This window comes from Salvelinus namaycush, chromosome 21, assembly GCF_016432855.1.
Source record: "Salvelinus namaycush isolate Seneca chromosome 21, SaNama_1.0, whole genome shotgun sequence".
Taxonomy (NCBI): domain Eukaryota; kingdom Metazoa; phylum Chordata; class Actinopteri; order Salmoniformes; family Salmonidae; genus Salvelinus; species Salvelinus namaycush.
In genome coordinates this window covers 55,457,061-55,529,149 of record NC_052327.1, presented here as the reverse complement: position 1 = coordinate 55,529,149, position 72,089 = coordinate 55,457,061, and the positions used below count along the sequence as shown (strand labels likewise).

The 72,089-nt window shown below is 43.2% G+C and overlaps 3 protein-coding genes and 2 non-coding genes across 7 annotated transcripts; 2 read left to right on the top strand and 3 right to left on the bottom strand.

Moving 5' to 3' along the window:
- Positions 1 to 14,218: 14,218 nt before the first annotated feature.
- LOC120066512 (small VCP/p97-interacting protein-like) lies at positions 14,219 to 22,107 on the top strand. Its single transcript, XM_039017935.1, has 4 exons — positions 14,219 to 14,632; positions 15,001 to 15,051; positions 20,332 to 20,501; positions 20,868 to 22,107. Exons 1-4 carry the CDS (start codon positions 14,570 to 14,572, stop codon positions 20,875 to 20,877), a joined length of 294 nt encoding a protein of 97 aa, XP_038873863.1. The 5' UTR covers positions 14,219 to 14,569; the 3' UTR covers positions 20,878 to 22,107.
- A 2,888-nt stretch (positions 22,108 to 24,995) lies between these two features.
- LOC120066855 lies at positions 24,996 to 25,186 on the bottom strand. Its single transcript, XR_005478837.1, has one exon. It is a non-coding gene; the product is annotated as a U2 spliceosomal RNA (small nuclear RNA).
- Positions 25,187 to 33,111: 7,925 nt separating this feature from the next.
- LOC120065794 (growth arrest-specific protein 2-like) lies at positions 33,112 to 38,854 on the bottom strand. The gene is made up of 3 exons (XM_039016847.1): positions 38,764 to 38,854; positions 33,235 to 33,446; positions 33,112 to 33,202 (listed from the first exon to the last, which is right to left on the bottom strand). The coding sequence occupies exons 1-2, from the start codon at positions 38,776 to 38,778 to the stop codon at positions 33,237 to 33,239; spliced, it is 225 nt and encodes a 74-aa protein (XP_038872775.1). The 5' UTR covers positions 38,779 to 38,854; the 3' UTR covers positions 33,112 to 33,202; positions 33,235 to 33,236.
- Positions 38,855 to 45,931: 7,077 nt separating this feature from the next.
- Positions 45,932 to 53,931, top strand: LOC120066511 (small VCP/p97-interacting protein-like). 3 transcript variants are annotated; one of them, XM_039017934.1, is made up of 5 exons: positions 45,932 to 46,132; positions 46,356 to 46,419; positions 46,828 to 46,878; positions 52,144 to 52,263; positions 52,692 to 53,931. In XM_039017934.1, exons 1-5 carry the CDS (start codon positions 46,092 to 46,094, stop codon positions 52,704 to 52,706), a joined length of 291 nt encoding a protein of 96 aa, XP_038873862.1. In that variant the 5' UTR covers positions 45,932 to 46,091; the 3' UTR covers positions 52,707 to 53,931. The 3 variants fall into 3 exon arrangements, with proteins under 3 accessions (XP_038873862.1, XP_038873860.1, XP_038873861.1); XM_039017932.1 differs by having other exon boundaries at positions 52,144 to 52,325; XM_039017933.1 differs by having other exon boundaries at positions 45,932 to 46,419; positions 52,144 to 52,325.
- A 2,836-nt stretch (positions 53,932 to 56,767) lies between these two features.
- On the bottom strand, positions 56,768 to 56,958 carry LOC120066844. The gene has a single exon (XR_005478826.1). It is a non-coding gene; the product is annotated as a U2 spliceosomal RNA (small nuclear RNA).
- Positions 56,959 to 72,089: the final 15,131 nt, after the last annotated feature.

The window sequence follows — 72,089 nt, the reverse complement described above, 5'->3', positions numbered from 1 at the left end:
CTTTAGCTGACAACGATATTATTTCATGGTGTAGTACAAAGGGGCTATTCAAATCCCAGCCTGGAGGTCCAGAGTACTGCTGGTGTTCTGTTCTACCTGATAATTCATCGCACTGACCCGATGTCCCAGGACTAAATCAGACCTTGATTAGAGGGGAAGAATGAAAATCACAATGGAAATGTCTTTGAGATGCAGATTTTAATTTGCCTAGTGTAGTAGATGGACATCTCTAGTAATTCACAGCTAATACAATGGCTTTGTTTGATTCCCTTTTCACTAATAAATGACTCCAAAACTAAAAAATCATGTGCTGTGGTTTAACCAAGAAATTGTGATGATGTGGGTTGCATTGTATATAGCAATATTCTGTTAATTTCCTTCACACCTTTTAAATTACAACAACTCTCCTGTCTGCCACCTGCTACCTTCTGTAACGTGGTACTACTGTAAACACTACTCCTGCCTGCTACCTTCTGTAACGTGGTACTACTGTAAACACTACTCCTGCCTGCTACCTTCTGTAACGTGGTACTACTGTAAACACTACTCCTGCCTGCTACCTTCTCTAACGTGGTACTACTGTAAACACTACTCCTGCCTGCTACCTTCTCTAACGTGGTACTACTGTAAACACTACTCCTGCCTGCTACCGTCTGTAACGTGGTACTACTGTAAACACTACTCCTGCCTGCTACCTTCTGTAACGTGGTACTACTGTAAACACTACTCCTGCCTGCTACCTTCTGTAACGTGGTACTACTGTAAACACTACTCCTGCCTGCTACCTTCTGTAACGTGGTACTACTGTAAACACTACTCCTGCCTGCTACCTTCTGTAACGTGGTACTACTGTAAACACTACTAATGCCTGCTACCTTCTGTAACGTGGTACTACTGTAAACACTACTCCTGCCTGCTACCTTCTGTAACGTGGTACTACTGTAAACACTACTCCTGCCTGCTACCTTCTGTAACGTGGTACTACTGTAAACACTACTCCTGCCTGCTACCTTCTGTAACGTGGTACTACTTACTGTAAACACTACTCCTGCCTGCTACCTTCTCTAACGTGGTACTACTTACTGTAAACACTACTCCTGCCTGCTACCTTCTGTAACGTGGTACTACAGTAAACACTACTCCTGCCTGCTACCGTCTGTAACGTGGTACTACTGTAAACACTACTCCTGCCTGCTACCTTCTGTAACGTGGTACTACTGTAAACACTACTCCTGCCTGCTACCTTCTGTAACGTGGTACTACTGTAAACACTACTCCTGCCTGCTACCTTCTCTAACGTGGTACTACTGTAAACACTACTCCTGCCTGCTACCTTCTCTAACGTGGTACTACTGTAAACACTACTCCTGCCTGCTACCTTCTGTAACGTGGTACTACTGTAAACACTACTCCTGCCTGCTACCTTCTGTAACATGGTACTACTGTAAACACTACTCCTGCCTGCTACCGTCTGTAACGTGGTACTACTGTAAACACTACTCCTGCCTGCTACCGTCTGTAACGTGGTACTACTGTAAACACTACTCCTGCCTGCTACCTTCTGTAACGTGGTACTACTGTAAACACTACTCCTGCCTGCTACCTTCTGTAACGTGGTACTACTGTAAACACTACTCCTGCCTGCTACCTTCTCTAACGTGGTACTACTGTAAACACTACTCCTGCCTGCTACCTTCTGTAACGTGGTACTACTGTAAACACTACTCCTGCCTGCTACCTTCTGTAACGTGGTACTACTGTAAACACTACTCCTGCCTGCTACCTTCTCTAACGTGGTACTACTGTAAACACTACTCCTGCCTGCTACCTTCTGTAACGTGGTACTACTGTAAACACTACTCCTGCCTGCTACCTTCTGTAACGTGGTACTACTGTAAACACTACTCCTGCCTGCTACCTTCTCTAACGTGGTACTACTGTAAACACTACTCCTGCCTGCTACCTTCTGTAACGTGGTACTACTGTAAACACTACTCCTGCCTGCTACCTTCTGTAACGTGGTACTACTGTAAACACTACTCCTGCCTGCTACCTTCTGTAACGTGGTACTACTGTAAACACTACTCCTGCCTGCTACCTTCTGTAACGTGGTACTACTGTAAACACTACTCCTGCCTGCTACCTTCTGTAACGTGGTACTACTGTAAACACTACTCCTGCCTGCTACCTTCTGTAACGTGGTACTACTGTAAACACTACTCCTGCCTGCTACCTTCTGTAACGTGGTACTACTGTAAACACTACTCCTGCCTGCTACCTTCTGTAACGTGGTACTACTGTAAACACTACTCCTGCCTGCTACCTGCTACCGTCTAACATGGTACTCCTGTACGTTTCCTGGGTTGGTTACCGTGGCAACATCTACACCACACAAATAAATAGCGGGACAGAGAAATAAAAAGGGCGCCATTGCCATATCCACAATACGTTGTGATTCCATTAAACTACATAGCTATCCTGCCATTATCAATCCTACTAATTACATGATAAACAAAAGGAGATCACATTTACAGTAGAATGTCTTTAGAGCACAATCAATCCAAGCAGGAATGAGTGCCTGCAGAAAGCCCCATTTGACAGACAGTGACTTCCTGAATGGAAGTAGCAAGTTAGATTGTGTGTCCCATAGAATTACATATATCATTTAATAGGATATCTGTGGTATTCTCTCTCTCTCTCTCTCTCTCTCTCTCTCTCTCTCTCTCTCTCTCTCTCTCTCTTCTCTCTCTTCTCTCTCTCTCTCTCTTCTCTCTCTTCTCTCTCTTCTCTCTCCTCTCTCTCTCTCTTCTCTCTTCTCTCTTCTCTCTTCTCTCCTAACATCAAGCATAACATCAAACATTTATAAGCCTCTTTAACAGAATCAATCAACAGGCCATTGGCGGGACACTCGTTCCATGAATGTGTGCCCTCTCAGGCATTGTGACTAGGGATATAATGGGCTTTTGGAAACAGAGGCCTTTTCAATTATGTCTCTATTGTGCTGGGAGACCCCAGCTAGGCCTGTACCCAGGAGAGAGAGAGAGAGAGAGAGAGGAGCCTGGGTGTGAACAGGAGTCCTGGTGGCCGGTTAGCAAAGTATTTTATTGGAGAAGAGAGACAGTGGAAAGAGAGAGAGAGAGAGAGAGAGAGAGAGAGAGAGAGAGAGAGAGAGAGAGAGTTGTTTTTTGGGGTATCTGTATTTTACTATTTATATTTTTGACAACATTTACTTTCACTTCACTACATTCCTAAATATAATAATGTATTAAAAAAACTGAAATACCTTATTTACATAAGTATTCAGACCCTTTGCTATGAGACTTGAAATTGAGCTCAGGTGCATCCTGTTTCCATTGATCATCCTTGAGATGTCTATACAACTTGATTGGAGTCCACCTGTGGTCAATTGACATGATTTGGAAAGGCACACACCTGTCTATATAAGGTCCCCCAACTAACAGTGTATGTCACAGCAAAAACCATGAGGTTGAAGGCAGGATCGTGTCGAAAGCACAGATCTGGGGAAGGGTACCAAAAAATGTCTGCAGCATTGAAGGTCCCCAAGAACACAGTGGCCTCCATCATTCTTAAATGGAAGAATTTTGGAACCACCAAGACTCTTCCTAGAGCTGGCCACCCAGCCAAACTGAGAAATCGGGGGAGAAGGGCCTTGGTCAAGGAGGTGCCTGACCAGTGGTATACATATTGTAGCTTTAAATATATTTTAGCAATTACATTTACTTTTGATACTTAATATAAGTAACATTATAGCTTTAATTTATATTTAAAACCCAAATACTTTAGACTTTTACTCAAGTAGTATTTTACTGGGTGACACCTTGACTTGAGTCATTTTCAAATCAAGGTACCTTTACTTTTACTCAAGTATGATAATTGGAGTACTTTTTCCACCGCCATTTTGCTAGTTGAGAACCAGAGTGAGTTGGAGGTTCACACCTTAACAGGCAGCCCATGTAGAGAGCACACAGCAACAGACGTGTCATTTCATCCAACACTCTAGAGTCCAACAAGCTCATTATTGGAATTGAACAGTCATTGGACAAAGAAGAATCAAGACTCGCCTTTAGTTGTGACTTGTCCTTGGTTGCTCAGCAACCCTCATGGACGGTTGAAAGAAACGTCTATCGTACAAAAGATGTCTGGGTTCCCCCTCTCTGTACGGTAGAAAATCTTTTCTTAAAGATATCTACTTGACAGCAGAGGGCACTATCGGAGCAAAAGGTTTATTTTAGACCCTGAACACTGGTCCATGTACGTTAAAACCAGGCTAACATACAACCTTTCTCTTATTCTGCATTTGTGATCCTCAAAGAGCTATCCATCCAGAAATGGTGATACTGTGTGCTACCAGCAGGGGTCCTTCTAGAGCGCATTGTCAGCCCTTGTTGACCTACAGTCACGATCCTCCTTCAACAGCATTTTAAGACATGTGAATCCTGGTTGTAAATCCAAGATCCCAAGAGCACCAAATGCTACTTCACCAATCTGTACTTGTCAATAGACTTCATTCTTGCAAGGCATTTTTTTGTTGCAAGGTCTGTTTGAGTTAGGGGTGGCTGGTAGCTTAGTGGTTAGAGGGTTGGGCCAGTAACCGAAAGGTTGCTGGATCGAATCCCCGAGCTGACAAGGTAAATATCTGTCATTCTGCCCCTGAACAAGACAGTTCCTAGGCTGTTATTGTAAATAAGAATTTGTTCTTAACTGACTTGCCTTAGTTAAATAAAATAAATAAATAGAATGTTACAGTATACAGTAAGATATTTTGACATAAAAACATTTATATTTTATGTAAACGAGGAAACAATTAAGAATAAATACAAATTAGGGCGATAGCTCATTGGCAACAATAACTGCATATGCATTATCGTAAAGTATCTTTGTGTTTTAGAAAAGGGCTATTCCAATCCTATGTATTATTTATCAAGCCTGTTGATCCTGAGGGCTCTCTTTTCCCCCGAACCCCATCAACCCTGGCTGGCCCATAGAGGTAGAAAGAGGAGTCTAGATGGATATAAACCTTTTTTTTTTTAAGCATGGATAATACAAAGAGGAGTTCTCTTTCTATCTCTATGGGCCAGGACACAGACATAGTTGGAATAGCATCACCAGTAAATGAAGGCTCACAGCAGCAGAGGAGCTGCTACCAGCAGAGACAATGGACGTCTGTCATCCACACAGTCAGGCAGTCCAAATATCAACACACTGCAATGTGCAGTGTGTGTGTGTGTGTGTGTGTGTGTGTGTGTGTGTGTGTGTGTGTGTGTGTGTGTGTGTGTGTGTGTGACTGTGTGTGTGTGTGTGACTGTGTGTGTGTGTGACTGTGTGTGTGTGACTGTGTATGTGTGTGTGTGTGTGTGTGACTGTGTGTGTGTGTGTGTGACTGTGTGTGTGTGACTGTGTGCGTGTGCGTGTGCGTGTGCGTGTGTGTGTGTGTGTGTGTGTGTGTGTGTGTGTGTGTGTGACTCAGTTCACATTGAGATGAGAAACATTATTGTTGTTAAACTAAAAACCTCATATAACTCCAACCTGGATTTAAAAAAAATCCTGCCAAAAGTGAAAGGTCAATAAACAACAAATTCCTGGTAAAAGTGGGTCAGCCAAAATCCAGACTCATAAAATTCAGACTCATCAAATCCAGACTCATCAAATTCAGACTCATCAAATCTCAGAACAAGAAGGAAAGAGTGGGTTTGCTATGAGGACAGAATTGGATGTCATTAAACAGCCATCTGTAGTCATCAATGGTCTATGGGTCCCTGAGGACACTGAGGAGCAATGGACCTAAGTAAGTATTTCTGTAGCCGGGCATACAATCCGTATTCATATCTGCCGTATCAATATAATATTCACAGCAATATGAAACACCACAACCCCAGTGTAAATCACTTACAGTACAAGCCAGCCATGTGCAAAATTATTTACACCAGATTTCAACACTTCAGATTTGACCCCACCGAACCCAAAACATTCGGTCAAAGATATTTTGGCAGGCACAGTCCAAGCCCAATTTAAAGTCCAGCTGCTGTTAACTACGTGGCTGAGCCGTGTGCAACTAGAAAAATCATGTTACAAAAACAAGGTGTTTTTTTTGTGTCAGAGAAAGTGCGTTAAAAAGAAGACGAGGAGGTGGCACACACACCCGGATGAAGAGCATCTTCTCTCCGACGCGAGCCTGTCTCTCCACACAGAACTTATTGGGACACTTGCAGGGAGGGTCCTCAAAGATATGCTTCACCTGAGACGCACACATGCACAAACAAACATCATTAGATTAGTCCGGAGGTCAATCCAACAACCCTCCACAAAATGCATGTTAATCTTCCTAAATTCCTGGTAATCCTCCTAAATTCCTGGTAATCCTCCTAAATTCCTGGTAAACCTGATAAATTCCTGGTAATCCTCCTAAATTCCTGGTAATCCTCCTAAATTCCTGGTAATCCTCCTAAATTCCTGGTAATCCTCCTAAATTCCTGGTAATCCTCCTAAATTCCTGGTAATCCTCCTAAATTCCTGGTAATCCTGATACATTTCTGGTAATCCTCATAAATTCCTGGTAAACTTCATAAATTCCTGGTAATCAATCTGTAAATAACATGTAGTATTTGGTAGCATTGCCTTTAAATTGTTTAACTTGGGTCAAACGTTTTGGGTAGCCTTCCACAAGCTTCCCACAATAAGTTGGGTGAATTTTGGCCCATTCCCATTCAGAGCAGGTGTAACTGAGTCAGGTTTGTAGGCCTCCTTGCTCACACACGCTTTTTCAGTTCTGCCTACAAATTTTCTATGGGATTGAGGTCAGGGCTTTGTGATGGCCACTCCAATACCTTGACTTTGTTGTCCTTAAGCCATTTTGCCACAACTTTGGAAGTATGCTTGGGGTCATTGTCCATTTGGAAGACCAATTTGCAGCAGGTAGCCTAGTGGTTAGAGCATTGGACTAGTAACCAAAAGGTTGAAAGATCAAATCCCTGAGCTGACAAGGTGAAAATCTGTCATTCTGCCCCTGTTCCTAGGCCGTCATTTAAAATAAGAATTTGTTCTTAACTGACTTGCGTAGTTAAATAAAGGTAAAATAAAAATGTGTTGACTATCTTTGACAGAGGAATGGGAACACTGATATCAATGAAAAAAAAAAAAAAATCAATAAAACTAAAATTTGTGACCAAGCTTTAACTTCCTGACTGATGTCTTGAGATGTTGCTTCAATATATTGACATAAATTTCCATCCTCATGATGCCATCTATTTTGAGAAGTGCACTAGTCCGTCCTGCAGCAAAGCACACCCACAACATGATGCTGCCACCCCCGTGCTTCACGGTTGGGATGGTGTTCTTTGGCTTGTAAGCCTCCCCCTTCTTCCTCCAAACATAATGATGGTCATTATGGCCAAACAGTTCTATTTTTGTATCATCAAACCAGAGGACATTTTTCCAAAAAGTATGATCTTTGTCCCCATGTGCAGTTGCAAGCGGTAGTCTGGCTTTTTTATGGCGGTTTTGGAGCAGTGGCTTCTTCCTTGTTGAGCGGCCTTTCAGGTTATGTCGATATAGGACTCGTTTTACTGTGGATATAGATACTTTTGTACCCGTTTCCTCCAGCATCTTCACAAGAGCCTTTACTGTTGTTCTGGGATTGATTTGCACTTTTCGCACCAAAGTATGTTCTTCTTTTGGAGACAGAATGCGTCTCCTTCCTGAGCGGTATGACGGCTGCGTGGTCCCATGGTGTTTATACTTGCGTACTATTGTTTGTACAGATGAACGTGGTACCTTCGGGCGTTTGGAAATTGATCCCAAGGATGAACCAGACTTGTGGAGGTCTACAATTTTTTTTTCTGAGGTCTTGGCTGATGCCTTTTGATTTTCCCATGACGTCAAGCAAAGAGGCACCGAGTTTGAAGGTAGGCCTTGAAATACATCCACAGGTACACCTCTAATTGACTCAAATGATGTCAATTAACCTATCAGAAGCTTCTAAAGCCATGACATAATTTTCTGGAATTTTCCTAGCTGTTAAAAAAACCACAGTCAATTTAGTGTATGTGAACTTCTGACCCACTGGAATTGCGATACAGTGAATTATAAATGAAATAATCTGTCTGTAAACAGTTGTTGGAAAAATGACTTGTGTCATGCACAAAGTAGATGTCCTAACCGACTTGCCAAAACTATAGTTTGTTAACAAGAAATTTGTGGAGTGGTTGAAAAACGAGTTTTAATGACTCAATGACTGAGAAAATATGTAATTATGATAGCTAGGTCTATTTAACCTGAATGGATCATTAGTCATGTTAGCTAGCTAGCTTTTTACTCACCGTTTTTGGTCAGCCACAACGCCTTTCCCATTTGTCCAGCAAAAAGTAATTCCATTCAGCGCTGGCTGCACGGTACGCTAGACTTGCTAAACAGCTGCAACAATCCTCATTGACAAGCTTACCTCATCACTTTGACCTTCTGGATTTGGCGGGAGAATTAACGCAGCATCAATAACCTAGCGTTAACAACCCAACCATGCTCTTTCTGAAGAAAGCAACCCAACTGACTGACCCAATACCTGCCACCACCAGTCATCCAAACAACCCTGCATTTTGTGTAGTGTAATGTAGTGCATATGAATATATTTAAGGGGAGAAATACAGGTTAAATATGTAGTCTACACAATTTCCCAATTACTGTTTGCATGGTCAAATAAGGGGCAAATTATATATTTTTTTATTATTGGAAATAGATTGACATGCATGTACAGTACCAGTCAAACATTTGGACACACCTACTCATTCCAGGGTTTTTCTTTATTTTTACTATATTTCTACATTGTAGGTTAGTAGTGAAGACATCAAAACTATGAAATAACACATATGGAATCATGTCGTAACCAGAAAAGTGTTAAACAAATCAAAGTAACCACTCTTTGCCTTGATGACAATTTTGCACTCTTGGCATTCTCTCAACCAGCTTCACCTGTAATGCTTTTTCTACAGTCTTGAAGGAGTTCCCACATATGCTGAGCACTTGTTGGCTGCTTTTCCTTCACACTGCGGTCCAACTCATCCCAATTGGGTTGAGGTTGGGTGACTGTGGAGGCCAGGTCATCTGATGCAGCACTCCATCACCCTCCTTCTTGGTCAAATATCCGTCACTTCCTCAGTTTCATTCCCATGTCTGCATTGATGTTGTTTTTGTTTCTCTTGTCCAGATGCTGTTCTTGCTTTGTTTCACGTCTATTATTTATTAAATCAGCACCTTGTACTTGCATCCCATCTCCCAGCGTCTGTAGTTACGGAACTGTTACACTTACACAGTCTGGAGGTGTGTTGGGTCATTGTCCTGTTGAAAAACAAATGATAGTCCCACTAAGCGTAAACCATATGGGATGGCGTATCGCTACACGTGCAGAGATCATCCGTACACCTTCTATGCGTCTCACAAAGACATGTTGTTTGGAACCAAAAATCTCACATTTGGATTTATCAGACCAAAGGACAGATGTCCACCGCTCTAATGTCCATTACTCGTGTTTCTTGGCTCAATCTAGTCTTCTTATTGGTGTCCTTTAGTAGTGGTTTCTTTGCAGCAATTTGACCATGAAGGCCTGATTCAAGCAGTCTCCTCTGAACAGTTGATGTTGAGATGTTTCTGTTACTTGAACTCTGTGAAGCATTTATTTGGGCTGCAATCTGAGGTGCAGTTAACTTTAATTAAATTATCCCCTGCAGCAGAGTTATCTCTGGGTCTTCCTTTCCTGTGGCGGTCCTCATGAGAGACAGTTTCATCATAGCACTTGATGGTTTTTGCGACTGTACAAATTTCCCAGATTGACTGACCTTCATGTCTTAAAGTAATGATGGACTGTCGTTTCTCTTTGCTTATTTGAACTTTTCTTGACATAATATGGACTTGGTCTCTTACCAAAAAGGGCTAGCTTCTGTACACCACCCCTACCTTGTCACAACACAACTGATTGGCTCAAACACATTAAGAAGGAAAGAAATTCCACAAATTAACTTTTAAGAAGGCACACCTGTTAATTGGAATGCATTCCAGGTGACTCCCTCATGAAGTTGGTTAAGAGAATGCTGAGTGTGCAAAGCTGTCATCAAGGCAAAGGGTGGCTATTTAGAAGAATCTCAAATATAAAATATATTTTGATGTGTTTAACACTTTTTTTGGTTACGACATAATTCCATTTGTGGGATTTCATAGTGTTGATGTCTTCACTAATATTCTACAATGTAGAAAACAAGAGAAACCCATGAATGAGTAGGTGTGTCCAAACTTTTGACTGGTACTGTATATTATTAGGCTAGTGCGTAAAATGTCAAATTCATAGCATGGCGCTCCATTGTGCCTCCGGAATAATTTATGATCATCGAAATTATAGCGGTTGAAATCTAATTCATGAGAAATGGAAACGTGTTGACTCTACCGAGAGTCGCTTCGCTTTATTAGGAAAATGTATGTCAGACAAACAAGGCTATCCCCGTGCCAATGAACGGAAGATAACCCCTTTATAATTATTCCAAAAAGAAAGTCTTTAAAAGTGAAGTTGGTGGTAGCCCTACCTGTCTGCGTTGAGGAGAGTTCGAGTCCGGGATCCACTAAATGAAACTGAATTTGAGTATTCATGGTGCGATTCCGGTAGCCTAACCTCGGAGAAACTATGTCATTAGGCTAACTGATACACATTAAATTAAATATGGTTCCCCGAAACGGAGTCGGACCATGGTCTTCCAATAGACACTGTCGCACTGTCCTTTGACATGTTCATCATTAACGGTATTCATGGGTGGGGTTTTGAAATTCGATTGGTTATGAGTCTGACAGCATTACATAATAAAACGCCTATTGATTATTGATTGGTGGAGTGGTGAAATCTGTGGGGAAAAATGCTCGCCTATTTAACTGAACAGGGCTAATCCAAGATGACAAAAAGATGATCATAGGCTAGATTTCAAATAATCTAATATACTGGAATATTTACATATACAAGTCTGTACAGATCTCTTGATTGCATGTCAATGGATTACACACATAAAGATGCATAGCTGTGAAGTCTATCCATCTGAAGTGATCTTGTCCAGGATATACTTTTGTAAATAACATGTAGGCGACAGTAGTAGAGAAGAGTGTATTTTTTTCATTTATACATGTCCTTTTTATTGATTTTGAAGGAACACGTCACATTCCCCTCCTATGCTCTCTTAAACCCCAAATCATGCAGCAAAGGAATGACATTCCATGAGAGAAACTATGGAAACTAGACATTATTTGTTTACATTTCCTATATATAAAAAAAAAACGGACAGTGGAATCGTTTTTTTTGGCTATGATAATGAAATCAATAATATTCCATTTACTGGACAACCATCCCAACTGCATGAAAACGCTGGTGTTCCAAGTCTTCTTTTTTGCAGTTCGGCACAGATTGTCAGATCTCACAACACCTGCATAGACGCCCTGCATTTTGCCTTCAAAATAAAAGTCGGCGGTATGACGCTATGTGTAAACGATTTTTTTTTTTTTGCAGCTTTGAATAGTGCACGATGTAAAAAATATAACTACATGTGTGAAAATTCTAAACGAAAGACACAGACTACATTATATAAGATAGATAATATTATAAGGTTCAGCACATTGAGGAAAGGTTGGAGTTTAAGTAAATTAATGTCAAGAACATAATAATAGCCTACTGGTAAAAAAAAAATATACAAATACATACAAATTTAAATAATAAAAAAACATTTTATTCTGATTGTAAGATTCTTGTTTATTTACTGGTGCTATTGTTCAAGGGATGCAATTTTGAAATGTAATGTTTAAGAAAAGTCACTGTATTTTTGTTCTACTGCACAAACAAATTGCACTGTACAGGAAAAATTATTGATTGTGTGTCCATAAAACCAGGGTTCAGTCTACTCACTAGAGTCCCTAGTCCAGTCTACTCACTAGAGTCCCTAGTCCAGTCTACTCACTAGAGTCCCTAGTCCAGTCTACTCACTAGAGTCCCTAGTCCAGTCTACTCACTAGAGTCCCTAGTCCAGTCTACTCACTAGAGTCCCTAGTCCAGTCTACTCACTAGTCCCTAGTCCAGTCTACTCACTAGAGTCCCTAGTCCAGTCTACTCACTAGAGTCCCTCGTCCAGTCTACTCACTAGAGTCCCTCGTCCAGTCTACTCACTAGAGTCCCTAGTCCAGTCTACTCACTAGAGTCCCTAGTCCAGTCTACTCACTAGAGTCCCTAGTCCAGTCTACTCACTAGAGTCCCTAGTCCAGTCTACTCACTAGAGTCCCTAGTCCAGTCTACTCACTAGAGTCCCTAGTCCAGTCTACTCACTAGAGTCCCTAGTCCAGTCTACTCACTAGAGTCCCTAGTCCAGTCTACTCACTAGAGTCCTAGTCCAGTCTACTCACTAGAGTCCCTAGTCCAGTCTACTCACTAGAGTCCCTAGTCCAGTCTACTCACTAGAGTCCTTAGTCCAGTCTACTCACTAGAGTCCTTAGTCCAGTCTACTCACTAGAGTCCCTAGTCCAGTCTACTCACTAGAGTCCCTAGTCCAGTCTACTCACTAGAGTCCCTAGTCCAGTCTACTCACTAGAGTCCTTAGTCCAGTCTACTCACTAGAGTCCCTAGTCCAGTCTACTCACTAGAGTCCCTAGTCCAGTCTACTCACTAGAGTCCCTAGTCCAGTCTACTCACTAGAGTCCCTAGTCCAGTCTACTCACTAGAGTCCTTAGTCCAGTCTACTCACTAGAGTCCTTAGTCCAGTCTACTCACTAGAGTCCCTAGTCCAGTCTACTCACTAGAGTCCCTAGTCCAGTCTACTCACTAGAGTCCCTAGTCCAGTCTACTCACTAGAGTCCCTAGAATACAAATCAGTTTAAACAAAATGCTAGGTCATAGGAAATGTTGCTGGACTTTTACTGTGGTCAAACAGCTTAAAATGTGGTGCCTGGAAACTATACGGTACAAATATAGCACTTTACGGGAAAAACGATTCATACGGAATAACACCTAGAGTGATGCTGGCCTTTCTCCACCCATTCCATTGATCACAATGCAAATCACTGTATATGTAATACATATTGGCAACACTCCGTATTATTCAGAACACCATGGAATGACTCCATATATACATTCTACAGACACCCCTGAGTATTTCCTATAATATATATATTATTTTTTTTATCCCCCTTTCTCCCCAATTTTCGTGGTATCCAATCGCTAGTAATTACTATCTTGTCTCATCGCTACAACTCCCGTACGGGCTCGGGAGAGACGAAGGTCGAAAGCCATGCGTCCTCCGAAGCACAACCCAACCAAGCCGCACTGCTTCTTTAACACAGCGCGCCTCCAACCCGGAAGCCAGCAGCACCAATGTGTCGGAGGAAACGCCGTGCACCTGGCCCCCTTGGTTAGCGCGCACTGCGCCCGGCCCGCCACAGGAGTCGCTGGAGCGCGATGAGACAAGGATATCCATACCGGCCAAACCCTCCCTAACCCAGACGACACTAGCCCAATTGTGCGTCGCCCCACGGACCTCCCGGTCGCGGCCGGCTGCGACAGAGCCTGGGCGCGAACCCAGAGACTCTGGTGGCGCAGATAGCACTGCGATGCAGTGCCCTAGACCACTGCGCCACCCGGGAGGCCCTTCCTATAATACTTTTACTGTGGCACCCAGAATATGTGTTGCTCTATAGGCAAATAGGTATTCCATTTGCGTTGATTTGCATTGGGAACATTTATTTGACCTTAGAACATATATTTTTTTTTACAAATGTAATGCAAATGCAACTTAAATATGTACAAATATGAATCATTGTTGATGTTTAGACAATAGTTGTTCATATATCATGAATAAATACAAGTTTTTCACACTTTATATAATATTACGTGGGAGACTTTTATTTTGAAAGTTTCTTAAATTCCGCAACACGGAAGTACTTTTAATTTTTTTGTGTTGCTGACGACAAGCTGGTGACTCCTCGTTACAGGGCGGCAGCTTCGATCGCACATGGCAGACTACAAAAGCGTTGTGTTTCAGATCGCAAAGCGGTTCACAAATATATTCAGAACACACTATGCAGCCGTTCTGTATACCTCAGTGTTGTGTGCAGCCTGTCCGAGTGGTGCGATGCCTTTGGATATACGGCGTAAAAAACAACATTATTTTATTGGGTTAGGCTGAAAGTTGAGCATCCCACTGCTACTGTTCTAGATGACTGTTGGGAATATACAAGTAGACAAGGCAGTGGTTTTGGTTGGACAGTTGGAAAAACTTGCTGATGAGAGTGGTTGGAGGTTGGCCCTTCCGTGGTGATTTAAGGTCTGTTCCTCCATGGTTATAGTTAGTTAGCTCGTAGATTTAGCAAAAGCAGAGTGGGTAGCCACTTTGTCGATGTGCACAAGAGTAACTAACTTGGCACTTTTGCTAACCTTGCCTGGTGGGTTCTTCTAGATTTAGCGAACTAACGTTAACTAGCTCAATCTAGTCAAGTAGCCAACAAACATTCAACACTGAAACTAAAAAGTTGATTTCCTTGCTCAAGTATGGGGATGTGCTTACCGTGCCTTGGTGGACCTGGAAACGACTTGTCCACCACACCAGATCGAGTAAGTAACTTGTTACAGTAGCTAGGTTCATTATTAGCTTGGTTGCTGCCGGTAACTAGCGAGCTACACTTTATATATATATTGCCAGCTGTGTATATACACACACACACACACACACACACACACAATTGTCTGTTTCAGGTCAACATCGTAAACAAATTGTACATATATTTGGATTCCAAAATGAAACAATGTAACATAAAACAGCATAACCAATAAACACCAAAACAATAAGAATTATACGTTCCCATTCAGATCTCTGCTCTTCATTTCTCATTACTTTAATATTTTTTTTCTCCTCATTAATTTCATTTAACATTATAATATATTTTTTTTTTTTCCTCCCACTCGTTCTGCTTCCTTCCCAGGAGACAAGGAGACGTGAGCTGGCAGAGGCCGCTGAGAAGAGACAGAAAGAGGTATGACTGTTTTGGACAAGTTGTTATGACAAACATATACGGTAGGCTTACACTGGTACAGCGAAGGGCTGGTTTCCCGGACACAGATTAAGCCTAGTCCAGGATCGAAAAGCATTTTCCATGGAGATTCACCGTTTAGTTATTCTTTTTTTTCAGTCCAGGACTAATTTGTGTCCCGGAAACCAGCCCTATATAGCCCACACATGGTGGTCCTGTGTGGCTCAGTTGGATTAGGGTGTGGTGAGGTTGTGGGGTCAGTTCCCGCAGGGATCCTGTACACCACTGTACCATGAGTCATTTAGCTGGGATGAGTGTCTTCTAAGTGGCGTACTGTAGACAACCACTGAACAGTCAGTAGAGCTGGGCGATACAGACAGAAATCCAAATTGTGATAAATTGCCTGAATTTATGCGATTAAAGTTTATAACATTTAATGTGCACCATTTGTACAAAAAAAAAAAATCCTTTAAACTACTACTACTAGTTGTATGGTTGTAGCCATCTATTGTTCCATGAACAATCAGTCATATTAGAAAACATTTAATTTCAAAACACATTTCTCTAGTTATAGGCTACTTATCGTAATGAACGATATCTGCCAAAATGCCTGTGATAAGTGATCGGTATGGTTTATTTGTCCCAACTCTACCAGTTCATCTCAGCAGCCAGCCACTCTCCCAGTCTTGTTATTCGCATAGAAGAGCTTCCTGAGACAGAGTGGAGTCTGCTGGGAGAAGAGAGAAGGCATCTCATTACCTATCCCTTTTACCACTATCGTGTTAACTGACCGAAAACCCCTACTGCGCTGGCTCCAATCCCTTCCCAGTACGGTTCCAGCAGCTACAGATGTAGGATCTTAATGTGATCACCCTGTTGCAGGAGAACTTGCAGTATATTTGAGATTTAAAAAGTCTTCTGAAGTTTGTAATTTCCACTGTGATATTTCAGACTCGATTTTTCCCTTACGAAAAATGTATCAACTCCTACAAAAAAAAAATTCAATTTAATTATAATACACATAATAATTCACATTTCCTGTTGCTGCATGATTATGTTCAGGCTGTAGCAAACTGGCTCAAATGAAGATCCTACATCTGTACGGTAGATGTGCCGTGTAACCAGGTCAGCACACTGCAGCTCGGCTTGATTTCGGCTCCGTAGTGTGAAAAGGTTAGCCGACTATAACGAGCCTTGAACCAAGAAATCCAATCTAGAAATTCAATCTATAGTGTTTTGTACCCTTTGTTGCAAGGCTACTAAAGTATCTTCAATCATAATGTTTAGTTGCTCCTCATAAGACTGGTGGGTATTTTTATTTTTTTACTGTTATACAGAAATTCTTCAGTCAAAGCCAATTGTATCCAACCCATAAAACATGTCGTCCTACTAAAGCATCGAGGTGAGTATGAAGACCGTGTTCTTAGCTCCATGTTTTGACTCGGCTGGTATTTCCTCCCACCACCCACACGACCCACCTCTCACTTCTGGTGCTGCACACTTTGTCATTCTGTCTTAACTTTATTTTAAACGTTCCTTACCCTAGTTCCAGATCTGTTTGTGCTGTCTTGCCAGCTCCAATGGTTATTGTCACTCCGTTGACCACAGGATTTGGCAAGACGGCACAAACAGATCTGGAACCAGGCTATAACTTATGCTTTTCCCCGACACAACAACACTATATACTGGAACTTAATGCCTCTAACAGATCTGGGACCAGGCCTCTTGCCACATTGGAGGTCATATAATCCAGCATGTGTCAAACAGCTGGCAACTGGGTTCCCACTAGATAGCACAGCCACAAAGTCAAAATTGGCTAAATTGTAAAATTCATGAAAGGAAAAAAAATCTAATTTTTGTTGTCTTAATTTAAGGTAAGGCATAAGGTTAGCAGTGTGGTTATGGTTAGGTTTAAAATAATATTTTAAGAAGATAAATTGTAGAAATACGTGGTGTTTATGACTTTGTGGCTGTGGTAACTAGTGACAACCTGGCAACGGCTATCTGTCTGCATGAACTGTACTGAATGTCTCTCAGGAAGTCTGACAACTGGCTTCCCTGCCCAATGGCGAGCACTATCCTCTTTCAGGAAGTCTGACAACTGGCTGCCCTGCCCAATGGCGAGCACTATCCTCTTTCAGGAAGTCTGACAACTGGCTGCCCTGCCCAATGGCGAGCACTATCCTCTTTCAGGAAGTCTGACAACTGGCTGCCCTGCTCAATGGCGAGCACTATCCTCTTTCAGGAAGTCTGACAACTGGCTGCCCTGCTCAATGGCGAGCACTATCCTCTTTCAGGAAGTCTGACAACTGGCTGCCCTGCTCAATGGCGAGCACTATCCTCTTTCAGGAAGTCTGACAACTGGCTGCCCTGCCCAATGGCGAGCACTATCCTCTTTCAGGAAGTCTGACAACTGGCTGCCCTGCCCAATGGCGAGCACTATCCTCTTTCAGGAAGTCTGATAACTGGCTGCCCTGCCCAATGGCGAGCACTATCCTCTTTCAGGAAGTCTGACAACTGGCTGCCCTGCCCAATGGCGAGCACTATCCTCTTTCAGGAAGTCTGACAACTGGCTGCCCTGCCCAATGGCGAGCACTATCCTCTTTCAGGAAGTCTGACAACTGGCTGCCCTGCCCAATGGCGAGCACTATCCTCTTTCAGGAAGTCTGACAACTGGCTGCCCTGCCCAATGGCGAGCACTATCCTCTTTCAGGAAGTCTGACAACTGGCTGCCCTGCTCAATGGCGAGCACTATCCTCTTTCAGGAAGTCTGACAACTGGCTGCCCTGCCCAATGGCGAGCACTATCCTCTTTCAGGAAGTCTGACAACTGGCTGCCCTGCCCAATGGCGAGCACTATCCTCTTTCAGGAAGTCTGATAACTGGCTGCCCTGCCCAATGGCGAGCACTATCCTCTTTCAGGAAGTCTGACAACTGGCTGCCCTGCCCAATGGCGAGCACTATCCTCTTTCAGGAAGTCTGACAACTGGCTGCCCTGCCCAATGGCGAGCACTATCCTCTTTCAGGAAGTCTGACAACTGGCTGCCCTGCCCAATGGCGAGCACTATCCTCTTTCAGGAAGTCTGACAACTGGCTGCCCTGCCCAATGGCGAGCACTATCCTCTTTCAGGAAGTCTGACAACTGGCTGCCCTGCCCAATGGCGAGCACTATCCTCTTTCAGGAAGCTCAGTTTGATTTGCAACCCTTCTGTATCTAGCGTTTAACCGTACAAATAGAATTACGTTCAACATAATATTTCTAGTCAGATCATGACATGCACATGTAGGCCTGTATTCTAGTAATACTCTTGTCTGTAAATTCTCTCAATTATGCGAGACCCATTTCTGAAAAGATCAATAAAGTGAACTGAAGACGATGAATTAACTCGTTTCAACTGAACACATGATAAGAGACGTTAGACTTGTAACAGTGTAGTCAACACTATGGGCCCTTGTCTAAAGTAGTGCACTATATAGGGAATAGGGTTCTATAGGGCCCTGGTCTAAAGTAGTGCACTATATAGGGAATAGGGTTCTGGTCTAAAGTAGTGCACTATATAGGGAATAGGGCTCTGGTCTAAAGTAGTGCACTATATAGGGAATAGGATCCTGGTCTAAAGTAGTGCACTATATAGGGAATAGGGTTCTGGTCTAAAGTAGTTCACTATATAGGGAATAGGGTTCTATAGGGCTCTGGTCTAAAGTAGTGCACTATATAGGGAATAGGGTTCTATAGGGCTCTGGTCTAAAGTAGTGCACTATATAGGGAATAGTGTTCTGGTCTAAAGTAGTTCACTATATAGGGAATAGGGTTCTATAGGATCCTGGTCTAAAGTAGTGCACTATATATATCAAATCAAATGTATTTATATAGCCCTTCGTACATCAGCTGATATCTCAAAGTGCTGTACAGAAACCCAGCCTAAAACCCCAAACAGCAAGCAATGCAGGTGTAGAAGCACGGTGGCTGGGAAAAACTCCCTAGAAAGGCCAAAACCTAGGAAGAAACCTAGAGATGAACCAGGCTATGAGGGGTGGCCAGTCCTCTTCTGGCTGTGTCGGGTGGAGATTATAACAGAACATGGCCAAGATGTTCAAATGTTCATAAATGACCAGCATGGTCAAATAATAATAATCACAGTGGTTGTCGAGGGTGCAACAGGTCAGCACCTCAGGAGTAAATGTCAGTTGGATTTTCATAGCCGATCATTAAGAGTATCTCTACCGCTCCTGCGGTCTCTAGAGTTGAAAACAGCAGGTCTGGGACAGGTAGCACGTCCGGTGAACAGGTCAGGGTTCCATAGCCGCTGGCAGAACAGTTGAAACTGGAGCAGCAGCACGGCCAGGTGGACTGGGGACAGCAAGGAGTAATCATGCCAGGTAGTCCTGAGGCATGGTCCTAGGGCTCAGGTCCTCCGAGAGAGAGAATTAGAGAGAGCATACTTAAATTCACACAGGACACTGGATAAGACAGGAGAAGTACTCCAAATATAACAAACTGACCCTAGCCCCCTGACACAAACTACTGCAGCATAAATACTGGAGGCTGAGACAGGAGGGGTCAGGAGACACTGTGGCCCCATCCGATGATACCCCCGGACAGGGCCAAACAGGAAGGATATAACCCCACCCACTTTGCCAAAGCACAGCCCCCACACCACTAGAGGGATATCTTCAACCACCAACTTACCATCCTGAGACAAGGCCGAGTATAGCCCACAAAGATCTCCACCACAGCACAAACCAAGGGGGGGGGGGGGCGCCAACCCAGACAGGAAGATCACATCACATATATAGGGTTCTATAGGATCCTGGTCTAAAGTAGTGCACTATATAGGGAATAGGGTTCTATAGGGCTCTGGTCAGGAGTAGTGCACTATATAGGGAATAGGGTTCTATAGGGCTCTGGTCTAAAGTAGTGCACTATATAGGGAATAGGGTTCTATAGGATCCTGGTCTAAAGTAGTGCACTATATAGGGAATAGGGTTCTATAGGGCTCTGGTCTAAAGTAGTGCACTATATAGGGAATAGGGTTCTATAGGGCTCTGGTCTAAAGTAGTGCACTATATAGGGAATAGGGTTCTATAGGGCTCTGGTCTAAAGTAGTGCACTATATAGGGAATAGGGTTCTATAGGATCCTGGTCTAAAGTAGTGCACTATGTAGGGAATATGGTTCTATAGGGCTCTGGTCTAAAGTAGTGCACTATATAGGGAATAGAGTGCCAGTGGGGACAGAGCCGTGTGTCTGTAGCTGCCATTCTGACCTCTCCATCTCCTCTTAGACAACCTACAGGGGTGTCAAAAACCCCCAAGCAGTTGAGAGAAATAAAAAGAATAAGGAGATGGAGAAACAAGAGATGAGACCGTCTCCGCCTGGAGGAGGGCTGAAGGTTAGTCCTCATATTTTCAACACAGATTATGTCATGTCACAGTCTGCCTGCAACTTCAAGAGGTAAGTCTCTTAACGAATCAGCACACCTTTGAGAAAGGCAAGACGGCCTAACCTTGTATTCTTTGCTGGCTTATATATATATATATTTCTTTTTAAATAATTAATTAATCATATAGGTCATTTGTTTTGCGCTAGAATAGTTAAATGATGTAGCCCAAAACATAATGGCTTTTTAATGTCTCCGACTACATGAATGACTGAATCTGGTTTATTTATGCCACATATCGCCCACTTGTTGTTCGAATGTTTCCTGTTTCTCTCAACAGGTCATTTATTTGTCTACGAGTATGCTTTTCCCCTTTTTGAGGAGATGCGTGAGCTGTGTCTATTCCATCCTTTAATACCATGTTTTCTTCTGTTTTGTAGTGGCAGGTAGGCTAAAGATAGACATGGAGAGATCCTGGAAGTCTCAATGTAGACTGAGGTTCAGCTAACATCATGAAGAGTGTCGGTACCAGTTGACTTGAAAAGGCTTTTTTTTTTTTTTGAATGTCAGCCCTTCTACTAGATTTTTTATTTTTAAATGCAAGCTTTTTATTTTATTTTTAGAGGCGATTGTGTGTCTGCATCTCTCAACTTCGTAGGATAGTTTGCCGGGCTTCGACGCTGGTAAAAAAAAAAAAAGATTCTGCTGCCCAATGTTGGCCGTGTGAATCACAGGACATGCCTCCCTTAATGCCAATATATACAAGAGAATATGCAAGCCAGCCAATGGAGCTTTGGAACAGACAGGGTGGCATAGCTATGAATAGAATATAAACACTCAGAGGAAATATGCTCTCACACTACATCGATAAACTGTACCAGGCGTCTTGCAGTGCACTCTCTCTCTCTCTGTGTTCTCTTTGTCCTCTCGCCTTTCTTTCTCTCAGCCATTTCAACTTTGCCAGCTTTAACACCATGGCGCTTACTTCTTTTGCAATTGTTTCAGACATTTTGAACTTTGAGGAATATTCTCATTCTTGTGATCTATTTACTGTATAGTATATTTTCCTTCTACAATGATTTTATGCAACAAAGTCCTTTTTACTGTTCAAAATAGGCCTAGATGATTCAAATGACATTTTCTATTGTAGATCAGTGTGAAAAGAACTACGTTTCCCATAGCTACTGATGAACCACGTGAATGTTTTAGAGTTCACGCACCAGCACTATTCAGTTGACTTTTCACTTTAGTGTTTGATTTTCATATGTCTGTGCAATATAAGTTATTTGCTACAGGTTGTAATGGTTTGTAATGTATGAAGAAAATGCTATATTTTAAATGAGGTAAGAGGTTTGAGTCGTGAAAGCCTGATGAAAAAGTGTTTTTTATGCATGAATATTTCTTCTTCTGTTTTTTTCTCATTTCAACCTGTTCAGTAATATTGTTGTCATGACAATGTTCCAGGAATTATTTTATCCAAACATACACCGGTGTCACATAATGTTCTTTCTTGGGTATGCAGTCTGTTGTCACGATGGTAATAGGACTACCGTTATTCACCAGGTTTCGGTCCATTCCATTTCAGTTCAGGAAGTACACTGAAATTACAACTATCTGCAATGCTTTTCAATGAGGAACATTTTTTGGGGATTTACTTTCTGAATTGAAATGGAATTGACCCCAACCCTGTCACCCACTGGGGCGTACCTGTCCACGATGATAACTCTGCAGATCTGTCACCCACTGGGGCGTACCTGTCCACGATGATAACTCTGCAGATCTGTCATCCACTGGGGCGTACCTGTCCACGATGATAACTCTGCAGATCTGTCATCCACTGGGGCGTACCTGTCCACGATGATAACTCTGCAGATCTGTCATCCACTGGGGCGTACCTGTCCACGATGATAACTCTGCAGATCTGTCATCCACTGGGGCGTACCTGTCCACGATGATAACTCTGCAGATCTGTCATCCACTGGGGCGTACCTGTCCACGATGATAACTCTGCAGATCTGTCATCCACTGGGGCGTACCTGTCCACGATGATAACTCTGCAGATCTGTCATCCACTGGGGCGTACCTGTCCACGATGATAACTCTGCAGATCTGTCATCCACTGGGGCGTACCTGTCCACGATGATAACTCTGCAGATCTGTCATCCACTGGGGCGTACCTGTCCACGATGATAACTCTGCAGATCTGTCATCCACTGGGGCGTACCTGTCCACGATGATAACTCTGCAGATCTGTCATCCACTGGGGCGTACCTGTCCACGATGATAACTCTGCAGATCTGTCATCCACTGGGGCGTACCTGTCCACGATGATAACTCTGCAGATCTGTCATCCACTGGGGCGTACCTGTCCACGATGATAACTCTGCAGATCTGTCATCCACTGGGGCGTACCTGTCCACGATGATAACTCTGCAGATCTGTCATCCACTGGGGCGTACCTGTCCACGATGATAACTCTGCAGATCTGTCATCCACTGGGGCGTACCTGTCCACGATGATAACTCTGCAGATCTGTCATCCACTGGGGTGTACCTGTCCACGATGATAACTCTGCAGATCTGTCATCCACTGGGGCGTACCTGTCCACGATGATAACTCTGCAGATCTGTCATCCACTGTGGCGTACCTGTCCACGATGATAACTCTGCAGATCTGTCATCCACTGGGGCGTACCTGTCCACGATGATAACTCTGCAGATCTGTCATCCACTGGGGCGTACCTGTCCACGATGATAACTCTGCAGATCTGTCACCCACTGGGGCGTACCTGTCCACGATGATAACTCTGCAGATCTGTCATCCACTGGGGCGTACCTGTCCACGATGATAACTGCAGATCTGTCATCCACTGGGGCGTACCTGTCCACGATGATAACTGCAGATCTGTCACCCACTGGGGCATACCTGTCCACGATGATAACTGCAGATCTGTCATCCACTGGGGCGTACCTGTCCACGATGATAACTCTGCAGATCTGTCATCCACTGGGGCGTACCTGTCCACGATGATAACTCTGCAGATCTGTCATCCACTGGGGCGTACCTGTCCACGATGATAACTCTGCAGATCTGTCATCCACTGGGGCGTACCTGTCCACGATGATAACTCTGCAGATCTGTCATCCACTGGGGCGTACCTGTCCACGATGATAACTCTGCAGATCTGTCATCCACTGGGGCGTACCTGTCCACGATGATAACTCTGCAGATCTGTCATCCACTAGGGCGTACCTGTCCACGATGATAACTCTGCAGATCTGTCACCCACTGGGGCGTACCTGTCCACGATGATAACTCTGCAGATCTGTCACCCACTGGGGCGTACCTGTCCACGATGATAACTCTGCAGATCTGTCACCCACTGGGGCGTACCTGTCCACGATGATAACTCTGCAGATCTGTCATCCACTGGGGCGTACCTGTCCACGATGATAACTCTGCAGATCTGTCATCCACTGGGGCGTACCTGTCCACGATGATAACTCTGCAGATCTCAGGTGGAAATGGGAAGAGAGCCTGAACCAGCAGGTGTTATTGTGCACTTGGAAGTATTGCATTTATACCTGCCTTGCTTTTTATACTTGAGGTTTTCTTCTTCCTATACCCACCTAGTACATCTGATGAATGAATCACACACACAATCTGCTTATTTTTGAAATATTTTTTTGAAATCAGGTATCAAATTTGATTTGTAATATTGTTTGGTGAAATATGCTTAGTGAGAGTCATTTCCCATAATTCTGTACCTTTGGATAGTTGCACTTCCAATTTTGATCATCATGATTTTAGTGACTGCAAAGAAAATGTATAGATCTACTGGGATTTTTAAAATACAAAACTAACTTCCTGTTTTGTCCGCTTGGACACGAGACAAGTATAGTCGCGTTAATCTTTTTTGTTGTTGCAAGCAGTCGTGTTCTTTTGATGAATGTATTTATGTTTTAAAAAGACAACTACATTTTGAAAATCCATTTCCTGTTTTGCAACAGCTCTGTAGGTCTTATGGACGCTGTTTTGAAACTCGACAACCTTGTTCCAAAAAAACTAGTAGGTAAAGACAGTTGTTTCCTGATTGAAATAGTACAAGAGTACACCATGAGGGACTCGTTTCCCTACCAGCAGGTTGCGGGAGGACCACAGTGCGTCCTTCAGACACGTGAGGGTGGGCCAGAGCTTTGTGGAGGCCTTCGGCCCACCCCATAACAGCACGAGCTGGGGCGTTAGGTCTTCCCCTGCTGGCGGACATGAGATCAGGGCCTGTTTTCTTCCACAGGTCCCTGGCGGGTCTCCCAGAGAACATATATTTTCTTATGGAAAAGTTTTATTGTTGCATTTTCTTTGAAAACAGCTCATATATATTTTTGTACATCATATTATACACATAAAAACGGCATTAAAGCATCAAAAACTATTTGAATTTGTTTTGATTAAATGGGTGACTGAACACTATCTAGTGACATAGACTTGCTTAATTAAACGCAATATCCATCATGACTATAATAAACGAACCATCCGGTTGGCTTCGTCTGCTTTTTCTTTACAACGGCAGGGGGTGCACCGTTCCTGGAGGTACTGCAATACCAGGTCGATGCGTGGAGTGGACGGAGCAAGCCCCTATTCCATCTCCCTATTCCAAAAATCAATTTAATATATGGTCCCCAGATAGGGGACGTATCAGATATTAAACTGATAAGAACAGATACTACACTTGATCTTAGCCAAAAGGCCGAGAAGCGATACCGCAATGCTTTCGGGAGGAAGGTGCCGTTCTCAGACACGTCAAATCCGGAAACGCTTACAGCCAAATGAGCTATGTAAACTTTACATCAAATATCAAAGATTATGATGCTGTTAAAAAATGGTGGCATAGATCGGGATTTGATCAACGTCGGGAAAAGACACTTTTCACTGATACAATGTAACACATTGGTAGGATACAAAGTCACGCGGTCATCCGCCCTCCAATCGGAAACTAGACAAATCCTTATTGAGTTAAAACCAGATTTACAGCTAAATTGGAGTAATAATCTATCAAATACGGGTGGGAGAAACAATTTGCAGATAATAATATTGACATAACATTTTATCTTTTATAAAATATCTCAAGAAGCGTTGATGCCACAAGGGAACAAAACAAATTGTCCACTTGGTGGCGACAGACTTCCACCGACCGTCGCCTTGTACAAGCAGTTCTATGTTGTCAATAAAATACACTTGAATGTTGAACCACTTTTTTATTTTATTTTTTATTTTACCGTTATTTTACCAGGTAAGTTGACTGAGAACACATTCTCATTTGCAGCAACGACCTGGGGAATAGTTACAGGGGAAAGGAGGGGGATGAATGAGCCAATTGTAAACTGGGGATTACTTGACTTCATCATCAACGCAAAAATAGCCTATGTATTTTTAAATCTGTCTGTAGAGCCTTGTATGATAAGGCCATTGTGAGGAGGCCTTTATAAAGTTGCCCTCCTAAATTACTCATACCGAGCCGTGTCTGGTATACCAGACACTGCTGTCGGGGATGCCATCCAGCACCCTGTCCATCAAACGCTCAAAAGTAGCTGGAGCGTTGCACAGGCCAAAACACAGGACCTTGAACTGACAGTGTCCTCTGTTAGTGGAGAACACAGTTTTGGCTCTGGCCTCTGGGGAGAGGGGCACCTGCCAGTAGCCACTAAAATGAGCTAACAGTTCAAACTGAGCATGAAAAGCTTCCCAATCCGCCTTACCGGAATACTTCGGGGTCTTAACAGCTAGGGACGCAACTGGGAACTGGGCGCCGCCATGTTTGTTTACATCCTGAGCCCCAGATTCCTCGTCGACGTCACACCTTCGGTCCGCCCACCAGAATCGGCGCGAAGCAGTCGACAAAGCGCTCATGCCCGCTTCAGCCGCCATCACTCTAATGTCCTCCCTCAAGCGGCCTCTGGGCTCCGACGCCCTGGCGATCTCCTCAGCCAGACCCACCGACGTCCATTCACACGTACCTCATTGGCCATAATCGTCCCCTACCTCCACCTTCACTTTCGGATTCCCTCGAAGCATTTTCAACCCCGTTCTCACCTACGGTAGCTAGCCACAGAAGTCAGCTAGCTAGCTGGCTAACTTTTATCGACGTTTTTACTTCTGACACCAATGTAATGACCTGACTAGATCATAAAGGAACAATTATCCAGACAGAGGTTTGAGTTTACGAATTGACGGTTTATTAACCTAACTTTACACAGGCTACTGTTTGGCCGTAGCCCACGCCAAATAAATGAAAGATAACCCACAAGCCAACCGTGACCTTCTCTTGTGAAGCCCAAACGTAAGAGGGAGAACAAAGGGTGAACCTGGTCTTAACTTCCAATGCTCCACCCCCCTGCCCAACCCCCCTCCACGCCACTCCGCCAACCACCACGATGCCCGGCATCAGAACATTCCAGGCATTCCCGTGATTGGCAGATAGCAGGTTGATTGACATGTCGGACACCGCGAACACTGTGTACTGGTCAGTACAACACAACCACCTACTAGCCTAACACATAACACACAGCTGTCTGTGCGGGTCGCTACAATATGTTAAAAGTACATGTTGTTATTAAAACAATAAAATAACCTAAGAAATAATTAATTTTAAAAATATCCAATCTGTAAAAGCCATTTAAAATGTGCACATATAATTCAAACAAGAGTATACCTTTTTAAAGACATAAAACGGTTTAAAAATCCCATTATTAAAAAAGCGGTCTTCTCTCCTTTGTGGAGGAATGGGGTGAGTCCTTATCAAATTTGCCTCCTCCTGCTCTTCCGAATCAACTCCGCCCCCATCCTTCAGGGCCCAGAAGAGATCCCTCCCCTAGGCGCCGCAGCACTGTCAGGCCGTGGCGGCCGGGACCTTAGATGTTGTGGGTGATACTTTGTCTGGGGTCGAGACTATTTTGTCCATACCACCTCAGGGCTTCCGTGGCTCTCAAGGCCACTACCTGGTGGGGGGTCTCCACCCGTTTCCCTACCAACAAGTTGTCAGAGGACCACAGTGTGTCCTTCAGACACCTGAGGGTGAGCCAGAGCTTGGTGGAATCGGCCTTCGGTCCACCCCATACAGCACGAGCTGAGGTGTTGTGTCCTCCCCTGCTGGCGGACACGGGGAGATCAGGGGGCTTCTTTCCACAGGTCCCTGGCTTATTTCACTGCAGTTACTCTTCTATTCCTTATAGTTTCTTAATGTTTGGTATCTGTTTTGATATTTATATTGACATTGGTGGTACATAGACAGCGGAGACTGGGACAGGCCTTTCTCCAGTATTAACACTAAAGCTCACCACACCTCCTCCTCTTCCTCCAACTTTCTCCTCTTCCTCATCTTCTTTTGTTTCCTCCTCTCAACTCATTTATTTAACTAGGCAAGTCAGTTAAGAACAAATTCTTATTTACAACGACAGCCTACCGACCGGGCCAAACCCGGACGACACTGAGCCAATTGTGCACCGCACTACGGGACTCCCAATCACGGCCGGTTGTGATACAGACTGGAATCAATCCAGGGTGTCTGTAGTGACGCCTCTAGCACTGAGATGCAGTGCCTTAGACCGCTGTGCCGCTCGGGAGCCCAACAATGCCAAATCACTTATCTACCAATTTAAATCAACCTTTAAGTATCATTTATCTTGTATTCCCTGAACATCCAAACATAAAGGTGGATAAGAGATATTATGCTTTCAGACAGGCTGTGTCCTGCAAATCTGTGCTTTTATCTGGGAGATATTGAATCTCTCTTGTCTTACTAATAACTTTTAGAATTCTAATTGAATGGAGAAGCAGCCTAAATCCTCTTGATTTTTATCACCTTAGTTTTATCTCTTGTGAAGTTTCAGAAGCATGTGATTGTAACTGAGATATCCAAGATGTCTGTGGATTGACCGATAGCTTGGCTACTCAATGAAGACAAACATTGTGTTACTGTACTAAGATTACCACAAGTGCTTGTGAATGTAAAAAAATCTTTCTTGAAGAACTATTTCTTCACAATTTTTTTTACAGAAGGACGTTCAGAGAACAACCAGCCCATTGTTGGACCAGGCTGTATTCTCCCTTTCTACTGGTTCTGTTATGATGGGTTCATAAAGACTGTTATTCAGGAACTGTCAGGTGTAGCAGACTGTCTCAGAGGAGAGTACCACTTTGCAGGTGTAGCAGACTGTCAGAGGAGAGTACCACTTTGCAGGTGTAACAGACTGTCTCAGAGGATTACCACTTTGCAGGTGTAGCAGACTGTCTGAGGAGAGTACCACTTTGCAGGTGTAACAGACTGTCTCAGAGGAGAGTACCACTTTGCAGGTGTAGCAGACTGTCTGAGGAGAGTACCACTTTGCAGGTGTAGCAGACTGTCTGAGGAGAGTACCACTTTGCAGGTGTAGCAGACTGTCTCAGAGGAGAGTACCACTTTGCAGGTGTAGCAGACTGTCTCAGAGGAGAGTACCATTTTGCAGGTGTAGCAGACTGTCTGAGGAGAGTACCACTTTGCAGGTGTAGCAGACTGTCTCAGAGGAGAGTACCACTTTGCAGGTGTAACAGACTGTCTCAGAGGAGAGTACCACTTTGTAGGTGTAGCAGAATGTCTGAGGAGAGTACCACTTTGCAGGTGTAACAGACTGTCTGAGGAGAGTACCACTTTGCAGGTGTAGCAGACTGTCAGAGGAGAGTACCACGTTGCAGGTGTAGCAGACTGTCTGAGGAGAGTACCACCTCCAGCAGGCCACAAATGTGCATGTGTTTGCTCAAACGTTCAGAAACAGACTCCATGAGGGTGGTGTGAGGGCCCGACGTCCACAGGTGGTGGTTGTGCTTACAGCCCAACACCGTGCAGGACGTTTGGCATTTGCCAGAGAACACCAAGATTGGCAAATTCGCCACTGGCGCCCTGTGCTCTTCACAGATGAAAGCAGGTTCACACTGAGCACATGAGCACGTGACAGACGTGACAGAGTCTGGAGACGCCGTGGAGAACGTTCTGCTGCCTGCAACATCCTCCAGCATGACCGGTTTGGCGGTGGGTCAGTCATGGTGTGGGGTGGCATTTCTTTGTGGGGCTGCACAGCCCTCCATGTGCTCGCCAGAGGTAGCCTGACTGCCATTAGGTACCGAGATGAGATCCTCAGACCCCCTGTGAGACCATATGTTGACACATGCACATTTGTGGCCTGCTGGAGGTCATTTTGCAGGGCTCTGGCAGTGCACCTCCTTGCACAAAGGCGGAGGTAGCGGTCCTGCTGCTGGGTTGTTGCCCTCCTACGGCCTCCTCCACGTCTCCTGATGTACTGGCCTGTCTCCTGGTAGCGCCTCCATGCTCTGGACACTACGCTGACAGACACAACAAACCTTTTTGCCACAGCTCGCATTGATGTGCCATCCTGGATGAACTGCACTACCTGAGCCACTTGTGTGGGTTGTAGACTCCGTCTCATGCTACCACTAGAGTGAAAGCACCGCCAGCATTCAAAAGTGACCAAAACATCAGCCAGGAAGCATAGGAAATGAGAAGTGGTCTGTGGTCACCACCTGCAGAACCATTCCTTTTTTGGGGGTGTCTTACTAATTGCCTATAATTTCCACCTTTTGTCTATCCCATTTGCACAACAGCATGTAAAATTTATTGTCAATCAGTGTTGCTTCCTAAGTGGACAGTTTGATTTCACAGAAGTGTGATTGACTTGGAGTTACATTGTGTTGTTTTCCCTTTATTTTTTTGAGCAGTGTATATATAGTTTCACAGACAAATTGTTGCATTTTTTTCTGTTTTGTGTGAATTCGTTAAGAATAATATAAAACCAGTCTGCACACCACCAAGGTGAATTGGTTTAGTTTCAGACAGTAGCCTTCAAGTAACAAAATATAATTCAGTTGATTGAACATTAAATGTATTTCAATATGATTAAAATGGTCCTAGAGCCTACTGTTTATATTTTAAAACAGTCATCGTTTTGCATTAGAAGCATATTTGTATTCGTCGCTTGTTTGTATAAATTGCAAAGGCATTGGCAACTTTGTATTTGTAGTCAACTTTGTTCAGATGTTATCGGCGGTCACAGACGGAAAAACACATGTGATTCTAGGTTCATGTTTTACCGGAGATTGTTTATTAAAAATATTTTTAAAAACATGTACGGACGCATTTAGCTGTTCTCGGAGTGGTCTGAGGTAGTTTATTAGATTTACGAGCGTTTTCCAGTGCAATGTTAATAACAATGGTTTTGTGAAACCGCTCGGGAAATTGTACGATGTTCCTACGAAGGGTCTAACGATTCATTTATCCTTAACATGCTTTTGGGAAACCGGGCCCTATTCTGTTTGAATGATTCAAATCTAATGTTCCGTCCTCTTTTAAAATAAATTCAATAAATTGTATTATAAAACGGATGTGTTGTCTTGGTGATTGTTTATGTATTCTAGTAGTTTGTGTGAATAAAGTGATGTCATTGAATTCTAGTAGTTCCTGGTTGGTTCATAGTTGTAATCTGTAATGTAACCCAGCAGTGATCTGTCGGTGCTCCAGGCTCTACCAAATGACAGCCTATTCCCTGTCATCATGTGTACTTTTGAACACAACCCTATGGGGTCCTGGTCAAAAGTAGTGCACAGCACTATAGGCTCGAGTGTGTAAAATATACTATTTGTTCTGTGACTGAATAACATTGATGAAGGATAACGACTCCAATTTCTATGCTGTTGTAAAACAGGTTATTTTGTAAATGCGAATAAAAGAGGATTAGATTTGATTGGAGGTTGCTCTGATGGTTGGTTGAATGTCATGTTATAACATGTCTGTTAGTGTGGTTTCGCAAGGCTTCTTGGAACAAGCCAGTGCCAGCCATCACGTTGTAGTTGTGGATGGCCATTTTCAGTACTGTAACATACCAGTAGGTGTCAGTAAAGTAGCAATCAACACGAGTCTTGTCCACCAGCCAGCTCTCTAGCAATTTGCCAGGGGATGAGGTTGAATGGACACAAATCTACGTTATCGTAGACAGACCATACAATACATGTTATCTGGATCAGTCCTATTGCCATTCACAAGAATCAAAAATAAATATTCTACATTTGATTGTCTCTTTAATCCTCGGAAATAATCTTCTCACAATAATGATGTTAATAGCGTTCCTTAACAAATGATCAAAAGCGTTTAACTTCAGAACAGGAGAGCAGAACTAGCTCGTGAAAAAAAAGAGAATCACTCATAATAGACATTACAGAGAAATCCATAATCAGCACCATAATAAACACATCCTACGTACAGCTGTTCATATTAGTCAGGACTTTTAACATAATAATGTAGCACTATTTCAAACATATTTTAAATGTTGACTTCCATTAGATTGAATGGTGGAACCCTTTGGTCTTTAAAGCAAAAAGCTCAAGCCAGAGACAAGTCCCTGGGCATGGTAACCAGTAAGCCTGTACTGTGACTGATTACATGAATACATTTAAAAACATTGTTTTAGCCATGATTATCTTCCCTTGTGTGGTGTAGCTGCATATTTAGAAAACAAGGAAAGGAGAAACCCCATGATTGGTGGAACCGTAGGAGGAACATGATTAGTAGAACCGTAGGAAGAACATGATTGGTGGAACCGTAGGAGGAACATGATTGGTGGAACATGTCCAGATTCAGCTTTACCAGTATCCAATCACTATTCAGAATATATCAATTATTACAGAAGTCATTCTATACTTTCACACTATTAAATGAATGAATGACAAAAGTCAAACAAAATACACACAAGGTAACATTAGAAAACATGCTTTTAGAACCAAATATACCAGCCTCAATCCCCGACTAAAAATGATTGTCAAAATGATTGCATAGATTATTCTCAAAGGCTAGAAATCCAAATCAAACTGTCACCGTGACGCTAGTTTGCCGTGACCGCTAGGACAGGAGATATATACCTGCTGGCCACTGTCTGTTCTGTAGCTCAGGTGGGCCGGCTGTGGCTTACATCAACTAGAAGACATACTGTACAAGCAACTGGTTGGAATCTGGTTGGAATGACAGTGTCAGCTGGCTTTGCCCTGTGTCACTGTCATTTCAATCAGTTTTGCTAGTTGGGAAAGGCAAGAGGTCATTTCCTCAGGAACTCATGAATGTCTTTACTTCTTGTTGCGGTAGTAGGCGGCCATCTTTACTTCTTGTTGTGGTAGTAGGCGGCCATCTTTACTTCTTGTTGTGGTAGTAGGCGGCCATCTTTACTTCTTGTTGCGATAGTAGGCGGCCATCTTTACTTCTTGTTGTGGTAGTAGGCGGCCATCTTTACTTCTTGTTGTGGTAGTAGGCGGCCATCTTTACTTCTGTTGCGGTAGTAGGCGGCCATCTTTACTTCTTGTTGTGGTAGTAGGCCATCACCATCCTCGCCTTGCTCAAACTGATCCCCTTGGTTGAAGCGCCAGTTGACTTCTTGCTGCGGTAGTAGGTAGCCATCTTTACTTCTTGTTGTGGTAGTAGGCGGCCATCTTTACTTCTTGCTGCGGTAGTAGGCGGCCATCTTTACTTCTTGTTGTGGTAGTAGGCGGCCATCTTTACTTCTTGCTGCGGTAGTAGGTGGCCATCTTTACTTCTTGCTGCGGTAGTGTGCGGCCATCTTTACTTCTTGCTGCGGTAGTAGGCGGCCATCTTTACTTCTTGCTGCGGTAGTGTGCGGCCATCTTTACTTCTTGCTGCGGTAGTAGGCGGCCATCTTTACTTCTTGTTGTGGTAGTAGGCGGCCATCTTTACTTCTTGCTGCGGTAGTAGGCGGCCATCTTTACTTCTTGCTGCGGTAGTGTGCGGCCACCACCAAGTAGCTGTCTGGGGTGAGGTCCTTGGTGTTGGGTGACTTGGGGGACATGGGAAAGGTCTTCCCCTCCACTCTGGAGATCTGGAGCATCCGACATGGGTCGTGTTTCAACAGGTAGCTCTCAAAGGTCTCCCAGCCTCCTCCCACACGCACCATCACATGCTTGTTGTGTAGCATCTAGGAGAACAAGAAGAAGAAGATTACTATATTGTCCAGTCAGTGTTCACAAACGTTCAAAAAAAAACTCTGGTGAAAATCTTTAGCTGACAACGATATTATTTCATGGTGTAGTACAAAGGGGCTATTCAAATCCCAGCCTGGAGGTCCAGAGTACTGCTGGTGTTCTGTTCTACCTGATAATTCATCGCACTGACCCGATGTCCCAGGACTAAATCAGACCTTGATTAGAGGGGAAGAATGAAAATCACAATGGAAATGTCTTTGAGATGCAGATTTTAATTTGCCTAGTGTAGTAGATGGACATCTCTAGTAATTCACAGCTAATACAATGGCTTTGTTTGATTCCCTTTTCACTAATAAATGACTCCAAAACTAAAAAATCATGTGCTGTGGTTTAACCAAGAAATTGTGATGATGTGGGTTGCATTGTATATAGCAATATTCTGTTAATTTCCTTCACACCTTTTAAATTACAACAACTCTCCTGTCTGCCACCTGCTACCTTCTGTAACGTGGTACTACTGTAAACACTACTCCTGCCTGCTACCTTCTGTAACGTGGTACTACTGTAAACACTACTCCTGCCTGCTACCTTCTGTAACGTGGTACTACTGTAAACACTACTCCTGCCTGCTACCTTCTGTAACGTGGTACTACTGTAAACACTACTCCTGCCTGCTACCTTCTCTAACGTGGTACTACTGTAAACACTACTCCTGCCTGCTACCGTCTGTAACGTGGTACTACTGTAAACACTACTCCTGCCTGCTACCTTCTGTAACGTGGTACTACTGTAAACACTACTCCTGCCTGCTACCTTCTGTAACGTGGTACTACTGTAAACACTACTCCTGCCTGCTACCTTCTGTAACGTGGTACTACTGTAAACACTACTCCTGCCTGCTACCTTCTGTAACGTGGTACTACTGTAAACACTACTAATGCCTGCTACCTTCTGTAACGTGGTACTACTGTAAACACTACTCCTGCCTGCTACCTTCTGTAACGTGGTACTACTGTAAACACTACTCCTGCCTGCTACCTTCTGTAACGTGGTACTACTGTAAACACTACTCCTGCCTGCTACCTTCTGTAACGTGGTACTACTGTAAACACTACTCCTGCCTGCTACCTTCTGTAACGTGGTACTACTTACTGTAAACACTACTCCTGCCTGCTACCTTCTCTAACGTGGTACTACAGTAAACACTACTCCTGCCTGCTACCTTCTGTAACGTGGTACTACTGTAAACACTACTCCTGCCTGCTACCGTCTGTAACGTGGTACTACTGTAAACACTACTCCTGCCTGCTACCTTCTGTAACGTGGTACTACTGTAAACACTACTCCTGCCTGCTACCTTCTGTAACGTGGTACTACTGTAAACACTACTCCTGCCTGCTACCTTCTCTAACGTGGTACTACTGTAAACACTACTCCTGCCTGCTACCTTCTGTAACGTGGTACTACTGTAAACACTACTCCTGCCTGCTACCTTCTGTAACATGGTACTACTGTAAACACTACTCCTGCCTGCTACCGTCTGTAACGTGGTACTACTGTAAACACTACTCCTGCCTGCTACCGTCTGTAACGTGGTACTACTGTAAACACTACTCCTGCCTGCTACCTTCTGTAACGTGGTACTACTGTAAACACTACTCCTGCCTGCTACCTGCTACCGTCTAACATGGTACTCCTGTACGTTTCCTGGGTTGGTTACCGTGGCAACATATACACCACACAAATAAATAGCGGGACAGAGAAATAAAAAGGGCGCCATTGCCATATCCACAATACGTTGTGATTCCATTAAACTACATAGCTATCCTGCCATTATCAATCCTACTAATTACATGATAAACAAAAGGAGATCACATTTACAGTAGAATGTCTTTAGAGCACAATCAATCCAAGCAGGAATGAGTGCCTGCAGAAAGCCCCATTTGACAGACAGTGACTTCCTGAATGGAAGTAGCAAGTTAGATTGTGTGTCCCATAGAATTACATATATCATTTAATAGGATATCTGTGGTCTCTCTCTCTCTCTCTCTCTCTCTCTCCTCTCTCTCTCTCTTCTCTCTCTTCTCTCTCTTCTCTCTCTCTTCTCTCTCTCTTCTCTCCTAACATCAAGCATAACATCAAACATTTATAAGCCTCTTTAACAGAATCAATCAACAGGCCATTGGCGGGACACTCGTTCCATGAATGTGTGCCCTCTCAGGCATTGTGACTAGGGATATAATGGGCTTTTGGAAACAGAGGCCTTTTCAATTATGTCTCTATTGTGCTGGGAGACCCCAGCTAGGCCTGTACCCAGGAGAGAGAGAGGAGCCTGGGTGTGAACAGGAGTCCTGGTGGCCGGTTAGCAAAGTATTTTATTGGAGAAGAGAGACAGTGGAAAGAGAGAGAGAGAGAGAGAGTTGTTTTTTGGGGTATCTGTATTTTACTATTTATATTTTTGACAACATTTACTTTCACTTCACTACATTCCTAAATATAATAATGTATTAAAAAAACTGAAATACCTTATTTACATAAGTATTCAGACCCTTTGCTATGAGACTTGAAATTGAGCTCAGGTGCATCCTGTTTCCATTGATCATCCTTGAGATGTCTATACAACTTGATTGGAGTCCACCTGTGGTCAATTGACATGATTTGGAAAGGCACACACCTGTCTATATAAGGTCCCCCAACTAACAGTGTATGTCACAGCAAAAACCATGAGGTTGAAGGCAGGATCGTGTCGAAAGCACAGATCTGGGGAAGGGTACCAAAAAATGTCTGCAGCATTGAAGGTCCCCAAGAACACAGTGGCCTCCATCATTCTTAAATGGAAGAAGTTTGGAACCACCAAGACTCTTCCTAGAGCTGGCCACCCAGCCAAACTGAGAAATCGGGGGAGAAGGGCCTTGGTCAAGAAGGTGCCTGACCAGTGGTATACATATTGTAGCTTTAAATATATTTTAGCAATTACATTTACTTTTGATACTTAATATAAGTAACATTATAGCTTTAATTTATATTTAAAACCCAAATACTTTAGACTTTTACTCAAGTAGTATTTTACTGGGTGACACCTTGACTTGAGTCATTTTCAAATCAAGGTACCTTTACTTTTACTCAAGTATGATAATTGGAGTACTTTTTCCACCGCCATTTTGCTAGTTGAGAACCAGAGTGAGTTGGAGGTTCACACCTTAACAGGCAGCCCATGTAGAGAGCACACAGCAACAGACGTGTCATTTCATCCAACACTCTAGAGTCCAACAAGCTCATTATTGGAATTGAACAGTCATTGGACAAAGAAGAATCAAGACTCGCCTTTAGTTGTGACTTGTCCTTGGTTGCTCAGCAACCCTCATGGACGGTTGAAAGAAACGTCTATCGTACAAAAGATGTCTGGGTTCCCCCTCTCTGTACGGTAGAAAATCTTTTCTTAAAGATATCTACTTGACAGCAGAGGGCACTATCGGAGCAAAAGGTTTATTTTAGACCCTGAACACTGGTCCATGTACGTTAAAACCAGGCTAACATACAACCTTTCTCTTATTCTGCATTTGTGATCCTCAAAGAGCTATCCATCCAGAAATGGTGATACTGTGTGCTACCAGCAGGGGTCCTTCTAGAGCGCATTGTCAGCCCTTGTTGACCTACAGTCACGATCCTCCTTCAACAGCATTTTAAGACATGTGAATCCTGGTTGTAAATCCAAGATCCCAAGAGCACCAAATGCTACTTCACCAATCTGTACTTGTCAATAGATTTCATTCTTGCAAGGCATTTTTTTGTTGCAAGGTCTGTTTGAGTTAGGGGTGGCTGGTAGCTTAGTGGTTAGAGGGTTGGGCCAGTAACCGAAAGGTTGCTGGATCGAATCCCCGAGCTGACAAGGTAAATATCTGTCATTCTGCCCCTGAACAAGACAGTTCCTAGGCTGTTATTGTAAATAAGAATTTGTTCTTAACTGACTTGCCTTAGTTAAATAAAATAAATAAATAGAATGTTACAGTATACAGTAAGATATTTTGACATAAAAACATTTATATTTTATGTAAACGAGGAAACAATTAAGAATAAATACAAATTAGGGCGATAGCTCATTGGCAACAATAACTGCATATGCATTATCGTAAAGTATCTTTGTGTTTTAGAAAAGGGCTATTCCAATCCTATGTATTATTTATCAAGCCTGTTGATCCTGAGGGCTCTCTTTTCCCCCGAACCCCATCAACCCTGGCTGGCCCATAGAGGTAGAAAGAGGAGTCTAGATGGATATAAACCTTTTTTTTTTTAAGCATGGATAATACAAAGAGGAGTTCTCTTTCTATCTCTATGGGCCAGGACACAGACATAGTTGGAATAGCATCACCAGTAAATGAAGGCTCACAGCAGCAGAGGAGCTGCTACCAGCAGAGACAATGGACGTCTGTCATCCACACAGTCAGGCAGTCCAAATATCAACACACTGCAATGTGCAGTGTGTGTGTGTGTGTGTGTGTGTGTGTGTGTGTATGACTGTGTGTGTGTGTGACTGTGTGTGTGTGTGTGTGTGTGACTGTGTGTGTGTGTGTGTGACCGTGTGTGTGTGACCGTGTGTGTGTGACCGTGTGTGACTGTGTGTGTGTGTGTGTGACTCAGTTCACATTGAGATGAGAAACATTATTGTTGTTAAACTAAAAACCTCATATAACTCCAACCTGGATTTTAAAAAAATCCTGCCAAAAGTGAAAGGTCAATAAACAACAAATTCCTGGTAAAAGTGGGTCAGCCAAAATCCAGACTCATAAAATTCAGACTCATCAAATCCAGACTCATAAAATTCAGACTCATCAAATCTCAGAACAAGAAGGAAAGAGTGGGTTTGCTATGAGGACAGAATTGGCTGTCATTAAACAGCCATCTGTAGTCATCAATGGTCTATGGGTCCCTGAGGACACTGAGGAGCAATGGACCTAAGTAAGTATTTCTGTAGCCGGGCATACAATCCGTATTCATATCTGCCGTATCAATATAATATTCACAGCAATATGAAACACCACAACCCCAGTGTAAATCACTTACAGTACAAGCCAGCCATGTGCAAAATTATTTACACCAGATTTCAACACTTCAGATTTGACCCCACCGAACCCAAAACATTCGGTCAAAGATATTTTGGCAGGCACAGTCCAAGCCCAATTTAAAGTCCAGCTGCTGTTAACTACGTGGCTGAGCCGTGTGCAACTAGAAAAATCATGTTACAAAAACAAGGTGTTTTTTTTGTGTCAGAGAAAGTGCGTTAAAAAGAAGACGAGGAGGTGGCACACACACCCGGATGAAGAGCATCTTCTCTCCGACGCGAGCCTGTCTCTCCACACAGAACTTATTGGGACACTTGCAGGGAGGGTCCTCAAAGATATGCTTCACCTGAGACGCACACATGCACAAACAAACATCATTAGATTAGTCCGGAGGTCAATCCAACAACCCTCCACAAAATGCATGTTAATCTTCCTAAATTCCTGGTAATCCTCCTAAATTCCTGGTAATCCTCCTAAATTCCTGGTAATCCTCCTAAATTCCTGGTAATCCTCCTAAATTCCTGGTAATCCTCCTAAATTCCTGGTAATCCTCCTAAATTCCTGGTAATCCTCCTAAATTCCTGGTAATCCTCCTAAATTCCTGGTAATCCTCCTAAATTCCTGGTAATCCTCCTAAATTCCTGGTAATCCTCCTAAATTCCTGGTAATCCTCCTAAATTCCTGGTAATCCTGATACATTTCTGGTAATCCTCATAAATTCCTGGTAAACTTCATAAATTCCTGGTAATCAATCTGTAAATAACATGTAGTATTTGGTAGCATTGCCTTTAAATTGTTTAACTTGGGTCAAACGTTTTGGGTAGCCTTCCACAAGCTTCCCACAATAAGTTGGGTGAATTTTGGCCCATTCCCATTCAGAGCAGGTGTAACTGAGTCAGGTTTGTAGGCCTCCTTGCTCACACACGCTTTTTCAGTTCTGCCTACAAATTTTCTATGGGATTGAGGTCAGGGCTTTGTGATGGCCACTCCAATACCTTGACTTTGTTGTCCTTAAGCCATTTTGCCACAACTTTGGAAGTATGCTTGGGGTCATTGTCCATTTGGAAGACCAATTTGCAGCAGGTAGCCTAGTGGTTAGAGCATTGGACTAGTAACCAAAAGGTTGAAAGATCAAATCCCTGAGCTGACAAGGTGAAAATCTGTCATTCTGCCCCTGTTCCTAGGCCGTCATTTAAAATAAGAATTTGTTCTTAACTGACTTGCGTAGTTAAATAAAGGTAAAATAAAAATGTGTTGACTATCTTTGACAGAGGAATGGGAACACTGATATCAATGAAAAAAAAAAAAAAATCAATAAAACTAAAATTTGTGACCAAGCTTTAACTTCCTGACTGATGTCTTGAGATGTTGCTTCAATATATTGACATAAATTTCCATCCTCATGATGCCATCTATTTTGAGAAGTGCACCAGTCCGTCCTGCAGCAAAGCACACCCACAACATGATGCTGCCACCCCCGTGCTTCACGGTTGGGATGGTGTTCTTTGGCTTGTAAGCCTCCCCCTTCTTCCTCCAAACATAATGATGGTCATTATGGCCAAACAGTTCTATTTTTGTATCATCAAACCAGAGGACATTTTTCCAAAAAGTATGATCTTTGTCCCCATGTGCAGTTGCAAGCGGTAGTCTGGCTTTTTTATGGCGGTTTTGGAGCAGTGGCTTCTTCCTTGTTGAGCGGCCTTTCAGGTTATGTCGATATAGGACTCGTTTTACTGTGGATATAGATACTTTTGTACCCGTTTCCTCCAGCATCTTCACAAGAGCCTTTACTGTTGTTCTGGGATTGATTTGCACTTTTCGCACCAAAGTATGTTCTTCTTTTGGAGACAGAATGCGTCTCCTTCCTGAGCGGTATGACGGCTGCGTGGTCCCATGGTGTTTATACTTGCGTACTATTGTTTGTACAGATGAACGTGGTACCTTCGGGCGTTTGGAAATTGATCCCAAGGATGAACCAGACTTGTGGAGGTCTACAATTTTTTTTTCTGAGGTCTTGGCTGATGCCTTTTGATTTTCCCATGACGTCAAGCAAAGAGGCACCGAGTTTGAAGGTAGGCCTTGAAATACATCCACAGGTACACCTCTAATTGACTCAAATGATGTCAATTAACCTATCAGAAGCTTCTAAAGCCATGACATAATTTTCTGGAATTTTCCTAGCTGTTAAAAAAACCACAGTCAATTTAGTGTATGTGAACTTCTGACCCACTGGAATTGCGATACAGTGAATTATAAATGAAATAATCTGTCTGTAAACAGTTGTTGGAAAAATGACTTGTGTCATGCACAAAGTAGATGTCCTAACCGACTTGCCAAAACTATAGTTTGTTAACAAGAAATTTGTGGAGTGGTTGAAAAACGAGTTTTAATGACTCAATGACTGAGAAAATATGTAATTATGATAGCTAGGTCTATTTAACCTGAATGGATCATTAGTCATGTTAGCTAGCTAGCTTTTTACTCACCGTTTTTGGTCAGCCACAACGCCTTTCCCATTTGTCCAGCAAAAAGTAATTCCATTCAGCGCTGGCTGCACGGTACGCTAGACTTGCTAAACAGCTGCAACAATCCTCATTGACAAGCTTACCTCATCACTTTGACCTTCTGGATTTGGCGGGAGAATTAACGCAGCATCAATAACCTAGCGTTAACAACCCAACCATGCTCTTTCTGAAGAAAGCAACCCAACTGACTGACCCAATACCTGCAACCACCAGTCATCCAAACAACCCAGTATTTTGTGTAGTGTAATGTAGTGCATATGAATATATTTAAGGGGAGAAATACAGGTTAAATATGTAGTCTACACAATTTCCCAATTACTGTTTGCATGGTCAAATAAGGGGCAAATTATATATTTTTTTATTATTGGAAATAGAGTGACATGCATGTACAGGACCAGTCAAACATTTGGACACACCTACTCATTCCAGGGTTTTTCTTTATTTTTTACTATATTTCTACATTGTAGGTTAGTAGTGAAGACATCAAAACTATGAAATAACACATATGGAATCATGTAGTAACCAGAAAAGTGTTAAACAAATCAAAGTAACCACTCTTTGCCTTGATGACAATTTTGCACTCTTGGCATTCTCTCAACCAGCTTCACCTGTAATGCTTTTTCTACAGTCTTGAAGGAGTTCCCACATATGCTGAGCACTTGTTGGCTGCTTTTCCTTCACACTGCGGTCCAACTCATCCCAATTGGGTTGAGGTTGGGTGACTGTGGAGGCCAGGTCATCTGATGCAGCACTCCATCACCCTCCTTCTTGGTCAAATATCCGTCACTTCCTCAGTTTCATTCCCATGTCTGCATTGATGTTGTTTTTGTTTCTCTTGTCCAGATGCTGTTCTTGCTTTGTTTCACGTCTATTATTTATTAAATCAGCACCTTGTACTTGCATCCCATCTCCCAGCGTCTGTAGTTACGGAACTGTTACACTTACACAGTCTGGAGGTGTGTTGGGTCATTGTCCTGTTGAAAAACAAATGATAGTCCCACTAAGCGTAAACCATATGGGATGGCGTATCGCTACACGTGCAGAGATCATCCGTACACCTTCTATGCGTCTCACAAAGACATGTTGTTTGGAACCAAAAATCTCACATTTGGATTTATCAGACCAAAGGACAGATTTCCACCGCTCTAATGTCCATTGCTCGTGTTTCTTGGCTCAATCTAGTCTTCTTATTGGTGTCCTTTAGTAGTGGTTTCTTTGCAGCAATTTGACCATGAAGGCCTGATTCAAGCAGTCTCCTCTGAACAGTTGATGTTGAGATGTTTCTGTTTCTTGAACTCTGTGAAACATTTATTTGGGCTGCAATTTCAGAGGTGCTGTTGACTTTAATGAAATTATTCTCTGCAGCAGAGTTATCTCTGGGTCTTCCTTTCCTGTGGCGGTCCTCATGAGAGACAGTTTCATCATAGCACTTGATGGTTTTTGCGACTGTACAAATTTTCCAGATTGACTGACCTTCATGTCTTAAAGTAATGATGGACTGTCGTTTCTCTTTGCTTATTTGAACTTTTCTTGACATAATATGGACTTGGTCTCTTACCAAAAAGGGCTAGCTTCTGTACACCACCCCTACCTTGTCACAACACAACTGATTGGCTCAAACACATTAAGAAGGAAAGAAATTCCACAAATTAACTTTTAAGAAGGCACACCTGTTAATTGGAATGCATTCCAGGTGACTCCCTCATGAAGTTGGTTAAGAGAATGCTGAGTGTGCAAAGCTGTCATCAAGGCAAAGGGTGGCTATTTAGAAGAATCTCAAATATAAAATATATTTTGATGTGTTTAACACTTTTTTTGGTTACGACATAATTCCATTTGTGGGATTTCATAGTGTTGATGTCTTCACTAATATTCTACAATGTAGAAAACAAGAGAAACCCATGAATGAGTAGGTGTGTCCAAACTTTTGACTGGTACTGTATATTATTAGGCTAGTGCGTAAAATGTCAAATTCATAGCATGGCGCTCCATTGTGCCTCCGGAATAATTTATGATCATCGAAATTATAGCGGTTGAAATCTAATTCACGAGAAATGGAAACGTGTTGACTCTACCGAGAGTCGCTTCGCTTTATTAGGAAAATGTATGTCAGACAAACAAGGCTATCCCCGTGCCAATGAACGGAAGATAACCCCTTTATAATTATTCCAAAAAGAAAGTCTTTAAAAGTGAAGTTGGTGGTAGCCCTACCTGTCTGCGTTGAGGAGAGTTCGAGTCCGGGATCCACTGAATGAAACTGAATTTGAGTATTCATGGTGCGATTCCGGTAGCCTAACCTCGGAGAAACTATGTCATTAGGCTAACTGATACACATTAAATTAAATATGGTTCCCCGAAACGGAGTCGGACCATGGTCTTCCAATAGACACTGACGCACTGTCCTTTGACATGTTCATCATTAACGGTATTCATGGGTGGGGTTTTGAAATTCGATTGGTTATGAGTCTGACAGCGTTACATAATAAAACGCCTATTGATTATTGATTGGTGGAGTGGTGAAATCAAATCTGTGGAAAAAAATGCTCGCCTATTTAACTGAACAGGGCTAATCCAAGATGACAAAGAGATGATCATAGGCTAGATTTCAAATAATCTAATATACTGGAATATTTACATATACAAGTCTGTACAGATCTCTTGATTGCATGTCAATGGATTACACACATAAAGATGCATAGCTGTGAAGTCTATCCATCTGAAGTGATCTTGTCCAGGATATACTTTTGTAAATAACATGTAGGCGACAGTAGTAGAGAAGAGTGTATTTTTTTCATTTATACATGTCCTTTTTATTGATTTTGAAGGAACACGTCACATTCCCCTCCTATGCTCCCTTAAACCCCAAATCATGCAGCAAAGGAATGACATTCCATGAGAGAAACTATGGAAACTAGACATTATTTGTTTACATTTCCTATGAAAAAAAAAAAAACGGACAGTGGAATCGTTTTTTTTTGCCTATGATAATGAAATCAATAATATTCCATTTACTGGACAACCATCCCAACTGCATGAAAACGCTGGTGTTCCAAGTCTTCTTTTTGCAGTTCGACACAGATTGTCAGATCTCACAACACCTGCATAGACGCCCAGCATTTTGCCTTCAAAATAAAAGTCGGCGGTATGACGCTATGTGTAAACTAATATTTTTTTTGCAGCTTTGAATAGTGCATGATGTTAAAATGATGTAAAAAATATAACTACATGTGTGAAAATTCTAAACGAAAGACAATTACTACATTATATAAGATAGATAATATTATAAGGTTTAGCACATTGAGGAAAGGTTGGAGTCTAAGTAAATTAATGTCAAAAACACAATAATAGCCTACTGGTAAAAAAATACAAATACATACAAATTTAAATAATAAAAAAACATTTTATTCTGATTGTAAGATTCTTGTTTATTTACTGGTGCTATTGTTCAAGGGATGCAATTTTGAAATGTAATGTTTAAGAAAAGTCACTGTATTTTTGTTCTATTGCACAAACAAATTGCACTGTACAGGAAAAATTATTGATTGTGTGTCCATAAAACCAGGGTTCAGTCTACTCACTAGAGTCCCTAGTCCAGTCTACTCACTAGAGTCCCTAGTCCAGTCTACTCACTAGAGTCCCTAGTCCAGTCTACTCACTAGAGTCCCTAGTCCAGTCTACTCACTAGAGTCCCTAGTCCAGTCTACTCACTAGAGTCCCTAGTCCAGTCTACTCACTAGAGTCCCTAGTCCAGTCTACTCACTAGAGTCCCTAGTCCAGTCTACTCACTAGAGTCCCTAGTCCAGTCTACTCACTAGAGTCCCTAGTCCAGTCTACTCACTAGAGTCCCTAGTCCAGTCTACTCACTAGAGTCCCTCGTCCAGTCTACTCACTAGAGTCCCTCGTCCAGTCTACTCACTAGAGTCCCTCGTCCAGTCTACTCACTAGAGTCCCTAGTCCAGTCTACTCACTAGAGTCCCTAGTCCAGTCTACTCACTAGAGTCCCTAGTCCAGTCTACTCACTAGAGTCCCTAGTCCAGTCTACTCACTAGAGTCCCTCGTCCAGTCTACTCACTAGAGTCCCTCGTCCAGTCTACTCACTAGAGTCCCTCGTCCAGTCTACTCACTAGAGTCCCTAGAATACAAATCAGTTTAAACAAAATGCTAGGTCATAGGAAATGTTGCTGGACTTTTACTGTGGTCAAACAGCTTAAAATGTGGTGCCTGGAAACTATACGGTACAAATATAGCACTTTACAGGAAAAACGATTCATACGGAATAACACAAGAGTGTTGCTGGCCTTTCTCCACCCATTCCATTGATCACAATGCAAATCACTGTATATGTAATACATATTGGCAACACTCCGTATTATTCAGAACACATATACATTCTACAGACACCCCTGAGTATTTCCTATAATACTTTTACTGTGGCACCCAGAATATGTGTTGCTCTATAGGCAAATAGGTATTCCATTTGCATTGATTTGCATTGGGAACATTTATTTGACCTTAGAACATATATATTTTTTTACAAATGTAATGCAAATGCAACTTAAATATGAACAAATATGAATCATTGTTAATGTTTAGACAATAGTTGTTCATATATCATGAATAAATACAAGTTATTCACACTTTTTATAATATTACGCGGGGGACTTTTATTTTGAAAGTTTCTTAAATTCCGCAACACGGAAGTACTTTTTTTTTTGTGTGTTGCTGACAACAAGCTGGTGACTCCTCGTTACAGGGCGGCAGCTTCGATCGCACATGGCAGACTACAAAAGGGTTGTGTTTCAGATCGCAAAGCGGTTCACAAATATATTCAGAACACACTATGCAGCCGTTCTGTATACCTCAGTGTTGTGTGCAGCCTGTCCGAGTGGTGAGATGCCTTTGGATATACGGCGTAAAAAACAACATTATTTTATTGGGTTAGGCTGAAAGGCTGTAAAGTTGAGCATCCCACTGCTACTGTTCTAGATGACTGTTGGGAATATACAAGTAGACAAGGCAGTGGTTTTGGTTGGACAGTTGGAAAAACTTGCTGATGAGAGTGGTTGGAGGTTGGCCCTTCCGTGGTGATTTAAGGTCTGTTCCTCCATGGTTATAGTTAGTTAGCTCGTAGATTTAGCAAAAGCAGAGTGGGTAGCCACTTTGTCGATGTGCACAAGAGTAACTAACTTGGCACTTTTGCTAACCTTGCCTGCTGGGTTCTTCTAGATTTAGCGAACTAACGTTAACTAGCTCAATCTAGTCAAGTAGCCAACAAACATTCAACACTGAAACTAAAAAGTTGATTTCCTTGCTCAAGTATGGGGATGTGCTTACCGTGCCTTGGTGGACCTGGAAACGACTTGTCCACCTCACCAGATCGAGTAAGTAACTTGTTACAGTAGCTAGGTTCATTATTAGCTTGGTTGCTGCCGTTAACTAGCGAGCTACACTTTATATATATATTGCCAGCTGTGTATATACACACACACACACACACACACACACACACACACACACACACACACACACACACACACACAATTGTCTATGTTTCAGGTCAACATCGTAAACAAATTGTACATATATTTGGATTACAAAATGAAACAATGTAACATAAAACAGCATAACCAATAAACACAAACAATAAGAATTATACGTTCCCATTCAGGTCTCTGCTCTTCATTTCTCATTACTTGAATATTTTTTCCTCCTCATTAATTTCATTTAACATTATATTTTTTTTTTATTTAAATTTTCCTCCCACTCAACATGTTCTGCTTCCTTGCCAGGAGACAAGGAGACGTGAGCTGGCAGAGGCCGCTGAGAAGAGGCAGAAAGAGGTATGACTGTTTTGGACAAGTTGTTATGACAACCATATACGGTAGGCTTACACTGGTACAGCAAAGGGCTGGTTTCCCGGACACAGATTAAGCCTAGTCTAGGATCGAAAAGCATTTTCCATGGAGATTCACCGTTAAATTATTCTTTTTTTTTTCAGTTCAGGACTAGGATTAATTTGTGTCCCGGAAACCAGCCCTATATAGCCCACACATGGTGGTCCTGTGTGGCTCAGTTGGATTAGGGTGTGGTGAGGTTGTGGGGTCAGTTCCCACAGGGATCCTGTACACCACTGTACCATGAGTCATTTAGCTGGGATGAGTGTCTTCTAAGTGGCGTACTGTAGACAACCACTGAACAGTCAGTAGAGCTGGGCGATACAGACAGAAATCCATATTGTGATAAATTGCCTGAATTTATGCGATAACATTTAATGTGCACCATTTGTACAAAAAAAAAAAAATCCTTTAAACTACTACTACTAGTTGTATGGTTGTAGCCATCTATTGTTCCATGAACAATCAGTCATATTAGAAAACATTTAATTTCAAAACACATTTCTCTAGTATAGGCTACTTATCGTAATGAACGATATCTGCCAAAATGCCTGTGATAAGTGATCGGTATGGTTTATTTGTCCCAACTCTACCAGTTCATCTCAGCAGCCAGCCACTCTCCCAGTCTTGTTATTCATATAGCATAGAAGAGCTTACTGAGACAGTGGAGTCTGCTGGGAGAAGAGAGAAGGCATCTAGTCCCGTGTAGCTCAGTTGGTAGAGCATGGCGCTTGCAACGCCAGGGTTGTGGGTTCGATTCCCACGGGGGGCCAGTACAAAAAAGTATGAATGTATGTACTTGTAAGTCGCTCTGGATAAGAGCGTCTGCTAAATGACTTAAATGTAAAATGTAAATCTTATTACCTATCCCTTTTTACACTATCGTGTTAACTGACCGAAAACCCCTACTGCGCTGGCTCCAATCCCTTCCCAGTACGGTTCCAGCAGCTACAGATGTAGGATCTTAATGTGATCACCCTGTTGCAGGAGAACTTGCAGTATATTTGAGATTTAAAAAGTCTTCTGAAGTTTGTAATTTCCACTGATATTTCAGACTCGATTTTTCCCTTACGAAAAATGTATCAACTCCTACAAAAAAAATTCAATTTAATTATAATCCACATAATAATTCACATTTCCTGTTGCTGCATGATTATGTTCAGGCTGTAGCAAACTGGCTCAAATGAAGATCCTACATCTGTACGGTAGATGTGCCGTGTAACCAGGTCAGCACACTGCAGCTCGGCTTGATTTCCGCTCCGTAGTGTGAAAAGGTTAGCCGAATATAACGAGCCTTGAACCAAGAAATCCAATCTAGAAATTCAATCTATAGTGTTTTGTACCCTTTGTTGCAAGGCTACTAAAGTATCTTCAATCATAATGTTTAGTTGCTCCTCATAAGACTGGTGGGTATTTTTATTTTTTTACTGTTATACAGAAATTCTTCAGTCAAAGCCAATTGTATCCAACCCATAAAACATGTCGTCCTACTAAAGCATCGAGGTGAGTATGAAGACCGTGTTCTTAGCTCCATGTTTTGACTCGGCTGGTATTTCCTCCCACCACCCACACGACCCACCTCTCACTTCTGGTGCTGCACACTTTGTCATTCTGTCTTAACTTTATTTTAAACGTTCCTTACCCTAGTTCCAGATCTGTTTGTGCTGTCTTGCCAGCTCCAATGGTTATTGTCACTCCGTTGACCACAGGATTTGGCAAGACGGCACAAACAGATCTGGAACCAGGCTATAACTTATGCTTTTCCCCGACACAACAACACTATATACTGGAACTTAATGCCTCTAACAGATCTGGGACCAGGCCTCTTGCCACATTGGAGGTCATATAATCCAGCATGTGTCAAACAGCTGGCAACTGGGTTCCCACTAGATAGCACAGCCACAAAGTCAAAATTGGCTAAATTGTAAAATTCATGAAAGGAAAAAAAATCTAATTTTTGTTGTCTTAATTTAAGGTAAGGCATAAGGTTAGCAGTGTGGTTATGGTTAGGTTTAAAATAATATTTTAAGAAGATAAATTGTAGAAATACGTGGTGTTTATGACTTTGTGGCTGTGGTAACTAGTGACAACCTGGCAACGGCTATCTGTCTGCATGAACTGTACTGAATGTCTCTCAGGAAGTCTGACAACTGGCTTCCCTGCCCAATGGCGAGCACTATCCTCTTTCAGGAAGTCTGACAACTGGCTGCCCTGCCCAATGGCGAGCACTATCCTCTTTCAGGAAGTCTGACAACTGGCTGCCCTGCCCAATGGCGAGCACTATCCTCTTTCAGGAAGTCTGACAACTGGCTGCCCTGCTCAATGGCGAGCACTATCCTCTTTCAGGAAGTCTGACAACTGGCTGCCCTGCTCAATGGCGAGCACTATCCTCTTTCAGGAAGTCTGACAACTGGCTGCCCTGCTCAATGGCGAGCACTATCCTCTTTCAGGAAGTCTGACAACTGGCTGCCCTGCTCAATGGCGAGCACTATCCTCTTTCAGGAAGTCTGACAACTGGCTGCCCTGCCCAATGGCGAGCACTATCCTCTTTCAGGAAGTCTGACAACTGGCTGCCCTGCCCAATGGCGAGCACTATCCTCTTTCAGGAAGTCTGATAACTGGCTGCCCTGCCCAATGGCGAGCACTATCCTCTTTCAGGAAGTCTGACAACTGGCTGCCCTGCCCAATGGCGAGCACTATCCTCTTTCAGGAAGTCTGACAACTGGCTGCCCTGCCCAATGGCGAGCACTATCCTCTTTCAGGAAGTCTGACAACTGGCTGCCCTGCCCAATGGCGAGCACTATCCTCTTTCAGGAAGTCTGACAACTGGCTGCCCTGCCCAATGGCGAGCACTATCCTCTTTCAGGAAGTCTGACAACTGGCTGCCCTGCCCAATGGCGAGCACTATCCTCTTTCAGGAAGCTCAGTTTGATTTGCAACCCTTCTGTATCTAGCGTTTAACCGTACAAATAGAATTACGTTCAACATAATATTTCTAGTCAGATCATGACATGCACATGTAGGCCTGTATTCTAGTAATACTCTTGTCTGTAAATTCTCTCAATTATGCGAGACCCATTTCTGAAAAGATCAATAAAGTGAACTGAAGACGATGAATTAACTCGTTTCAACTGAACACATGATAAGAGACGTTAGACTTGTAACAGTGTAGTCAACACTATGGGCCCTTGTCTAAAGTAGTGCACTATATAGGGAATAGGGTTCTATAGGGCCCTGGTCTAAAGTAGTGCACTATATAGGGAATAGGGTTCTGGTCTAAAGTAGTGCACTATATAGGGAATAGGGCTCTGGTCTAAAGTAGTGCACTATATAGGGAATAGGATCCTGGTCTAAAGTAGTGCACTATATAGGGAATAGGGTTCTGGTCTAAAGTAGTTCACTATATAGGGAATAGGGTTCTATAGGGCTCTGGTCTAAAGTAGTGCACTATATAGGGAATAGGGTTCTATAGGGCTCTGGTCTAAAGTAGTGCACTATATAGGGAATAGTGTTCTGGTCTAAAGTAGTTCACTATATAGGGAATAGGGTTCTATAGGATCCTGGTCTAAAGTAGTGCACTATATATATCAAATCAAATGTATTTATATAGCCCTTCGTACATCAGCTGATATCTCAAAGTGCTGTACAGAAACCCAGCCTAAAACCCCAAACAGCAAGCAATGCAGGTGTAGAAGCACGGTGGCTGGGAAAAACTCCCTAGAAAGGCCAAAACCTAGGAAGAAACCTAGAGATGAACCAGGCTATGAGGGGTGGCCAGTCCTCTTCTGGCTGTGTCGGGTGGAGATTATAACAGAACATGGCCAAGATGTTCAAATGTTCATAAATGACCAGCATGGTCAAATAATAATAATCACAGTGGTTGTCGAGGGTGCAACAGGTCAGCACCTCAGGAGTAAATGTCAGTTGGATTTTCATAGCCGATCATTAAGAGTATCTCTACCGCTCCTGCGGTCTCTAGAGAGTTGAAAACAGCAGGTCTGGGACAGGTAGCACGTCCGGTGAACAGGTCAGGGTTCCATAGCCGCTGGCAGAACAGTTGAAACTGGAGCAGCAGCACGGCCAGGTGGACTGGGGACAGCAAGGAGTAATCATGCCAGGTAGTCCTGAGGCATGGTCCTAGGGCTCAGGTCCTCCGAGAGAGAGAATTAGAGAGAGCATACTTAAATTCACACAGGACACTGGATAAGACAGGAGAAGTACTCCAAATATAACAAACTGACCCTAGCCCCCTGACACAAACTACTGCAGCATAAATACTGGAGGCTGAGACAGGAGGGGTCAGGAGACACTGTGGCCCCATCCGATGATACCCCCGGACAGGGCCAAACAGGAAGGATATAACCCCACCCACTTTGCCAAAGCACAGCCCCCACACCACTAGAGGGATATCTTCAACCACCAACTTACCATCCTGAGACAAGGCCGAGTATAGCCCACAAAGATCTCCACCACAGCACAAACCAAGGGGGGGGGGGGGGCGCCAACCCAGACAGGAAGATCACATCACATATATAGGGTTCTATAGGATCCTGGTCTAAAGTAGTGCACTATATAGGGAATAGGGTTCTATAGGGCTCTGGTCAGGAGTAGTGCACTATATAGGGAATAGGGTTCTATAGGGCTCTGGTCTAAAGTAGTGCACTATATAGGGAATAGGGTTCTATAGGATCCTGGTCTAAAGTAGTGCACTATATAGGGAATAGGGTTCTATAGGGCTCTGGTCTAAAGTAGTGCACTATATAGGGAATAGGGTTCTATAGGGCTCTGGTCTAAAGTAGTGCACTATATAGGGAATAGGGTTCTATAGGGCTCTGGTCTAAAGTAGTGCACTATATAGGGAATAGGGTTCTATAGGATCCTGGTCTAAAGTAGTGCACTATATAGGGAATAGGGTTCTATAGGGCTCTGGTCTAAAGTAGTGCACTATATAGGGAATAGGGTTCTATAGGGCTCTGGTCTAAAGTAGTGCACTATATAGGGAATAGGGTTCTATAGGGCTCTGGTCTAAAGTAGTGCACTATATAGGGAATAGGGTTCTATAGGGCTCTGGTCTAAAGTAGTGCACTATGTAGGGAATATGGTTCTATAGGGCTCTGGTCTAAAGTAGTGCACTATATAGGGAATAGAGTGCCAGTGGGGACAGAGCCGTGTGTCTGTAGCTGCCATTCTGACCTCTCCATCTCCTCTTAGACAACCTACAGGGGTGTCAAAAACCCCCAAGCAGTTGAGAGAAATAAAAAGAATAAGGAGATGGAGAAACAAGAGATGAGACCGTCTCCGCCTGGAGGAGAAGGAGGAGGAGGGCTGAAGGTTAGTCCTCATATTTTCAACACAGATTATGTCATGTCACAGTCTGCCTGCAACTTCAAGAGGTAAGTCTCTTAACGAATCAGCACACCTTTGAGAAAGGCAAGACGGCCTAACCTTGTATTCTTTGCTGGCTTATATATATATATATTTCTTTTTAAATAATTAATTAATCATATAGGTCATTTGTTTTGCGCTAGAATAGTTAAATGATGTAGCCCAAAACATAATGGCTTTTTAATGTCTCCGACTACATGAATGACTGAATCTGGTTTATTTATGCCACATATCGCCCACTTGTTGTTCGAATGTTTCCTGTTTCTCTCAACAGGTCATTTATTTGTCTACGAGTATGCTTTTCCCCTTTTTGAGGAGATGCGTGAGCTGTGTCTATTCCATCCTTTAATACCATGTTTTCTTCTGTTTTGTAGTGGCAGGTAGGCTAAAGATAGACATGGAGAGATCCTGGAAGTCTCAATGTAGACTGAGGTTCAGCTAACATCATGAAGAGTGTCGGTACCAGTTGACTTGAAAAGGCTTTTTTTTTTTTTTGAATGTCAGCCCTTCTACTAGATTTTTTATTTTTAAATGCAAGCTTTTTATTTTATTTTTAGAGGCGATTGTGTGTCTGCATCTCTCAACTTCGTAGGATAGTTTGCCGGGCTTCGACGCTGGTAAAAAAAAAAAAAGATTCTGCTGCCCAATGTTGGCCGTGTGAATCACAGGACATGCCTCCCTTAATGCCAATATATACAAGAGAATATGCAAGCCAGCCAATGGAGCTTTGGAACAGACAGGGTGGCATAGCTATGAATAGAATATAAACACTCAGAGGAAATATGCTCTCACACTACATCGATAAACTGTACCAGGCGTCTTGCAGTGCACTCTCTCTCTCTCTGTGTTCTCTTTGTCCTCTCGCCTTTCTTTCTCTCAGCCATTTCAACTTTGCCAGCTTTAACACCATGGCGCTTACTTCTTTTGCAATTGTTTCAGACATTTTGAACTTTGAGGAATATTCTCATTCTTGTGATCTATTTACTGTATAGTATATTTTCCTTCTACAATGATTTTATGCAACAAAGTCCTTTTTACTGTTCAAAATAGGCCTAGATGATTCAAATGACATTTTCTATTGTAGATCAGTGTGAAAAGAACTACGTTTCCCATAGCTACTGATGAACCACGTGAATGTTTTAGAGTTCACGCACCAGCACTATTCAGTTGACTTTTCACTTTAGTGTTTGATTTTCATATGTCTGTGCAATATAAGTTATTTGCTACAGGTTGTAATGGTTTGTAATGTATGAAGAAAATGCTATATTTTAAATGAGGTAAGAGGTTTGAGTCGTGAAAGCCTGATGAAAAAGTGTTTTTTATGCATGAATATTTCTTCTTCTGTTTTTTTCTCATTTCAACCTGTTCAGTAATATTGTTGTCATGACAATGTTCCAGGAATTATTTTATCCAAACATACACCGGTGTCACATAATGTTCTTTCTTGGGTATGCAGTCTGTTGTCACGATGGTAATAGGACTACCGTTATTCACCAGGTTTCGGTCCATTCCATTTCAGTTCAGGAAGTACACTGAAATTACAACTATCTGCAATGCTTTTCAATGAGGAACATTTTTTGGGGATTTACTTTCTGAATTGAAATGGAATTGACCCCAACCCTGTCACCCACTGGGGCGTACCTGTCCACGATGATAACTCTGCAGATCTGTCACCCACTGGGGCGTACCTGTCCACGATGATAACTCTGCAGATCTGTCATCCACTGGGGCGTACCTGTCCACGATGATAACTCTGCAGATCTGTCATCCACTGGGGCGTACCTGTCCACGATGATAACTCTGCAGATCTGTCATCCACTGGGGCGTACCTGTCCACGATGATAACTCTGCAGATCTGTCATCCACTGGGGCGTACCTGTCCACGATGATAACTCTGCAGATCTGTCATCCACTGGGGCGTACCTGTCCACGATGATAACTCTGCAGATCTGTCATCCACTGGGGCGTACCTGTCCACGATGATAACTCTGCAGATCTGCACTGGGGCGTACCTGTCCACGATGATAACTCTGCAGATCTGTCATCCACTGGGGCGTACCTGTCCACGATGATAACTCTGCAGATCTGTCATCCACTGGGGCGTACCTGTCCACGATGATAACTCTGCAGATCTGTCATCCACTGGGGCGTACCTGTCCACGATGATAACTCTGCAGATCTGTCATCCACTGGGGCGTACCTGTCCACGATGATAACTCTGCAGATCTGTCATCCACTGGGGCGTACCTGTCCACGATGATAACTCTGCAGATCTGTCATCCACTGGGGCGTACCTGTCCACGATGATAACTCTGCAGATCTGTCATCCACTGGGGCGTACCTGTCCACGATGATAACTCTGCAGATCTGTCATCCACTGGGGTGTACCTGTCCACGATGATAACTCTGCAGATCTGTCATCCACTGGGGCGTACCTGTCCACGATGATAACTCTGCAGATCTGTCATCCACTGGGGCGTACCTGTCCACGATGATAACTCTGCAGATCTGTCATCCACTGGGGCGTACCTGTCCACGATGATAACTCTGCAGATCTGTCATCCACTGGGGCGTACCTGTCCACGATGATAACTCTGCAGATCTGTCACCCACTGGGGCGTACCTGTCCACGATGATAACTCTGCAGATCTGTCATCCACTGGGGCGTACCTGTCCACGATGATAACTGCAGATCTGTCATCCACTGGGGCGTACCTGTCCACGATGATAACTGCAGATCTGTCACCCACTGGGGCATACCTGTCCACGATGATAACTGCAGATCTGTCATCCACTGGGGCGTACCTGTCCACGATGATAACTCTGCAGATCTGTCATCCACTGGGGCGTACCTGTCCACGATGATAACTCTGCAGATCTGTCATCCACTGGGGCGTACCTGTCCACGATGATAACTCTGCAGATCTGTCATCCACTGGGGCGTACCTGTCCACGATGATAACTCTGCAGATCTGTCATCCACTGGGGCGTACCTGTCCACGATGATAACTCTGCAGATCTGTCATCCACTGGGGCGTACCTGTCCACGATGATAACTCTGCAGATCTGTCATCCACTAGGGCGTACCTGTCCACGATGATAACTCTGCAGATCTGTCACCCACTGGGGCGTACCTGTCCACGATGATAACTCTGCAGATCTGTCACCCACTGGGGCGTACCTGTCCACGATGATAACTCTGCAGATCTGTCACCCACTGGGGCGTACCTGTCCACGATGATAACTCTGCAGATCTGTCACCCACTGGGGCGTACCTGTCCACGATGATAACTCTGCAGATCTGTCATCCACTGGGGCGTACCTGTCCACGATGATAACTCTGCAGATCTGTCATCCACTGGGGCGTACCTGTCCACGATGATAACTCTGCAGATCTCAGGTGGAAATGGGAAGAGAGCCTGAACCAGCAGGTGTTATTGTGCACTTGGAAGTATTGCATTTATACCTGCCTTGCTTTTTATACTTGAGGTTTTCTTCTTCCTATACCCACCTAGTACATCTGATGAATGAATCACACACACAATCTGATTATTTTTGAAATATTTTTTTGAAATCAGGTATCAAATTTGATTTGTAATATTGTTTGGTGAAATATGCTTAATGAGAGTCATTTCCCATAATTCTGTACCTTTGGATAGTTGCACTTCCAATTTTGATCATCATGATTTTAGTGACTGCAAAGAAAATGTATAGATCTACTGGGATTTTTAAAATACAAAACTAACTTCCTGTTTTGTCCGCTTGGACACGAGACAAGTATAGTCGCGTTAATCTTTTTTGTTGTTGCAAGCAGTCGTGTTCTTTTGATGAATGTATTTATGTTTTAAAAAGACAACTACATTTTGAAAATCCATTTCCTGTTTTGCAACAGCTCTGTAGGTCTTATGGACGCTGTTTTGAAACTCGACAACCTTGTTCCAAAAAAACTAGTAGGTAAAGACAGTTGTTTCCTGATTGAAATAGTACAAGAGTACACCATGAGGGACTCGTTTCCCTACCAGCAGGTTGCGGGAGGACCACAGTGCGTCCTTCAGACACGTGAGGGTGGGCCAGAGCTTTGTGGAGGCCTTCGGCCCACCCCATAACAGCACGAGCTGGGGCGTTAGGTCTTCCCCTGCTGGCGGACATGAGATCAGGGCCTGTTTTCTTCCACAGGTCCCTGGCGGGTCTCCCAGAGAACATATATTTTCTTATGGAAAAGTTTTATTGTTGCATTTTCTTTGAAAACAGCTCATATATATTTTTGTACATCATATTATACACATAAAAACGGCATTAAAGCATCAAAAACTATTTGAATTTGTTTTGATTAAATGGGTGACTGAACACTATCTAGTGACATAGACTTGCTTAATTAAACGCAATATCCATCATGACTATAATAAACGAACCATCCGGTTGGCTTCGTCTGCTTTTTCTTTACAACGGCAGGGGGTGCACCGTTCCTGGAGGTACTGCAATACCAGGTCGATGCGTGGAGTGGACGGAGCAAGCCCCTATTCCATCTCCCTATTCCAAAAATCAATTTAATATATGGTCCCCAGATAGGGGACGTATCAGATATTAAACTGATAAGAACAGATACTACACTTGATCTTAGCCAAAAGGCCGAGAAGCGATACCGCAATGCTTTCGGGAGGAAGGTGCCGTTCTCAGACACGTCAAATCCGGAAACGCTTACAGCCAAATGAGCTATGTAAACTTTACATCAAATATCAAAGATTATGATGCTGTTAAAAAATGGTGGCATAGATCGGGATTTGATCAACGTCGGGAAAAGACACTTTTCACTGATACAATGTAACACATTGGTAGGATACAAAGTCACGCGGTCATCCGCCCTCCAATCGGAAACTAGACAAATCCTTATTGAGTTAAAACCAGATTTACAGCTAAATTGGAGTAATAATCTATCAAATACGGGTGGGAGAAACAATTTGCAGATAATAATATTGACATAACATTTTATCTTTTATAAAATATCTCAAGAAGCGTTGATGCCACAAGGGAACAAAACAAATTGTCCACTTGGTGGCGACAGACTTCCACCGACCGTCGCCTTGTACAAGCAGTTCTATGTTGTCAATAAAATACACTTGAATGTTGAACCACTTTTTTATTTTATTTTTTATTTTACCGTTATTTTACCAGGTAAGTTGACTGAGAACACATTCTCATTTGCAGCAACGACCTGCTGCATAGTTACAGGGGAGAGGAGGGGGATGAATGAGCCAATTGTAAACTGGGGATTACTTGACTTCATCATCAACGCAAAAATAGCCTATGTATTTTTAAATCTGTCTGTAGAGCCTTGTATGATAAGGCCATTGTGAGGAGGCCTTTATAAAGTTGCCCTCCTAAATTACTCATACCGAGCCGTGTCTGGTATACCAGACACTGCTGTCGGGGATGCCATCCAGCACCCTGTCCATCAAACGCTCAAAAGTAGCTGGAGCGTTGCACAGGCCAAAACACAGGACCTTGAACTGACAGTGTCCTCTGTTAGTGGAGAACACAGTTTTGGCTCTGGCCTCTGGGGAGAGGGGCACCTGCCAGTAGCCACTAAAATGAGCTAACAGTTCAAACTGAGCATGAAAAGCTTCCCAATCCGCCTTACCGGAATACTTCGGGGTCTTAACAGCTAGGGACGCAACTGGGAACTGGGCGCCGCCATGTTTGTTTACATCCTGAGCCCCAGATTCCTCGTCGACGTCACACCTTCGGTCCGCCCACCAGAATCGGCGCGAAGCAGTCGACAAAGCGCTCATGCCCGCTTCAGCCGCCATCACTCTAATGTCCTCCCTCAAGCGGCCTCTGGGCTCCGACGCCCTGGCGATCTCCTCAGCCAGACCCACCGACGTCCATTCACACGTACCTCATTGGCCATAATCGTCCCCTACCTCCACCTTCACTTTCGGATTCCCTCGAAGCATTTTCAACCCCGTTCTCAACTACGGTAGCTAGCCACAGAAGTCAGCTAGCTAGCTGGCTAACTTTTATCGACGTTTTTACTTCTGACACCAATGTAATGACCTGACTAGATCATAAAGGAACAATTATCCAGACAGAGGTTTGAGTTTACGAATTGACGGTTTATTAACCTAACTTTACACAGGCTACTGTTTGGCCGTAGCCCACGCCAAATAAATGAAAGATAACCCACAAGCCAACCGTGACCTTCTCTTGTGAAGCCCAAACGTAAGAGGGAGAACAAAGGGTGAACCTGGTCTTAACTTCCAATGCTCCACCCCCCTGCCCAACCCCCCTCCACGCCACTCCGCCAACCACCACGATGCCCGGCATCAGAACATTCCAGGCATTCCCGTGATTGGCAGATAGCAGGTTGATTGACATGTCGGACACCGCGAACACTGTGTACTGGTCAGTACAACACAACCACCTACTAGCCTAACACATAACACACAGCTGTCTGTGCGGGTCGCTACAATATGTTAAAAGTACATGTTGTTATTAAAACAATAAAATAACCTAAGAAATAATTAATTTTAAAAATATCCAATCTGTAAAAGCCATTTAAAATGTGCACATATAATTCAAACAAGAGTATACCTTTTTAAAGACATAAAATGGTTTAAAAATCCCATTATTAAAAAAGCGGTCTTCTCTCCTTTGTGGAGGAATGGGGTGAGTCCTTATCAAATTTGCCTCCTCCTGCTCTTCCGAATCAACTCCGCCCCCATCCTTCAGGGCCCAGAAGAGATCCCTCCCCTAGGCGCCGCAGCACTGTCAGGCCGTGGCGGCCGGGACCTTAGATGTTGTGGGTGATACTTTGTCTGGGGTCGAGACTATTTTGTCCATACCACCTCAGGGCTTCCGTGGCTCTCAAGGCCACTACCTGGTGGGGGGTCTCCACCCGTTTCCCTACCAACAAGTTGTCAGAGGACCACAGTGTGTCCTTCAGACACCTGAGGGTGAGCCAGAGCTTGGTGGAATCGGCCTTCGGTCCACCCCATACAGCACGAGCTGAGGTGTTGTGTCCTCCCCTGCTGGCGGACACGGGGAGATCAGGGGGCTTCTTTCCACAGGTCCCTGGCTTATTTCACTGCAGTTACTCTTCTATTCCTTATAGTTTCTTAATGTTTGGTATCTGTTTTGATATTTATATTGACATTGGTGGTACATAGACAGCGGAGACTGGGACAGGCCTTTCTCCAGTATTAACACTAAAGCTCACCACACCTCCTCCTCTTCCTCCAACTTTCTCCTCTTCCTCATCTTCTTTTGTTTCCTCCTCTCAACTCATTTATTTAACTAGGCAAGTCAGTTAAGAACAAATTCTTATTTACAACGACAGCCTACCGACCGGGCCAAACCCGGACGACACTGAGCCAATTGTGCACCGCACTACGGGACTCCCAATCACGGCCGGTTGTGATACAGACTGGAATCAATCCAGGGTGTCTGTAGTGACGCCTCTAGCACTGAGATGCAGTGCCTTAGACCGCTGTGCCGCTCGGGAGCCCAACAATGCCAAATCACTTATCTACCAATTTAAATCAACCTTTAAGTATCATTTATCTTGTATTCCCTGAACATCCAAACATAAAGGTGGATAAGAGATATTATGCTTTCAGACAGGCTGTGTCCTGCAAATCTGTGCTTTTATCTGGGAGATATTGAATCTCTCTTGTCTTACTAATAACTTTTAGAATTCTAATTGAATGGAGAAGCAGCCTAAATCCTCTTGATTTTTATCACCTTAGTTTTATCTCTTGTGAAGTTTCAGAAGCATGTGATTGTAACTGAGATATCCAAGATGTCTGTGGATTGACCGATAGCTTGGCTACTCAATGAAGACAAACATTGTGTTACTGTACTAAGATTACCACAAGTGCTTGTGAATGTAAAAAAATCTTTCTTGAAGAACTATTTCTTCACAATTTTTTTTACAGAAGGACGTTCAGAGAACAACCAGCCCATTGTTGGACCAGGCTGTATTCTCCCTTTCTACTGGTTCTGTTATGATGGGTTCATAAAGACTGTTATTCAGGAACTGTCAGGTGTAGCAGACTGTCTCAGAGGAGAGTACCACTTTGCAGGTGTAGCAGACTGTCAGAGGAGAGTACCACTTTGCAGGTGTAACAGACTGTCTCAGAGGATTACCACTTTGCAGGTGTAGCAGACTGTCTGAGGAGAGTACCACTTTGCAGGTGTAACAGACTGTCTCAGAGGAGAGTACCACTTTGCAGGTGTAGCAGACTGTCTGAGGAGAGTACCACTTTGCAGGTGTAGCAGACTGTCTGAGGAGAGTACCACTTTGCAGGTGTAGCAGACTGTCTCAGAGGAGAGTACCACTTTGCAGGTGTAGCAGACTGTCTCAGAGGAGAGTACCATTTTGCAGGTGTAGCAGACTGTCTGAGGAGAGTACCACTTTGCAGGTGTAGCAGACTGTCTCAGAGGAGAGTACCACTTTGCAGGTGTAACAGACTGTCTCAGAGGAGAGTACCACTTTGTAGGTGTAGCAGAATGTCTGAGGAGAGTACCACTTTGCAGGTGTAACAGACTGTCTGAGGAGAGTACCACTTTGCAGGTGTAGCAGACTGTCAGAGGAGAGTACCACGTTGCAGGTGTAGCAGACTGTCTGAGGAGAGTACCACCTCCAGCAGGCCACAAATGTGCATGTGTTTGCTCAAACGTTCAGAAACAGACTCCATGAGGGTGGTGTGAGGGCCCGACGTCCACAGGTGGTGGTTGTGCTTACAGCCCAACACCGTGCAGGACGTTTGGCATTTGCCAGAGAACACCAAGATTGGCAAATTCGCCACTGGCGCCCTGTGCTCTTCACAGATGAAAGCAGGTTCACACTGAGCACATGAGCACGTGACAGACGTGACAGAGTCTGGAGACGCCGTGGAGAACGTTCTGCTGCCTGCAACATCCTCCAGCATGACCGGTTTGGCGGTGGGTCAGTCATGGTGTGGGGTGGCATTTCTTTGTGGGGCTGCACAGCCCTCCATGTGCTCGCCAGAGGTAGCCTGACTGCCATTAGGTACCGAGATGAGATCCTCAGACCCCCTGTGAGACCATATGTTGACACATGCACATTTGTGGCCTGCTGGAGGTCATTTTGCAGGGCTCTGGCAGTGCACCTCCTTGCACAAAGGCGGAGGTAGCGGTCCTGCTGCTGGGTTGTTGCCCTCCTACGGCCTCCTCCACGTCTCCTGATGTACTGGCCTGTCTCCTGGTAGCGCCTCCATGCTCTGGACACTACGCTGACAGACACAACAAACCTTTTTGCCACAGCTCGCATTGATGTGCCATCCTGGATGAACTGCACTACCTGAGCCACTTGTGTGGGTTGTAGACTCCGTCTCATGCTACCACTAGAGTGAAAGCACCGCCAGCATTCAAAAGTGACCAAAACATCAGCCAGGAAGCATAGGAAATGAGAAGTGGTCTGTGGTCACCACCTGCAGAACCATTCCTTTTTTGGGGGTGTCTTACTAATTGCCTATAATTTCCACCTTTTGTCTATCCCATTTGCACAACAGCATGTAAAATTTATTGTCAATCAGTGTTGCTTCCTAAGTGGACAGTTTGATTTCACAGAAGTGTGATTGACTTGGAGTTACATTGTGTTGTTTTCCCTTTATTTTTTGAGCAGTGTATATATAGTTTCACAGACAAATTGTTGCATTTTTTTCTGTTTTGTGTGAATTCGTTAAGAATAATATAAAACCAGTCTGCACACCACCAAGGTGAATTGGTTTAGTTTCAGACAGTAGCCTTCAAGTAACAAAATATAATTCAGTTGATTGAACATTAAATGTATTTCAATATGATTAAAATGGTCCTAGAGCCTACTGTTTATATTTTAAAACAGTCATCGTTTTGCATTAGAAGCATATTTGTATTCGTCGCTTGTTTGTATAAATTGCAAAGGCATTGGCAACTTTGTATTTGTAGTCAACTTTGTTCAGATGTTATCGGCGGTCACAGACGGAAAAACACATGTGATTCTAGGTTCATGTTTTACCGGAGATTGTTTATTAAAAATATTTTTAAAAACATGTACGGACGCATTTAGCTGTTCTCGGAGTGGTCTGAGGTAGTTTATTAGATTTACGAGCGTTTTCCAGTGCAATGTTAATAACAATGGTTTTGTGAAACCGCTCGGGAAATTGTACGATGTTCCTACGAAGGGTCTAACGATTCATTTATCCTTAACATGCTTTTGGGAAACCGGGCCCTATTCTGTTTGAATGATTCAAATCTAATGTTCCGTCCTCTTTTAAAATAAATTCAATAAATTGTATTATAAAACGGATGTGTTGTCTTGGTGATTGTTTATGTATTCTAGTAGTTTGTGTGAATAAAGTGATGTCATTGAATTCTAGTAGTTCCTGGTTGGTTCATAGTTGTAATCTGTAATGTAACCCAGCAGTGATCTGTCGGTGCTCCAGGCTCTACCAAATGACAGCCTATTCCCTGTCATCATGTGTACTTTTGAACACAACCCTATGGGGTCCTGGTCAAAAGTAGTGCACAGCACTATAGGCTAGAGTGTGTAAAATATACTATTTGTTCTGTGACTGAATAACATTGATGAAGGATAACGACTCCAATTTCTATGCTGTTGTAAAACAGGTTACTTTGTAACTGCGAATAAAAGAGGATTAGATTTGATTGGAGGTTGCTCTGACGGTTGGTTGAATGTCATGTTATAACATGTCTGTTAGTGTGGTTTCGCAAGGCTTCTTGGAACAAGCCAGTGCCAGCCATCAAGTTGTAGTTGTGGATGGCCATTTTCAGTACTGTAACATACCAGTAGGTGTCAGTAAAGTAGCAATCAACACTAGTCTTGTCCACCAGCCAGCTCTCTAGCAATTTGCCAGGGGATGAGGTTGAATGGACACAAATCTACGTTATCGTAGACAGACCATACAATACATGTTATCTGGATCAGTCCTATTGCCATTCACAAGAATCAAAAAGAAATATTCTACATTTGATTGTCTCTTTAATCCTCGGAAATAATCTTCTCACAATAACGATGTTAATAGCGTTCCTTAACAAATGATCAAAAGCTTTTAACTTCAGAACAGGAGAGCAGAACTAGCTCGTGGAAAAAAAGAGAATCACTCATAATAGACATTACAGAGAAATCCATAATCAGCACCATAATAAACACATCCTACGTACAGCTGTTCATATTAGTCAGGACTTTTAACATAATAAAGTAGCACTATTTCAAACATATTTTAAATGTTGACTTCCATTAGATTGAATGGTGGAACCCTTTGGTCTTTAAAGCAAAAAGCTCAAGCCAGAGACAAGTCCCTGGGCATGGTAACCAGTAAGCCTGTACTGTGACTGATTGTGTGATTACATGAATACATTTAAAAACACATTGTTTTAGCCATGATTATCTTCCCTTGTGTGGTGTAGCTGCATATTTAGAAAACAAGGAAAGGAGAAACGCCATGATTGGTGGAACCGTAGGAGGAACATGATTAGTAGAACCGTAGGAAGAACATAATTGGTGGAACCGTAGGAGGAACATGATTAGTGGAACCGTAGGAAGAACATGATTGGTGGAACCGTAGGAGGAACATGATTGGTGGAACCGTAGGAGGAACATGATTGGTGGAACATGTCCAGATTCAGCTTTACCAGTATCCAATCACTATTCAGAATATATCAATTATTACAGAAGTCATACTATACTTTCACACTATTAAATGAATGAATGACAAAAGTCAAACAAAATACACACAAGGTAACATTAGAAAACATGCTTTTAGAACCAAATATACCAGCCTCAATCCCCGACTAAAAATGATTGTCAAAATGATTGCATAGATTATTCTCAAAGGCTAGAAATCCAAATCAAACCGTCACCGTGACGCTAGTTTGCCGTGACCGCTAGGACAGGAGATATATACCTGCTGGCCACTGTCTGTTCTGTAGCTCAGGTGGGCCGGCTGTGGCTTACATCAACTAGAAGACATACTGTACAAGCAACTGGTTGGAATCTGGTTGGAATGACAGTGTCAGCTGGCTTTGCCCTGTGTCACTTTCATTTCAATCAGTTTTGCTAGTTGGGAAAGGCAAGAGGTCATTTCCTCAGGAACTCATGAATGTCTTTACTTCTTGTTGCGGTAGTAGGCGGCCATCTTTACTTCTTGTTGTGGTAGTAGGCGGCCATCTTTACTTCTTGTTGTGGTAGTAGGCGGCCATCTTTACTTCTTGTTGCGGTAGTAGGCGGCCATCTTTACTTCTTGTTGTGGTAGTAGGCGGCCATCTTTACTTCTTGTTGTGGTAGTAGGCGGCCATCTTTACTTCTTGCTGCGGTAGTAGGTGGCCATCTTTACTTCTTGCTGCGGTAGTGTGTGGCCATCTTTACTTCTTGCTGCGGTAGTAGGCGGCCATCTTTACTTCTTGCTGCGGTAGTGTGCGGCCATCTTTACTTCTTGCTGCGGTAGTAGGCGGCCATCTTTACTTCTTGTTGTGGTAGTAGGCGGCCATCTTTACTTCTTGCTGCGGTAGTAGGCGGCCATCTTTACTTCTTGCTGCGGTAGTGTGCGGCCACCACCAAGTAGCTGTCTGGGGTGAGGTCCTTGGTGTTGGGTGACTTGGGGGACATGGGAAAGGTCTTCCCCTCCACTCTGGAGATCTGGAGCATCCGACATGGGTCGTGTTTCAACAGGTAGCTCTCAAAGGTCTCCCAGCCTCCTCCCACACGCACCATCACATGCTTGTTGTGTAGCATCTAGGAGAACAAGAAGAAGAAGATTACTATATTGTCCAGTCAGTGTTCACAAACGTTTAAAAAAAAACTCTGGTGAAAATCTTTAGCTGACAACGATATTATTTCATGGTGTAGTACAAAGGGGCTATTCAAATCCCAGCCTGGAGGTCCAGAGTACTGCTGGTGTTCTGTTCTACCTGATAATTCATCGCACTGACCCGATGTCCCAGGACTAAATCAGACCTTGATTAGAGGGGAAGAATGAAAATCACAATGGAAATGTCTTTGAGATGCAGATTTTAATTTGCCTAGTGTAGTAGATGGACATCTCTAGTAATTCACAGCTAATACAATGGCTTTGTTTGATTCCCTTTTCACTAATAAATGACTCCAAAACTAAAAAATCATGTGCTGTGGTTTAACCAAGAAATTGTGATGATGTGGGTTGCATTGTATATAGCAATATTCTGTTAATTTCCTTCACACCTTTTAAATTACAACAACTCTCCTGTCTGCCACCTGCTACCTTCTGTAACGTGGTACTACTGTAAACACTACTCCTGCCTGCTACCTTCTGTAACGTGGTACTACTTACTGTAAACACTACTCCTGCCTGCTACCTTCTCTAACGTGGTACTACTTACTGTAAACACTACTCCTGCCTGCTACCTTCTGTAACGTGGTACTACAGTAAACACTACTCCTGCCTGCTACCGTCTGTAACGTGGTACTACTGTAAACACTACTCCTGCCTGCTACCTTCTGTAACGTGGTACTACTGTAAACACTACTCCTGCCTGCTACCTTCTGTAACGTGGTACTACTGTAAACACTACTCCTGCCTGCTACCTTCTCTAACGTGGTACTACTGTAAACACTACTCCTGCCTGCTACCTTCTCTAACGTGGTACTACTGTAAACACTACTCCTGCCTGCTACCTTCTGTAACGTGGTACTACTGTAAACACTACTCCTGCCTGCTACCTTCTGTAACATGGTACTACTGTAAACACTACTCCTGCCTGCTACCGTCTGTAACGTGGTACTACTGTAAACACTACTCCTGCCTGCTACCGTCTGTAACGTGGTACTACTGTAAACACTACTCCTGCCTGCTACCTTCTGTAACGTGGTACTACTGTAAACACTACTCCTGCCTGCTACCTTCTGTAACGTGGTACTACTGTAAACACTACTCCTGCCTGCTACCTTCTCTAACGTGGTACTACTGTAAACACTACTCCTGCCTGCTACCTTCTGTAACGTGGTACTACTGTAAACACTACTCCTGCCTGCTACCTTCTGTAACGTGGTACTACTGTAAACACTACTCCTGCCTGCTACCTTCTCTAACGTGGTACTACTGTAAACACTACTCCTGCCTGCTACCTTCTGTAACGTGGTACTACTGTAAACACTACTCCTGCCTGCTACCTTCTGTAACGTGGTACTACTGTAAACACTACTCCTGCCTGCTACCTTCTCTAACGTGGTACTACTGTAAACACTACTCCTGCCTGCTACCTTCTGTAACGTGGTACTACTGTAAACACTACTCCTGCCTGCTACCTTCTGTAACGTGGTACTACTGTAAACACTACTCCTGCCTGCTACCTTCTGTAACGTGGTACTACTGTAAACACTACTCCTGCCTGCTACCTTCTGTAACGTGGTACTACTGTAAACACTACTCCTGCCTGCTACCTTCTGTAACGTGGTACTACTGTAAACACTACTCCTGCCTGCTACCTTCTGTAACGTGGTACTACTGTAAACACTACTCCTGCCTGCTACCTTCTGTAACGTGGTACTACTGTAAACACTACTCCTGCCTGCTACCTTCTGTAACGTGGTACTACTGTAAACACTACTCCTGCCTGCTACCTGCTACCGTCTAACATGGTACTCCTGTACGTTTCCTGGGTTGGTTACCGTGGCAACATCTACACCACACAAATAAATAGCGGGACAGAGAAATAAAAAGGGCGCCATTGCCATATCCACAATACGTTGTGATTCCATTAAACTACATAGCTATCCTGCCATTATCAATCCTACTAATTACATGATAAACAAAAGGAGATCACATTTACAGTAGAATGTCTTTAGAGCACAATCAATCCAAGCAGGAATGAGTGCCTGCAGAAAGCCCCATTTGACAGACAGTGACTTCCTGAATGGAAGTAGCAAGTTAGATTGTGTGTCCCATAGAATTACATATATCATTTAATAGGATATCTGTGGTTATCTGTGGTATTCTCTCTCTCTCTCTCTCTCTCTCTCTCTCTCTCTCTCTCTCTCTCTCTCTCTCTCTCTCTCTCTCTCTCTCTCTCTCTCTCTCTCTCTCTCTCTCTCTCTCTCTCTCTCTCTCTCTCTCTCTCTCTCTCTCTCTCTCTCTCTCTCTCTCTCTCTCTCTCTCTCTCTCTCTCTCTCTCTCTCTCTCTCTCTCTCTCTTCTCTCTTCTCTCTTCTCTCTTCTCTCCTAACATCAAGCATAACATCAAACATTTATAAGCCTCTTTAACAGAATCAATCAACAGGCCATTGGCGGGACACTCGTTCCATGAATGTGTGCCCTCTCAGGCATTGTGACTAGGGATATAATGGGCTTTTGGAAACAGAGGCCTTTTCAATTATGTCTCTATTGTGCTGGGAGACCCCAGCTAGGCCTGTACCCAGGAGAGAGAGAGAGAGAGAGAGAGGAGCCTGGGTGTGAACAGGAGTCCTGGTGGCCGGTTAGCAAAGTATTTTATTGGAGAAGAGAGACAGTGGAAAGAGAGAGAGAGAGAGAGAGAGAGAGAGAGAGAGAGAGAGAGTTGTTTTTTGGGGTATCTGTATTTTACTATTTATATTTTTGACAACATTTACTTTCACTTCACTACATTCCTAAATATAATAATGTATTAAAAAAACTGAAATACCTTATTTACATAAGTATTCAGACCCTTTGCTATGAGACTTGAAATTGAGCTCAGGTGCATCCTGTTTCCATTGATCATCCTTGAGATGTCTATACAACTTGATTGGAGTCCACCTGTGGTCAATTGACATGATTTGGAAAGGCACACACCTGTCTATATAAGGTCCCCCAACTAACAGTGTATGTCACAGCAAAAACCATGAGGTTGAAGGCAGGATCGTGTCGAAAGCACAGATCTGGGGAAGGGTACCAAAAAATGTCTGCAGCATTGAAGGTCCCCAAGAACACAGTGGCCTCCATCATTCTTAAATGGAAGAATTTTGGAACCACCAAGACTCTTCCTAGAGCTGGCCACCCAGCCAAACTGAGAAATCGGGGGAGAAGGGCCTTGGTCAAGGAGGTGCCTGACCAGTGGTATACATATTGTAGCTTTAAATATATTTTAGCAATTACATTTACTTTTGATACTTAATATAAGTAACATTATAGCTTTAATTTATATTTAAAACCCAAATACTTTAGACTTTTACTCAAGTAGTATTTTACTGGGTGACACCTTGACTTGAGTCATTTTCAAATCAAGGTACCTTTACTTTTACTCAAGTATGATAATTGGAGTACTTTTTCCACCGCCATTTTGCTAGTTGAGAACCAGAGTGAGTTGGAGGTTCACACCTTAACAGGCAGCCCATGTAGAGAGCACACAGCAACAGAAGTTTCATTTCATCCAACACTCTAGAGTCCAACAAGCTCATTATTGGAATTGAACAGTCATTGGACAAAGAAGAATCAAGACTCGCCTTTAGTTGTGACTTGTCCTTGGTTGCTCAGCAACCCTCATGGATGGTTGAAAGAAACGTCTATCGTACAAAAGATGTCTGGGTTCCCCCTCTCTGTACGGTAGAAAATCTTTTCTTAAAGATATCTACTTGACAGCAAAGAGGGCACTATCGGAACAAAAGGTTTATTTTAGACCCTGAACACTGGTCCATGTACGTTAAAACCAGGCTAACATACAACCTTTCTCTTATTCTGCATTTGTGATCCTCAAAGAGCTATCCATCCAGAAATGGTGATACTGTGTGCTACCAGCAGGGGTCCTTCTAGAGCGCATTGTCAGCCCTTGTTGACCTACAGTCCAGATCCTCCTTCAACAGCATTTTAAGACATGTGAATCCTGGTTGTAAATCCAAGATCCCAAGAGCACCAAATGCTACTTCACCAATCTGTACTTGTCAATAGACTTCATTCTTGCAAGGCATTTTTTTGTTGCAAGGTCTGTTTGAGTTAGGGGTGGCTGGTAGCTTAGTGGTTAGAGGGTTGGGCCAGTAACTGAAAGGTTGCTGGATCGAATCCCCGAGCTGACAAGGTAAATATCTGTCATTCTGCCCCTGAACAAGACAGTTCCTAGGCTGTTATTGTAAATAAGAATTTGTTCTTAACTGACTTGCCTTAGTTAAATAAAATAAATAAATAGAATGTTACAGTATACAGTAAGATATTTTGACATAAAAACATTTATATTTTATGTAAACGAGGAAACAATTAAGAATAAATACAAATTAGGGCGATAGCTCATTGGCAACAATAACTGCATATGCATTATCGTAAAGTATCTTTGTGTTTTAGAAAAGGGCTATTCCAATCCTATGTATTATTTATCAAGCCTGTTGATCCTGAGGGCTCTCTTTTCCCCCGAACCCCATCAACCCTGGCTGGCCCATAGAGGTAGAAAGAGGAGTCTAGATGGATATAAACCTTTTTTTTTTTAAGCATGGATAATACAAAGAGGAGTTCTCTTTCTATCTCTATGGGCCAGGACACAGACATAGTTGGAATAGCATCACCAGTAAATGAAGGCTCACAGCAGCAGAGGAGCTGCTACCAGCAGAGACAATGGACGTCTGTCATCCACACAGTCAGGCAGTCCAAATATCAACACACTGCAATGTGCAGTGTGTGTGTGTGTGTGTGTGTGTGTGTGTGTGTGTGTGTGTGTGTGTGTGTGTGTGTGTATGACTGTGTGTGTGTGTGACTGTGTGTGTGTGTGACTGTGTGTGTGTGACTGTGTATGTGTGTGTGTGTGTGTGTGACTGTGTGTGTGTGTGTGTGTGACTGTGTGTGTGTGACTGTGTGTGTGTGCGTGTGTGTGTGACTGTGTGTGTGTGTGTGTGTGTGACTCAGTTCACATTGAGATGAGAAACATTATTGTTGTTAAACTAAAAACCTCATATAACTCCAACCTGGATTTAAAAAAAATCCTGCCAAAAGTGAAAGGTCAATAAACAACAAATTCCTGGTAAAAGTGGGTCAGCCAAAATCCAGACTCATAAAATTCAGACTCATCAAATCCAGACTCATAAAATTCAGACTCATCAAATCTCAGAACAAGAAGGAAAGAGTGGGTTTGCTATGAGGACAGAATTGGCTGTCATTAAACAGCCATCTGTAGTCATCAATGGTCTATGGGTCCCTGAGGACACTGAGGAGCAATGGACCTAAGTAAGTATTTCTGTAGCCGGGCATACAATCCGTATTCATATCTGCCGTATCAATATAATATTCACAGCAATATGAAACACCACAACCCCAGTGTAAATCACTTACAGTACAAGCCAGCCATGTGCAAAATTATTTACACCAGATTTCAACACTTCAGATTTGACCCCACCGAACCCAAAACATTCGGTCAAAGATATTTTGGCAGGCACAGTCCAAGCCCAATTTAAAGTCCAGCTGCTGTTAACTACGTGGCTGAGCCGTGTGCAACTAGAAAAATCATGTTACAAAAACAAGGTGTTTTTTTTGTGTCAGAGAAAGTGCGTTAAAAAGAAGACGAGGAGGTGGCACACACACCCGGATGAAGAGCATCTTCTCTCCGACGCGAGCCTGTCTCTCCACACAGAACTTATTGGGACACTTGCAGGGAGGGTCCTCAAAGATATGCTTCACCTGAGACGCACACATGCACAAACAAACATCATTAGATTAGTCCGGAGGTCAATCCAACAACCCTCCACAAAATGCATGTTAATCTTCCTAAATTCCTGGTAATCCTCCTAAATTCCTGGTAATCCTCCTAAATTCCTGGTAATCCTCCTAAATTCCTGGTAATCCTCCTAAATTCCTGGTAATCCTCCTAAATTCCTGGTAATCCTCCTAAATTCCTGGTAATCCTGATACATTTCTGGTAATCCTCATAAATTCCTGGTAAACTTCATAAATTCCTGGTAATCAATCTGTAAATAACATGTAGTATTTGGTAGCATTGCCTTTAAATTGTTTAACTTGGGTCAAACGTTTTGGGTAGCCTTCCACAAGCTTCCCACAATAAGTTGGGTGAATTTTGGCCCATTCCCATTCAGAGCAGGTGTAACTGAGTCAGGTTTGTAGGCCTCCTTGCTCACACACGCTTTTTCAGTTCTGCCTACAAATTTTCTATGGGATTGAGGTCAGGGCTTTGTGATGGCCACTCCAATACCTTGACTTTGTTGTCCTTAAGCCATTTTGCCACAACTTTGGAAGTATGCTTGGGGTCATTGTCCATTTGGAAGACCAATTTGCAGCAGGTAGCCTAGTGGTTAGAGCATTGGACTAGTAACCAAAAGGTTGAAAGATCAAATCCCTGAGCTGACAAGGTGAAAATCTGTCATTCTGCCCCTGTTCCTAGGCCGTCATTTAAAATAAGAATTTGTTCTTAACTGACTTGCGTAGTTAAATAAAGGTAAAATAAAAATGTGTTGACTATCTTTGACAGAGGAATGGGAACACTGATATCAATGAAAAAAAAAAAAAAAATCAATAAAACTAAAATTTGTGACCAAGCTTTAACTTCCTGACTGATGTCTTGAGATGTTGCTTCAATATATTGACATAAATTTCCATCCTCATGATGCCATCTATTTTGAGAAGTGCACCAGTCCGTCCTGCAGCAAAGCACACCCACAACATGATGCTGCCACCCCCGTGCTTCACGGTTGGGATGGTGTTCTTTGGCTTGTAAGCCTCCCCCTTCTTCCTCCAAACATAATGATGGTCATTATGGCCAAACAGTTCTATTTTTGTATCATCAAACCAGAGGACATTTTTCCAAAAAGTATGATCTTTGTCCCCATGTGCA

What these genes read in the sequence shown, in the direction of transcription:
- LOC120066512 (XM_039017935.1), top strand. Translation starts at nt 14,570, where the DNA reads ATGGGGATGTGCTTACCGTGCCTTGGTGGACCTGGAAACGACTTGTCC. An exon ending in TGTCCACCACACCAGATCGA is followed by an intron (nt 14,633 to 15,000) that starts GTAAGTAACTTG and finishes CTTCCTTCCCAG; the next exon opens with GAGACAAGGAGACGTGAGCT. An exon ending in CTGAGAAGAGACAGAAAGAG is followed by an intron (nt 15,052 to 20,331) that starts GTATGACTGTTT and finishes ATCTCCTCTTAG; the next exon opens with ACAACCTACAGGGGTGTCAA.
- LOC120066511 (XM_039017932.1), top strand. Translation starts at nt 46,092, where the DNA reads ATGAGAGTGGTTGGAGGTTGGCCCTTCCGTGGTGATTTAAG. An exon ending in TGTCCACCTCACCAGATCGA is followed by an intron (nt 46,420 to 46,827) that starts GTAAGTAACTTG and finishes CTTCCTTGCCAG; the next exon opens with GAGACAAGGAGACGTGAGCT. An exon ending in CTGAGAAGAGGCAGAAAGAG is followed by an intron (nt 46,879 to 52,143) that starts GTATGACTGTTT and finishes ATCTCCTCTTAG; the next exon opens with ACAACCTACAGGGGTGTCAA.